Genomic DNA, 72,089 nt, shown 5'->3' with positions numbered 1-72,089 from the left:
ACACATGAGTATCAGCATTGTCGGCGTGCTTGCTTGATTGGTTTGCATTAGTGTAGCATTTTTTTGCAGCCTAATAGGACACTCGGCTACACGATGTGGACCTCCACACTCATAGCATTGAAGAGGTGGTCTCTTGGCAGTGTAATTGATACTTTGACCTCTTGCAGCTACTTGATAGACAGGTTTGACTTGTCCCCAATAGTCCTCCATATAATATTGTGGACCTTCTTCAAGTATATCAATTCCATAGGCAATATTAAGGTCTATATCTTCCTCACAGCCTTCCAAGCCAACAATAGATGACTCACAACCCACTTGATTCATAGAAGTGATTCTCGGATGTGGTGGTTGCGGTCCTAACACTGGAGGTGGTAAGGGTGGTGTTTGAACAACATTTTAAGCCTTAGGGACCATGTGTTGTGACGTTTGTTCGAGAGGTGGGATCGGCATTAATGCAGGCACTCGAGGTGTGTCTATCCATGCTAAGGTTGGTCTATTGGCCATCACGCACTTAAATACTATGCAATCCTTAGCTTGGTGACCATACCTCCCATAGGCATTGCAATTCCCATTGAATTTTACTCTAAAATTAGGGCATTCACTGGTACTATGTGGACCATAGCATACTGAGCACCATTGTTGCTCCCTTCTTGGATACATATGATTGTTTTGCGGAGCACGATTGTCTCTAAGACTCTTTTGAATGGCCTTGGTGAGATCTGCTAAATTCATCTAAGATATCTTTGGCTCCTTAGAAATAGGCTTTAGGGTCATTGGCTGATGCCCCGATGCTTGCGAGCTAGTAGATTTAATGCTCAACATACACTCTTTCTCCTTGAGTCATTAAATTATCCTCTAATTGGATCGCATTGGTGGTGACTTCTTCCCAAGCGGTGATACCTCTAATGACTAAGCCATTGTAGATATCCTCACATCGTAATCCCCTAATGAATCTATCAAGCAATTGGTTATTATTGAAGTGCTCATTTGGATTACAACGAGAATTCAAATGCTTCAAGCGATTAATAAAGTCTCTTGCTGACTCCTCTCCTTCCTCTCATTGGGCTTTCTGGAGCTGAGATGCTACACCCCAAAGCACTCCCTCTCGTATGTATTCTTTCAAGAACAATCTTCTAAGAGTAGGGTAAATCGTTTTTTCTTCCACCCTTAGGGTTCTATACCAATCCCCAGCCTTCCCACTTAAGGTTAGACTTAAAGCATTACTCTTATGTAGGTCATTGTGTTCTCCTAGAGAATCACATATTTGTTCAAACACTTCATGCTTTCTCACATCCCCGTCTCCACTAAATTTTTCTGTGAGCTTGGCTATTTGTATTGCCTTACTTCTAAGCTCTCTATCAGGTGTGTTACGCATATTCTCATCAATAGATCAACCGATAGCTTGAGCAAATGTTGTCAAGTCACCTAAGTGAGCAGGCACCGTGGGTGAATTCGCTCCAGAGACTACATGTGGAGTAGGTATTGGCATTGGGCTTGGCACATAGGAAGCCTCTGGGTTCCAAGTTTGGTACGGTGTTGTGCCATGTGGCAGTCCAAAGTTCATATGTGTAGCCCTAGGCATAACAGACGTTGGATGTGACATGCTAATGCTAGCCGGTATGGTCCCATTGAAATAAGAGTTTGGGTGTTGTGGTTGTGGAGCATAGGTTGTTGAAAAAATGGGAGGGGTAGGAGCTACATGAGTACGAGGACCCATAGGTGTATATGATTGGTACACACTTGTAGATACTGTTGCAAGCAGTGAACTACCATGTAGCGGTACTTTACTTACAAATGAGATCCATGGCGTGTTTCTTGGCATGCCCATCATTGGGGTAGGCATGGTAGCCATGGTGTCATCAAGGGAAAGATGAGCTAGACTTGGAAAGGTAAAGCTATCACTTGTGGGCTCAGATTGCATTGAGACCTCTAATGAAACAACATATGGAGGATCCATCGGACTTACCGAGGGAGTCTCCATTTGCGATAAGGTTGGTATTTTAGCCTTCCTTGTATCCAAGAATCTCATGAGAACCATTGAAGGCATGTGGATCCCCTTGTTCTGTCTCTCTAGCTCAATAACCCTATGGATGACCTCACAAACTCTTTGTTGTTGATCCTCTACACTAGTAGCACCAGTTGTGGATTGTAGGACATATAACCAATCCATGTGATAGGTGTGACTTATGTATAGGTCGGTTAGAGTTTCCGTTTGTAGTTCGTACTCCCAGTTCTCATTTAGGAATGCTCCATCTAGGATTGAGGTGCTAGGGGTGTCCTTTGAACTAGATGCAATGTGGCTCTCTATGGGTTGACCCTTAGTGGGTGCTAATTCAGGAGCACTCGATTGCTCGCCTGGCATGGATGTTGCAACACATAGGGGCTTTTGCTTTTAAATCTCTCCTTTGGTCTACCTTACATAAGCTCTTGATTTCCTTTTCCCTAGCCGCAATGATGTACCGCTCAACCTCTTGCACTTTGGCAAGGCTTCTACCATCAGGTAATATAACCTCGGAGGAGAATAGCTCTAAAGAGTCAGGGGGTGCAATGAATGGAGTATTCACGTGCACACTCTCCAGAAGCATGGAGTCTACGTCGGTCATGAATGGAAAATTTACCTCCCAACCCCCTCATTTACATCGCTAGCTCCATGTTCGGAGCGAGTGGCTCTACTAAAGCTTTCCTTCAAGCGGCTAAGCACGCTAGACCCAGACCGCGGGCCCATGGCATGCATGTCTTGGCTTGAGCTATCGAGATTAGGCATTGGATAACCCTCCATGACATCATAATCAGAGGAAAAGTCACTAAACGCAATATGCGGATCCTGAGTGGCATTGCCTTGGGTTCCCGTTGAGGACCTAGAGCCTAAGGTAGAGGAATAATGAGTGCCTACATAAACGGAGATACTCTCGATGTACTCGTCCTCTAGCACACGACCAGAGTGTAGGTGCATGTGACCTCAACACTCTAGAGGTGTTGGTTGACTGAAGGGGATCGGAGAGCACCACAGACGGAGAGTGAGAGAGAGAAGGAGACACACGACACACAGATATGGGTGGGGAAACTCAAAGAGTGAGCAGCCCCCTATGCACTTATGTTATGTATAAGGTATACAAGTCAGTGGGCGCCCAGACTCTGGGCGACCGGGCAAGGCACAGGCGCCTATACCCCAACAACCTCCCACGTAAAGGTGACTATGCCTTTAAGCAAGGGAAGCTAGTGTAAAGACTATAAAAGGCGAGAGAAAATCGCTCTTAACCGATGCCCACTGGCTGGCTGTGATCGTGTGCATCCGGCTGTCCTGCTCCCGTGTAAGTCCATACACCACCAGACGTACCGCACACGTACTGCAAGTATGTACACGATACTTGCATATCTCCCTCGTGCATTATGCCATCATCAGTCAACAAACGACTGACAACCCCAACTGCAAATGCTCCCACTGCAGCTGCAAGATCCGGTCTCAAGATCAACATCTCATACATGAGACCACCGAATGCCGATGCAATGCTAGCGGGCCCTACTAGCTCTACGGAGCATGCATCAACATATATATCCCTGGCAATAGGCATCTCTGACTGACAAGGCGTGTCAGCCACATGCATCTCCTTACTGTCCGCAAAAGATGCATCAACTTGTCGTGCAACCTCAGAGCAAACCAGCTGCTCTAGGTGTCTGTTGGAAGACATATCCTGCACAACTATATCCCCATGCTCACTGTCGAGCATAGAAAGGAATGACTGCATAATCGCTGACATCTCAGCCTTCTCTGCAATCATCCACTGCAAACATGACCACTCAATCTGTTGTGACTCACTAGAGCTCTCATGCTCTAACTCCTTATGCATAGACTCTTGCACAACGTCCTCCTGTCATGACTCACTAGAGCAAGACCGCTCTACCTGTCTATTCTGCATAGAAGTATCTCGCACAGTTGACTCTCTGCTTTGCTCAGTCACTAGCAAAGCATGCATGTCTGACTCTATCACCTCTCAATGTCATACACAACACCATCATCCATGTGCACACAACCAAGTCTCCCACTAGAAAACGTGTTAAACCACTCACGATGCGACGTGACATGGAAAGTAGCATCTTAATCTAGTAACCAATGTGAAGAGAATGTGCAATCCGTAGACATAAGATCGTCTGAAGACAAGCTAGATGTAAATGTGACATCGCCGTCACAAGCATACTCAGTAACCACCGTACCGATCTCACTAGCATCTGTCATGCCCAAATCTGCATCACGGATCTGTCGCCTCCGTTGTCTCAAACGCCTGAAACATCGACGCCTAATGTGCCCTCTATGTCCACAATGCCAACATGTCAAGTCTCTATGCCGTCGAGACTTGCGTGTGGGAACAATCTCTCCCATGGACATAGAAGTGGGACTAGACTCCCCTGTAGACATGGATGTCGCGTACATAGCATGTAAACTCTGCCATAAAGCATGAGTTGTAGTCTCCCTCAAGACCTGTCAGTAAACAGACTCAACCAGATGCAAACGAATCGTAGACATGGCTAACTCATCAAGATCATGCCAATCATCATCACACATAGACTTGGGCTTTGCCGATAAACCACGCAAGGGTTTATCCTGCCCCAAATCCGCCAACGCAATAAGCATATGCTCCTTCCAAGCAACAAAATTTGCACCATCAAACTGTGTCAGACAATAACACTGGAAGTCAAATGAAAAACCAGCCATAATTCTCGCAAAAGAGCAACCAACAACGAGTAGCAAATGTCAACCAAATCAGCCCTAAACTGGCTCGAATCGCATCAACAAAAGTCTGCAAATATGGCTCAAAACCGGATGCAAAATTGCACTAATAACCGTGCAAAACCTTGCACAAAATCACAAGTCAATATGACTCGAATCCGGCTACCTAGCTCGTAGCCACACAAGCATACATCACAATATTCACTCCTGTGAGTGTGCCAAGATAATTGTACGCATGTCAAACCGTGAGCTAATCACCAAGCCCACATTGTGCGGTATCAATGCATACACACGCACAAATCTCCCACCTGCAGAAAACACCGCACGCAAATGCTGAGTACAACCCGCAATCTCTACCTAGATCGCATAAATGATGCGCATAAAGCTCCTGGGAAAATTTCACCAGAGTTTCGACGCACAATGGCTATCAACAGAAAATAACCATTGTCCTTCAAGCTCAATACAATGAGCAATCAATGTGCATCAAACTACACTCAACATACATGCATAAGCTCTGCAAACCTGTGTCCAACAAATGGTCACAAAGAGTACCACAGGTGACCATACATGTCATCCACAACCAACCTCTGCACTTGCTCATAAGATCTACTGCTCACCACATAAGCATACGTAGAGCATTACCCGCTCAAAGACCATGTATGCAAGCCACGACACTGCAGAAGAACCACTCAACTGCAACTGGCAACACTTGTGGGAGTACTAGACTCAACTTGTACATGGGAGTCAAACCCGATCTTGTAACACCTCATATGTGCCTGCTACCTGTAGTGTGCACGGGTAAGCTGTCTGCAGCAAAGAAAACAACAGAGCCCAAAATTGTCCTGAAAAGCAGTCTCTGTGTTTTTAATTTCAGACCCACCTACACTCTGAATCAGAAAACGATTCCTTCTACAAAGTCGTAGAGCTTGAAGCCAGCTCCGTTTTGAACCAAATTTTTTTGGAATCGTAGCTTTGTAGCTCAAGTTATGAGCAAAACAGTAGACTGCTGTCAAACTGTCAAAAACTGAATGACTTTCTTCTGTGCTTCTTTGAGCTCATTGAAAGGCTCAAACTCACTTCTCACCTCGATGCGTGAGCTGAATGCATCAATCTCACAATGCTTCCATGTCTATGGAAGCTCCAAGCTCCAATCTGTCGCCGATGTAACCGTTGCAAAGCTTGCCGAGAAGAGGGAAAATGTTGTACATAGTGGGCTAATCTGTAGAGGAACTGTGAACTGATCTGTGACCACTAGGAAGCTCCTGAGAGCTCTCCTGCAATTATCTGTATGGTTGTCCACAAGCCTCCTCTATTTCTTTGTTCAGATCTGTGACCTCTCCGCCATAGCCGACGAGTTCATCGCGAAGCCGTCCATCTACGCTCTCACACCTGTCGCTCTGATATCAATTGAAGGGGATCGGAGAGCACCACAGACGGAGAGTGCGAGAGAGAAGGAGACACATGACACACAGATATGGGTGGAGAGATTCAAAGAGTGAGCAGCCCCCTATACACTTATGCTATGTATAAGGTATACAAGTCAGTGGGCGCCCAGACTCTGGGCGGCAGGGCAAGGCACATGCGCCTATACCCCAACAGTGAGTGCCCGTGATGAAGGCCGCTCACCTAGGTTTTATGTGTATACAACCTATATTTCTTGTATTTTTGGTCCCCTTTTTTTAATCGAGCCACGAAATATGGCATATGATAGCTCAAAACGAGCGTTTTGGCTAGGGGGAGGTATCGTGCTTTACAGCCCCCGATTCGGTTACGTACAACCCTCAGAATCCTAAAACTAGTCTTTTCCTGGGTGGGGAGAGGGCTAGAATTAGTAAGTCCAAAGGCTGAGTGTGAAGGGGATGGTGGAGGACTTGAGGAACTTGTCCCACATGCCCTCCCTTCCCTTGAGATCTTAGTCTTTATATATAAGGTAGTTTGGGTAGTATATCATAAGACTGAGGCCTGCGCTTGGGCTTGGGCTTGGGCTTGGGGAATGATCCCAATACTTCCTTTTAGGATAAGGTTTTTTTACATTTAATTTTCGAGAAAAAAAAACTGTCTCAATATTCCTGAGCGTTTTTTTTAAATACAGAAAAAACTTTTGTGAGGATAATATGGCCACGCAGACGTCGAGCTCCCACACGCACACAACACCTCCTACGAACTCTGTCTAGCCTCTTTTCAACTAACACAGCTAAATATAGCTAATTAATGCTAACTACCTCTGCTAACACTCTGTCAAACACGGTACTCTCCACACTCACAGACAGTCAACACAACATAACAAAACACAGAAAACAAATGGAAGAAAGTCTTCCCGAGGTAGCATTGAGTGCTCTTGAGCTTAATGCAAAGCTTTTCTCGACAACGACACCAAAAATGTACGCTTGTTGTACGTGTCGAAGGCTGGGGACTTGCATGTGCACCGTGTGCGAGCCTCGAAAGGCTGCAAACACACAACTAGAGAGTCTTAGAAAGCTCAAAGAAACAATGGTGTGTCACTCATTGCTCAATCCTTCCATCGTGAAGGATCCTATGCTGCGAAGAAGAAGGAGCTGCCGTTGATGCCACGCTCAACCGCCTCACTGCCGCCGCAATGCTCTCTCTCTCTCTCTCTCTCTCTCTCTCTCTCTCTCTCTCTCTCTCTCTCTCTCTCTCTCTCTCTCTCTCTCTCGCATACGCACACACACCCGTGAGCATCGAGGGAGAAGGAGACAGAGATGGAGCAAGAGCGCTTCTTAGCTTACACCTTACAGAATGAGGATTTTAGGTCAAAATAGACCTGTTATTAGAGTTTAACCCATTCAACATGGGCGTCCACAGTGGCCGATCAAGGTAAAAATAGTATCAAATGAGATATGTCGTGCGCCTCTCATCGATGATCACTCGAGCACCTATAGGTCCGACAAGCCCGGTCCCTGACTCAAAACAATGTGATATTCATGGATGTTTACTGGGCCGACGTCCATTTGCCAAGGTCAGCACCAAGCGATAGGGGGCGTTGGGCAGTCAACAAGCCTCCTATTTGCTCGGTGTTGACTCCACTGTCACACGTAATGTCTTTAACACCATGGTCAACACTAAGCAATAGGGATCATTGGGCAGTCCCCAAGATTCCTATTCGCCTAGTATTGACTCCATTGCCTGAATTGTAATCACATCACCAAAAGGGTCTCCATCGTCGATTACACCAAGGTTAACACCGAGCGATAGGGAGCGTTGGTGTTGAGCCAGCAAAGGATCACACCCACATTTTTGCTCACACTCATCATTTTGTAACCATTGATTGTAATAAATGTCTTTCCGACATTAATTTTGATTTGAGCCATTCATTAAGTAACGGGACTCAATTGAGTTTCCAGCTTGTAATCCCGAAGTAATTTCACTTGCTGATGTAATTAGTTAGAGATGTTCTCACCTCCAAGGCTGAGGTATATAAGCCAAAGTTTTTGTAACGTAAGAGGAGATTATTAATCAAAGTGAGTTTTTGAGCGCCGTGACTGTGTCTGAGAGAGAGAGAGAGAGAGAGAGAGAGAGAGAGAGTGAGAGTCTTATCTACTTGCTATGCGAGCTACGGAGCCGCCATTGGAGAAGCGACACCGCCATTGTGTTAGCAACGACGAGAGCTACGCACAGATACCAAGAGTGCGCGCTATCGGCTTCTATGTGTGGTAAGTTCCTACAAGCTTCGGTGTGAGTTTTCTTCCAACTCGTGTGTCGGAATGGAGCGTGCAGCATATCTATAGAACCACAACGAGTAGAGCTACACATTAGTACCATCGGGGTCAAGTTTCGATCACCTGTATTTTTCAACCTGTCTTCATACGCGTTTACCGCACGGAGTGATTATAGGTTGATTTTGCAGTTCAAGTCTTTAGGGTGTTGTTCTTACCTAGTGTATAGACTTCCCCTTGAGTTTGAGATCGATTCAATGATTCTAGATCCTGTTTCGTATAGCATTCGTTCGTAGTACGGATTTCAGTCACTTGCGTATTTTAGAACTTAAATTTGATTTCCTTAGTAGTGATTGTCGTTAGAAGGTCGAGTAGGTGATTTGACACCCACCTAGTTGTTTTCATGCGCCTGCGGGTCAAGCTCCGTCCTCGTCTGACAAATTCTGTTGTTGGTTGAGTTCTCGCTATTTAGCTTCCGCTAGCGGCGTAACCGCCTTAACATTTGGCGCCGTTGCCGGGGACGAGAGCCCTAAGTAGGTGACCTTAGACTAATCCTACGAGGTGAGTCGTATAAACTACTTTGTATACTTTAGTTAGAAAAGATCTAGGAGTGGTGTAATCTGAAGATCTCGAGAGATACTAGGAAGTGGGGTATTCCTGGGTCTTCCGTGTTGACAATATTTTTAGTTTAGCTTAGATTTGTTTGTTGTTTTGTTGGTGTTGAGTAGTTGTTGATAGAAGAAGAATTTGCTAGTCCATGAGTCGCAGTGGATCTCTTTAAAATCACAATTACCAAACCCATTTTATGATTAGGAATAGCTTAGGTAGGAGTTCATTTGATCCTGATCTAGAGCTAGTAATCGTTGGAGTATTTGCTTGATATGGTTGATTGCATGTTAGATCACTAAACCGTCGAGTTAGTAGTGAAACTTGCAATAAACAAAAGTCAGAGAAATTTTTTGTGTATCTGGGAGTTGCTAAGCACTTGAGAAAGCTTTAGGAAGGATTCTGTGCCAAAAAACTGGAAATCTGCAACTTTAGACATCATACGCGTATGATGTCTAAATGACCAAACAGAGACCAAAACAAAAATTTTGACTTTACTAGAGTGTTCAAAAGGGGGGTTATACCCTAATTTCAACTTAAAACAAGAGCATTAACACTCAAAGAAACCCAAAAAGACAAGCCGGAGTCCAAGAAACGCAAAGAATAGGAAATTTTGGATTCAGATCTTGTTTTTACATTCAAACCTAACAAAAACACTTGAAACTCAATTATAAACATTGGAGAAGGCTTAAAACCAAAAATAGTCAAAATCTGGGACAAAAGACATCATACGCATATATTGTCTTTTAGCACATCCACTGCTTATTTTTGATATCTGACCTGACAAGATTGTTACAAACACTGTAGAAAGCATAAATATCAAGTCTTGACCCAAATTGATGAAAAAGACATCATACGCGTATGATGTCTTTGACCTAATTTTGGACATATTTTGATGCTTTGCCAACACAGATCCATTGTAATAGCTGTCTAGAGGTTATATTTCAAGTTTCATCCCATTTGGATCACAATTGACCCAAAACAAGTCAAAAGCGGAAAATTGCCAAGAAAAGCCTAAATTAGCCATAACTTGCTCAAACAGAGTTCAAACTGAATTTTGTGAGTGGACAGAGCATAAGGGGGCTACTGAGAGTGAGCATAACCAAAATAGTCTAAATCTGTGAAAAAAGACATCATACGCGTATAATGTCTTTTCAAGCATAACTGCAACAAATTTCTCACTTGATGAAACAGAAGTTGTTCAACTGACAAGATTAAACAATTGACCAAGTATCAATCAGTTTGGATCAATTCTAACCACAAAAACTTGGGAAAACAAATTGCCGAGACGGAAAAGTTAAAGTCCTTTAGGGGAATTGATGAATTTGAGATCGGGCAGGAATCTCCAGAATAACCAACCAAAACAAGGGGAACAAGCAAGTGTCATATTAACCGAGGGAAGTGCAAACCAAAGTTGGGTGCAACCATTAGAGCCGATCTTTGAAGGAAGTGTTTCTGATACTTCTTCGGAGAGATCTTACGAGATTTTCACCGAACACTTGGAACACTTGAACCTGAACAATAGAGAAAATATGGCAGCAGGATCATCAAACCCTTCCGTCACAATGAAGCTATTGTTCATAAAATACCAGTACGACAATGAGCAAGGTGCCAAGATCTACAAAGATGGAATGGACCGCTATTGTGTAAAGATAGAAGATAGACCTAGTGAGTTCAAGGACTTAGTGCCTGTGAACTATAGCGGAGATAGATATCTAGATGACGAGGGTACCATGTATTTGGTAGTCCTAAACCCTAACATTGTGGACAAGTGGGGATTGATGGGCACCAAAGCCAAAGTAGATGAAGAACTTGAGGAGAAAGCACCAATAATGAACTTCCCTGATGCGAGGTTAAGAAGAGAGAATGAAACTACAAGGATCAACACCGATAACATCTATGTGGGGCTATACAAATATAATAATGGGGAGCAAGATCTCTATTATAGATGTGAAGAACCCTACACCTGAGAGTTGACAGACCAAAAAAGACTTTATGTCTTTACCTACACAGAGGGATCGGAAGTGAAAATTGCCGCTTGCGACAAGTATAGGAGGCAATACTCAACAATGGGCAAGAAAGAATTAGAAGGATATACATACTTTGGGGGACCACTACATCAGTATTATGTTACTTCTAGCTCACAAAGACCAGCACCAACAAATGGAGTGCAAAACCCACTGACAACAGGAGGACAAAGAACTCAGGCTGCTGACTCTTTCAGTCAACCTCAGTACTCGAAGCCTGGACCAATGGGATCATTACATTCCAGAGAGTCAATGGATACGAATCGAGGTAGTGCAGTTCCAATCCCCAGTATACCACTCCAGGTCCAAGGTTCGAAGCGGAACCATCACATTTACCTCCTAGTAGTAGACTAAGGGCAGGGGAACCGACAAGGGTAACCCATGAAGTCCATGATGCTAGAGAAAGCTTTAGCCGGGACACAGGAGCAATGAGATTGGTAGCAGACCATAGACGTATGAGACCATCTCAAGTAGCCAAGTGTATGCCAAAGAAGTATGGTGGTTCAGGAGATCCGTATGCACATGTGTCACTCTTTAAGCAAGTCTTAAGAGCTGAGCAGATAACAGATTTTCATACACAATACGAGGGATTTGGTCTTACTCTAGAAGGTACGGCATTGACATGGTTTCAACCACTGAACAGAGGGGGATTCCATGACATTGACTATTTGCTAAGAGAGTTTGCTGAGGAATTCTCAAAACGAGGGATTAAGCACAATACGGTCTCACAAATATATGCTTTTAAACAGAGAGAACACGAAAAAGTGAAGGAAGCTTCACTTCGCTTCAAACAATACATTGAGAGATGTCCAGTACGTGAACGACCACAAGATGACAGACTATATGTTCTCTTTATTGAAGGATTGAGAAACGACACTCTCAAGAAGGACTTGCACTTGAAAGCTTGTACAAGTTTCGAGCAAGTAACGAGAGAAGCATTGTACTTAGTGGATAACTGTACGGTTTATGGAGAGGTGTCAGCGGATACAGATTTTGCATCCAGTAGCTCTTCCTCCATAGCGAGCGAGACTACCACTAAAAAGAATGTTCAAACAACAACCATGCCAAATGTAGAGCAAATGATAGAAGATGCTCTAAAAAGGATGGCACCATACCAAAAACCATTGCCAAAACCACTGAAATGGTGTGCTATTGAACAAAAATGGACAAACCATCCAACAGAGGAGTGCTATTACAACAAAGGGTATGTAAGGGAGCGTCAGTATGCACCTTCTGCTCAATTAGCACCACCTCAGGTACATCCAGTACCTCGATACCCAACGGGAAATGTACCAGGACCTATGGGGATAGAAAGACCGCAACCGGTATTGGGACAACAACCACCTTTACCAGGAGCAAGACCAGTGGGCATTAGATATGCACCAACCTTAGAGAATCAGGAAGAACAAGCCTTAGTGCCTGTTCAAGCCTATTATGAAGAATCTGGTGCACACATGTCTCCAACTGTGTATTACCCACCAGAAGAACCCAAACAACCAGAACCATGGGGCATGATTGGGAATGTTGGAACACCAACAGTTACAAGTGCTTCTGATGAAGAGAGATACAATTTGGACGCAAGAACATTGATGTTCATAGCTCATGGAGGGTTAACAGGACAAAGACCATCCTATCCACAAAGGACGAATCAAGTGGGACCAAGACCAGCACTAGGACCCTATTACAAGTGTGGAGGTGACCATCTGATGAATGTTTCTCCACATACGGAAATCATTAGAATTAACGCTTATTGCACTGAGTGCGGGGTTACTCACTTCATTGAGTATTGTTCAAAGAATCCAAACAAAGTGCAAAAGACGACATTGAATATGCTAGAAACTATTCCTACCAGCAGTGGGTCCGAAAATGAAACTCTGATACCAACGCAAGTTGTTACTAGAGCTCAAGCTAAGAAAACCACTAGAGAACCTGAGAATGGAAAGTTAGCGACTGAAGTGGTTAGTCAAGGACCGCGGAGTCAGAGAAACACATGGAAAGCTAGAAAAGCATGCATGAAGTTGAGAAAAGAACGTGAAGACGCTATTCTAGCTGAGGAACTAAAGCAAACTAAAGATAGATTAGAAAAACTTGAGAGTCAAAACGGGAAACGAGAGATGAGCCCGGAAAGAACGAAACAAAAGAGTATCAAAGAGACAACGAGCTTAAGCTCAGGGGGATCAGTGCTAGTCGACAAAGTACACGAATCATTGGACGCACTGATGAGAGCTTACGAAGCTAGGTTAAAGAACAACCAAACACAAGAACAGAGGTGGATGACATACCCAAACGCGGAATTGGAAAAGCAGAGACTTGAAATGTGCGAGAGAATGATCGAGATTGCACAAGTCTTATTAGAACCACCAAGAGAAACAATGAATTGTGGAACAGAAAACCCAATTCAGCAAGAGACTATCATTTCACAGGTAGCTGAAAAGACTCCCAGTGCACAAAAGCCTGAAAATAGACACAAGGATGACCGCATAATATTGAACACAACCGATCAGGAGATAGAGAGTTTTCATCCAGTCATATAGAGGTCTTACGGAAGAGAGGAGGATTACAATGAATTTTGGAAACAAGTGAGAGAGGCAAACTTTGCAAACGAGCTAAGTTGCCAAGCTAATCAGACAAATTGGGAAAAGGACATCAGGAATCCTCCCATAGTGGAATTTGAGGCAGGATCTCAAGTGGACTTGGATCTGCAATCTTATTGGGGAGATGGGGGCTCTGTTAGAACAATGGAGAGCAAACCTCATTCACTGAATACCTTACCTTCATACTTAGGAGAGTATGAAGCAAAATCCGAGATTAGAGCACTTCCCTCACGAAGAATTTCATCAGAAAAAGTCAAGGACTCGCAAGGATTGATAGAGATCTTGTCAACACCAGTGACATGCACTATCACTCTAGCTGAGCTTTTGAGGCTAAGACCACATATGTGGACCACTGTAGGAAAATGCTTAGAGAAATTTGGGATAAAAGACCCAACATCGAGACTACAAGAGGGTATACAAGAGCTGAGCAAACCACAAAAGAACGCTAAGCCTGTACCCTTAAACAAGGTCGGAGAGTATTGCGAAGGTGAAGAGGGGAATACAACCTTACCATTTGAATTCCAAGGAGTGAACATGATGGCAATACTAGACAGCGGAGCTGGGGTAGCCATTGCTACAAAAGAAACCTGGAAAAAATGGGGGAAACCAGCAATAAGGAAGACTAGGTTGAAACTCCAATTAGCAGATGGACACATGGAGAAACCCATGGGGTTATTAGAGAAAGTCGTAGTGACTTCTTGCGGCATTGAATACGAACATACTTTTGCTATTGTCGATTTTGGCAAGGAGAATAACTATGATATCATACTGGGAAGACCATTCATGAGACAATTGAAAATGGTCCAGGATTGGGGCTACGATCACATATACCTGAGAAATATGGAAACCACTACACGTGTGAACCTGAAAGACCATAGCTACAAAGATGTGAACCGAACACCGGTAGAGGAGTTTGATTCAGCTACTTTGGCGGGATCCGAATTTCCAGCTTGGCTAGGTAAGCCCAAGGAGTTATGGATGTGTGGAGCCTCGAAATGTGGAAGTCTGAGGTGAGAAGAATATGTTTTAGAAAGGGCTATCGAAGATGAAACTTATATAGGAGAACCCTTTCCAGAGGACACGCTTGAACCATTAGAATGGACACACATTCTAGCAACCCTAGATGTTTGTGCAATTCCGGATGGTCCCACAACAAAATTTTGCGACAAGGACGGGTACGACGTGGTTCCGTACTTCATGTTGAGAACTGTACTCGAAAAAGAAACTGAAAAGAACGATACACTGGAAAAGGAAGATGAAGAAGAGGTGTTTCACGACATTTCCGATCATCCAGAGTGGGGAAATGAAGCAGACAACGAGTCAACGGACAATTCAAGCGGAAACGAAGAAACTATAACGGATGTCCGATTTTATGATTTTCCGAACCAAACTAAACAACGCCAGAAACGCTATAGAGCAAAGAGAAAAACAAAGGGGGTTAAAACCAATCCGATGCCTAGAATAAGAGGAAAATCAATTCCTAATGCTAGTAAAGGCGGAAGATTGTGTTAAGGACAAGATTTCTGGAAGAATGAGAGGCAATGATCAAAAGAGCTTACGAAAAGACAAAAGAAGCTCAAGAAATCAAGTTCAAAGGAATGAAACGAAAACTGAAACAGAAAAATCAGAAAAGAACAAGCGCAACAGAGAACACACGGAGTCCAAGTTAGAACGTAGAAACAAGTACAGAGAGCTCAAGAAAACTCTGAAAGAAGTTTGGACGAAAGAAATTGAGAGTGGAGAGGACGAAAACGCCAAAATCAAGGAAAACATGGATGTTCCCTCTCACTACAAGAAATTCACAATAGAGGATAGGAAGGTGGTATTAACCCAACCTATTCGAGAGAGAAAGGCGAACGAATCTTATGACGGACCGGAGGATGCAAAAAAAGTTGATTTAGCAGCTCTAGGTGAGACACCTAGACCGGTGTACATAGCCACAGATTTGTCTCCAGGCGAGGAAGAGAGACTTTTGAGTCTTCTCAGAGAGTACAAGGATGTGTTTGCATGGTCTTATAAGGACTTAAAGGGAGTTGACCCATCGATATGCCAACACATAATCCCACTAAAACAAGATGCAAAGCCTAGCAGAAAAAGACCATACACATATAATGATACGTTTGCTAAGCGAATCAAAGAAGAGATAGATAAGCTAATGGAAGCTGAATTCATATACGAGATTGAACACACCGATTGGGTATCTCCAATTGTGGTGGTACCCAAGAAGAACGGAAAACTTCGAGTGTGTGTCAACTTAAAGAAAGTGAATGCTGCAACAATCACGGACAATTATCCCCTACCGATAATTGATCATGTTCTAGAGTGTGTATCAGGGAAAACAGCATACTCCTTTCTTGATGGTTTTTCAGGATATAACCAGCTAGCCATAGCATTGGAAGATCAACATAAAACAGCTTTTGCAATGGAGTGGGGACTTTATGCTTATCGGGTTATGTCTTTTGGTCTAACCAATGCTCCCGCAACCTTCCAGAGGCTGATGACGCATGCTTTCAAAGAATACTTAAGGTTGTTTCTAGAAATATACATGGATATTTAGAACCATTTGGTTAAGAGGATCACCCCATTAGTCCAATTGAGGAAAAATCCTTCACCTAAAGTCTATTTTTGGCCCAAATCCAACATACTCAAGTCCAAACCAAGATTTGAGTAGAGACAGTCCTTCACTAGTACATGGGGAGTCCACAGAACCAATCCCATGCAAAATTGATGAAAAAGACATCATACGCGTATGATGTCTCCAGAGCCATTTTTAGCCCAAAATCTATCCAAACTTCATAAATCCACTGAATAAGCCTATCTAAAGCCAAATCCAAGCTTATAGAGAAATTTGGTCCAAAAATACACTAAAAGACATCATACGCGTATGAAGTCTCACTATGTGATTTTGGCACCTCAGGGCTTCAACCACCAAACAGAAGTGATCTACATGCCATTTGAAAGTGAACCACCAAGTTTTATCCAATTTGGATCATAAAATCCAATTCCCTTTCAAAATTTTGCCAAGAGCCGAAACTGGACTAAATTGGCCAAAACCTGACCAAATGGGATCCAAACTCAAATCCAAGCATATGATAATCATGTATACAGTATCAGCTACAAGCACAACCAATATGAAGTCATTTTGACACAAAAGACATCATACGCGTATGATGTCTCCAGCATGATTTTGAGCCCATTTTGCATATTTTTTTCACCTACCTTGCATCCTTAAGCCCTGAATAGCTCATGTTTCAATTTTCAAGTCATTTGGATAGTTAAAAGCTTCACTTCGGCTTTCATTACTAAAAAGACGCTAACTTCTGAAATTGGAGTTACAGGATCCATGGATTCCACCAAGTCATCGGCAACGAAGAGAAAAAGACCGACAATCAAAGATGCTATTGCAGAAGCGGAACCCTTTGACATTCCAACAGAAACCCTCAAGCCAACCAAAACTTGGGTGGAGGAAGCAGTATTGGAGAAAGAGGGAATAAAGATCTACCAGGGGACTTTCAGAGATCCTCAAGGGCAAGCGGTGGATGTACCGATGATCCCACAGGAATTGGTAGATTATAGCAGGTCAAGAGACATCAGCAGGTACCTGGAAAGGGAAGACTTGCACAGTTTCTTCACCTCGAGACCATCAAGTGTGGATACAAGAAGAGTGTACGAGTTGGCGACATCCATTCAGAAGGATGGAAAAGCCACATTGGCAGCCATGGATAGAGAGAAGGTAGAAGTACAAATCACTCCACAGCTAATTGCAGACGCATTGAAGCTGCACAACAAAGGGAGCTCGATCAGGGAAAGAAGAGAGGCCATAGAGGTCTATGGGCCCAAGAAACAGAATGCGACCTATGGGGATATGGCGGACCCAAGAGCGGCAACCCTTTACCGACTGTACAACCAATTTCTTCATGTTTGTAGTAAAAGACCGCAAAAGTATACGACACCACCCCATGCCATTGCGACCACCATCACATGGGCATTAAAGAGCAATATGCCAAAAGAGGTGAATTACGCTCAACACATCCATGAGCAAGTAATTGCCATGCACAACGAGAAGCCAAAATACATAGGAGGAGCGGAAATTCTGACAAGAATAGCTTATGAAGCTATTGGAGCTAGAGATCAGTGGCCAAAGGCTCCCTCCCAGAATGAGTGGCTTAGAGAAGCCGACGAGGAGGAAGAACAGCCCGAAGTACCCAAGAGGGCATCCACAAGAGCACGCCGGAAACTAGAAGTAGTTTCAGAACCTGAAGAGGATGTGGACGAGCCACTTAAGAAGAAAGTAAAGAAGAAGGTTGCTCCCAAGCAAACCGAAAGTCAGAAAGCGGCAAGAATGGAAAGATTAGTGGATCAGTTTAGAGCAGAAAGAGCTCTAAAGGGTGACTTTGAAGAAAAGTGTTGGAATTAGGGTTGCAGAGAAACACACACAGCTTGGAGAAAACGAAGGAAGCTCAAGGCACACAATAGAGAGTGTATTCCTTAGTGTGCAATGGAAAGATAGATAGCCCTAGAGTGATGGGCGTATATACAATGCACGGGGGAAAAAACCTCCTAAAGAGGGAAAAAATGCCCCGGTGGTCCTAGTGTGTTCACACACATCACTACCACATGTATATGGTAACAAATCCCCCCTGGAGTGATGCGGTGAACGAGAGCTGGCACATGAGTAAAGGGAAGTGCCATGCCCTGAGGACAGGATCAGTCCACAAAGGGGAGTAAGCCCAAAGCTTTGCGGAAAGCTTCAAGCTTCTCACGAGACAATGCCTTTGTGAAAAGATCTGCAAGGTTGTTCTGTGTTGGCACATAAGCCAAGCTGATCTCTCCTGCTGAGAGCCTCTCCCTGACATAGTGGTAATGCACCTCAATGTGCTTTGTGCGAGCATGAAAAACTGGGTTCCTCGCAACTGCCAATGCGCTCTGACTGTCAGTGTAGATAGTGTTGGCAGTGTCTTGTCCAACACCCAAGTCAGCCATAAGGCGTCTGAGCCATACACACTCAACCGTAGCTGTGAAGACTGCCCTGTACTCAGCCTCACAACTCGAAGTGGCCACAGTAGGTTGCTTCTTGCTCAACCATGATATACATGAACTGCCAAGCATGAAACAAAAACCACTTGTGGACACTCGCGTGTCAAAACAACCAGCCCAATCTGAGTCCGAAAAAGCATGTAAGTCTGGCGGCAATGATCCCCCCTTGGGATAAAACAAGCCAAGATGTAAAGTGCCACTAAGGTAGCGGAAAATCCTCTTGACAGCCTGCCAATGCTTAGACCCTGGGCTATGCATAAATCTGCTGACCTGCGAGACTGCAAACTGAATATCTGGCCTCGTGTTGCATACATAAATGAGGCAGCCAACAGCAGTTTGGTAAAGAGTGACATCAGCAGGATCGCCAGCATCATGTAGACTCAACTTCAAACCTGTTTCCATGGGAGTGGCAATAGGTTTGCAATCCTCAAGTCCAAACTTACATAGCAATGTCTCTATGTAACTTTTCTGACACAAGGCAATACCACCATCACACTGCTTAAACTGTATACCCAAGTAATGATGCAACAGCCCCAAATATTTCATCTTGAAAGTAGCATTCAAATCAGCCTTAAATTCAGCAATATGTCTCTCATTTGGTCCAGTGATCAACAAATCATCAACAAAAAGAACCACAATGAGAAATACATCATCCTCACGCTTTACATACAATGTGCTTTCTGTTGGACTGTTACGAAAGCCTCGTTTAACCAAATGAGTGTCAGCTTTCTCATACCAAGCACGAGGAGATTGCTTCAACCCATACAAAGCCTTCTTACATTTGCACACTTTGTCCTCTTGTCCTTTTATGACAAAACCGCGAGGCTGCGTTACATAAACTTCCTCAAATATGTCACCATTCAAGAAAGCAGTAACAATGTCTGATTGATGTACATCCCAACCAAAATGAGCTGCCAATGCACATAGAAAATGCACAGTAGTCATACGACAAGTGGGAGCAAAAGTCTCTTCATAATCTATGCCTTTTTGTTGTGCATAACCCTTTGCAACAAGTCGAGCCTTATGGCGATCGATCTCACCATCCGGCTTGCGTTTCAACTTGTAAACCCACTTGGTACCAATGGCCTTTTTGCCAGGGGGCAAATCACATAAAGTCCATGTGTCATTCTCTATAAGTGCATCATATTCTGATTTCATGGCAGCAATCCAATTTTCTGAATTCTGTGCTTCATCAAAAGACAGAGGCTCCTCAACATCATGTAAACTAGACACAGCCAAAGCATAACAATCTGATGCATAAGATGCATGGCGAGAGCCTGAATGAGTACGACTAGATAAAGGTGCATCCAATTTACTGTCACGCAAAGTGTGCACCAGCCATTTTGGCATACCTCTAGCCTGCTCATTTTCAGCCCTTTCCTCATCAAGTACATCATGTACATCTGCATCAGTAATAGGCTGTTCTAAAACATTTTCAGAAACCCCCATAGGCTGTACATTTGCCTCATTGGAACTTACATTCGTATTTCCACCACTGAAAAGAGGCAACAAAGTGTCATAAATGTCCTGTGAGCTTACATTACTGTCTCTAGTACATGACAGCAAGGGTTGAACAGAATCTTCCACAAACACTACATCCCGTGAAACCAAAATACGTTTTGTTTGCGGATGATACAACCTGTAACCTTTGCTTTCAGCACTATAACCAACAAAAATACATTTGACAGCCTTATCATCCAATTTTCTGCGCTGCACTTGTGGCACCAAAGCATATGCCAAACAGCCAAAAACACGCATGTGCTCAATAGAAGGTTTTCTATCATGCCATGCTTCATATGGAGTAATAGACTGCAAAGCTTTCGTAGGACACCTGTTAAGTACATAAGTGGCACACATGATGGCCTCAAGCCAAAAAGAATGCGGCAAAGCTTGACTTTTGACCATACATCGTGCCATTTCCGTTAGTGACCTGTTTTTCCTCTCAGCAACACCATTTTGCTGAGGTGTATAAGGCACTGTACATTGGTGTTTTATCCCACGACTAGCCAGAAATGCATTAAATTCATGAGACATATACTCCCCCCCTCGATCGGAACGGAGGGTGCCCATAGTACATTTTGAGACATTTTCAGCCATAGCCAAAAATTGTTTGAAGCACATAAAAACTTCGGACTTTGCTTTAAGCGGAAATACCCACGCATGCCTGGAGTAATCATCAATGAAAGTCACGAAGTACAGGTAATTGCCCAAGGACGGAGTTTGCATGGGCCCACAAACGTCACTATGCACAAGCTGCAACCTGCATGTGGCCCTAACTGAACCATCCTTTGGAAACTTAGAACGCTGCATTTTACCCAGAATACAGCCTTCACAAACATGTTTGATAGGTGCTTCAAGAGGCGGCAAAGAAGCAACCATATCAGATTTCTGCAAACGCAGCAAACTGGCAAAATTCAGATGACCAAAACGTGCATGCCAAAGTTTTGCATCTGAAATAGCCCTTGAATCTACAACAGCATTTGCAAAATTTTGTCCACACTTGTCATACAAAGTGAGCTTATACAGCCCACGGCACAAAAGCCCAGATGCAACAATTTCATCACCAAAACTGAGATCATGAACTGTACATCTGTCATCCACAAATTTGACTACAAGTCCAAGTCTAGCAAGTGCGGATACAGACAAGAGATTCTTCTTGATCCCAGGTACATAAAGTGCATCAACAAGTGTGAAGGAACTGCCATTAGCAGCAGTGAGCACAATCTTTCCAACTCCCTGAACTGGATAAGAGGCGTTGTTGGCACAAGTGACTGAATTCCCATGAGGGACAGACTCGAGAGAGGTAAACAATTCACGATGTGAGGTAATGTGCTTTGTAGCACCACTGTCGAAATACCACACATGTGAATCTGCAGCAACTGACAAGCATGCATCATGGACAGCAAGATTGTAAGTGCACTCTGCGCTAAAAGCCCATTCTGCATCAACATCAGCATCACAATCTCCTTTCACAGAAGACTCAACAATGGCTGCATTTGTAGTGGAACCAGCATTTGCAGTGGAACCACCCTCTTTCTTCTTAGCCTCTTTGGCCTTCAACTTAGGACACGACTTGATCAAGTGATCATTGGCTTTACAATAATGGCAACGCATCTTCTTTTTGCCCTTATCACCAGAATTGCCAGACGAAGTGCTGCCAGCAGAAGCATTAGGAACAGAATTTTTGCCACTCGCAGCAGAACCATAAGAAGTGGCTGCATTACTGTTACCACCCTTTCTTTGAGAAGCAATAAAAGCCTGTTCAACTGCACGCTGCCTAGTCCTGTTTTTTCTAGAAAGTGACTCTTGCAACAGCAATGTGCATAATGCATCAAACTTGACAACTTCAGGATTTCCTTGGGTCATCAGTCTCCAAGTACTAGCAAAAGTCTGGTAGGAATCTGGTAAGGCATCAAGAACAGTCTGCACAAGGGAACTGTCAGAAATGACTTCACCTGCAGAAATGAGTTGCTCATTGATATCCTTGACACTAGCAAGGAAAGTGTCCATATCATCTTCCTCATGCATAATCTTCGACTCTAGCTCTTTACGCAGCAAAGCAATTTTAGCCTCATTGCGGCTTGCATAAAGACCTGCTAGAATATCCCAAGCCTGTTTTGCAGATTTTGCTGAACGGATGTGAGGAATAATGGTGCGCTTCACAGACAACGCAATCAATGCATGAGCCTACGCATCCTTAACATCCCAACGAGCTTGTTCTGCTGTAGGCAAAACAACTCTAACAGCTGCAATCCTTGCAGCAAGACCTGCAACATCCTCAATATCGCCTACATCTTCAGAACCAGGACGTACATCAATGCCCTGCACAATGTTCCAGACACCTTTTGACACAAGAACGTGTTGCATCATATAAGCCCACATAGGGTAGTTGTCCCCATCCAACCTGTCCTCAGCAGCAAACATCTTGAACACATGTGTGTTGTTGTTGTCAGCCATGGTAAATGCTGCACCTGATGTGAAAACTGCCCGAAAATAGGAGAAATGGAGCGGGAACAACTTGTGCTATATAGCACAAACCGTAGAAGACTATAAGGCACCTGTTATGCAGAAAACGGCACTGACAGAAAATCTGCACAAAATGACGAAATAACCTGTGCAGTACTGCCCGTAGTGGAAACGGAGGCCGAAATGAGCCCAAATCAAAATTCTGAGCAGACCGAGCTCTTTGAGCTCATCCCAAAATATTTGTCGACCTGCGAACGCTTGCCAAAGCTCACTGAAATCGGAGAAAGTGAGCAGGCGTGTGCTGGAGCAGCTGGCGACTAAGCCCGGGAGGACGTGACCTGCTCTGATACCAATTGTTGGAATTAGGGTTGCAGAGAAACACACACAGCTTGGAGAAGACGAAGGAAGCTCAAGGTACACAATAGAGAGTGTATTCCTTAGTGTGCAATGGAAAGATAGATAGCCCTAGAGTGATGGGCGTATATACAATGCACGGGGGAAAAAACCTCCTAAAGAGGGAAAAAATGCCCCGGCGGTCCTAGTGTGTTCACACACATCACTACCACATGTATATGGTAACAAAAAAGTGGGTGCCAGACCCCACTAAAGTCGGAACTAGCTCGGCCGGGCCACATATTGATCAATACGATCAATATATTAAAGCTTATGAGGAGTCAGAGGCTATTTTGGAGCAGCAACCTGTCGAGCCATACACTGAAGAGGAGGTACAACAATTAAAAGCTGAGCTGAAAAAAGACGACAAGGGGAAAAGGAAAGTAGATGAGTCTACTAAGCCTCAAGAGAAAGATGGGCAAGCCGACAAAGGGAAAGCCAAGGAAGCTGAGGACAAACATCCCTCTATGACTGATGTACCAAGCCCGAAGAAGACGGAAAAAATTGTGGAAGAGACCACAGTAGAGGTGGACACAGATGTTTTGGAAAAGCCACAAGCCGAGACCAAAGAAAAGAAGATAGATCCAGTTCAACAAAAGAGAAATGATTATGAGGATCTGGTAGAGATAGGATACACCAAAGAAGAGGCCCTTGAGGCAGTTTATGGGATCACCCTACAAAAACAAGATGAACGGAGAGGGACGGAGAAAAAGACAAAGAGTAAAAAATAAAGTGAAGAGAAACTGGACGAACCGAAAGTACTAGAAGAGCCAAAGCCAGTGGAGGTGGTGGCGGAAAGAGCTTTAGAGTTGACAGATGATGATGAAAAAGACATGCACATGGTGCATGAACTGCTCAGCAAGATAAAAGAAAGGTCCAAGGCAAAGGAAGTAGAGATTGAGACAACCAAACAAAGGGAAGCGGAGTTGCAGAGAAATTTAGAGAATGCTATGACTGAATCTGAAAGTCATAAAGCATCACTCTATGACGCGGAAAACGAGAGAGACGGCTTGGTACTCCAGCTAGCCGAGGCTTCAAGAGAAGTAACAAGTGCACAGGAAGCAAGGGAGCGGATAGAGGATGAGTTGGAGGCGGCTAAGGATGAGCTCATTGAGCTAAGGGAAAGAGTCGAGCTCCAAGAAAGAACAATCACTAGACTCAGGTCTACCCCTAGAGCTAGCAGAGCAGGAACCGAACAAGAGGGAGCTATCATACCAGTTTTGGAAGACCACGTCCGAAGCTTACAAAGAGAGCTAAGATTAGAGCAAGTGCAAAGGTTGCACATTACGGAGGGATCATTGGCCGCAAAGGAGAGGCTCACATTAGAAAATCAAACACTACGGACAGAGAATGAGGCCCTCTGCAAACAGCTCCAAGATCTACAAGAGCAACAAAGAAGAGAGACAGAGACGCCACAAGAAGAATCAGGTGGAGTAGCCATAGAGCTACCAGAAACTGGAGAGGCAACCACAATTGAAGATCCAGCCCCAGTTCAAGAGGTGGCCTCGACTTCAAGAATCTCTGAAGAAGAAGAACAAAGGCTCCATGACCAAATAGAAAAGTCAGCAGAGGAGAGTGCCAAGGCGGAAATGGAATGGGAGAGGAGACTCCTAATCTCCATTAGACTTCAGGGACTAGACACAAAAGTGCTCCATGAACAGTGGATGCAACCCAGCCTGCCTTTCCCTTTGATGAAATTTGAAGTGCTAAAGACGAAAAAGAGAATAGAGGAGGAGCAGTATGTCGCTCTTTACGAAGGCGACATCACAAAGGAGGAACAATCAAAGAAGATAGTAGATTCACAACCTAGATGGAGGAAAGGTTGGCTGAACAAATACCCAGCCTACCTCATCTACTTGGTGGAGGCACCAAAGGAGATTCGGGAGGATGCAACCTTCTGCCCGGTGCCAAGAGTCAGAAACTGGAAAGAGCATGGCAGGATTGCAGAAAAGAAGCCAAATTGGCTTAATTATCCCAGGATGCCAGGACCAAAGGCAGGAGAGAGAATAGGTAAAGCCTACATGGTGAAAACCCTAACAGGCACCATCAAGCTCTTTACTGGCTCTCCTGACCTTTCACGTCAGATGCTCAAGAAAATCTGTAGCACTCTCTTAGCTTGCATTGAAGTGTTCGCGCCAGATAAAGCTACGACCTCGAGTCTACTATCGACGGCCAACACGATGACTGATATGATGTACGATCTTTCATTGCAACCTTCTCCAAAAGTGTTACACCTCCTATACCAAAGGATTATGTTTTTGCCTAGCTTCCACATGCAAACATTCGAAGAAGCTTTCTACACCGGATTTTTCACCCACGAAAGCAAAATATTCGGCCCAACCTTGACCATCGGCAACCTACGATACGAATCACATTTGCAGATGCTCAAGACGACAGGACTTTATTGACCAAGCATAAAAGTCATGTCAGGGACGACATGAACGCGGAGGGGGGGAGTGTTGAGCCAGCAGAGGATCACACCCACATTTTTGCTCACACTCATCATTTTGTAACCATTGATTGTAATAAATGTCTTTCCGACATTAATTTTGATTTGAGCCATTCATTAAGTAACGGGACTCAATTGAGTTTCCAGCTTGTAATCCCGAAGTAATTTCACTTGCTGATGTAATTAGTTAGAGATGTTCTCACCTCCAAGGCTGAGGTATATAAGCCAAAGTTTTTGTAACCTAAGAGGAGATTATTAATCAAAGTGAGTTTTTGAGCGCCGTGACTGTGTCTGAGAGAGAGAGAGAGAGAGAGAGAGAGAGAGAGAGAGAGAGAGAGAGAGAGAGAGAGAGAGTGAGAATCTTATCTACTTGCTACGCGAGCTACGGAGCCGCCATTGGAGAAGCGACACCGCCATTGTGTTAGCAACGACGAGAGCTACGCACAGATACCAAGAGTGCGCGCTATCGGCTTCTATGTGTGGTAAGTTCCTACAAGCTTCGGTGTGAGTTTTCTTCCAACTCGTGTGTCGGAATGGAGCGTGCAGCATATCTATAGAACCACAACGAGTAGAGCTACACATTAGTACCATCGGGGTCAAGTTTCGATCACCTGTATTTTTTGGCCTGTCTTCATACGCGTTTACCACACGGAGTGATCATAGGTTGATTTTGCAGTTCAAGTCTTTAGGGTGTTGTTCTTACCTAGTGTATAGACTTCCCCTTGAGTTTGAGATCGATTCAATGATTCTAGATCCTGTTTCGTATAGCATTCGTTTGTAGTACGGATTTCAGTCACTTGCGTATTTTAGAACTTAGATTTGATTTCCTTAGTAGTGATTGTCATTAGAAGGTTGAGTAGGTGATTTGACACCCACCTAGTTGTTTCCATGCGCCTGCAGGTCAAGCTCCGTCCTCGTCTGACAAATTCTGTTGTTGGTTGAGTTCTCGCTATTTAGCTTCCGCTAGCGGCGTAACCGCCTTAACAGTTGGGCAGTCCCCAAGCTTCCTATTCGCCCAGTATTGACTCCACTGTCTGACTTGTCGGTTGACAAAAATCGTTTGCTTTGAACCCAGTGAGATTAAATGTGTTGTTGCGACTCCTTTGGTGATTTTCATAGTACCACACCTACCCTTGAATTTAAGGCCGATTACAATTGCTAGGGCACATCTACGAAGCTTATTGACTTACTGAATGAAAATATTGGGATGGGGATCTTAGAGCCATCTTTTGCTCCCTAAATGAATTGATGGTTTACATGTCAGGCCAAGGCCCAATCTCAACCAAGCTCAGGGGTTGCCTTTATAAGGGGCAAGAGACTCAGATGTGAGACAAGTTGCAGATTCCCTGGTCTCACATTGGTATCAGAGCTTTTCTGGGAAAAGTAAGGGCATGGACATATGTTTAAAAGAGCTTGCATGTGAAGGCGTGGAGGTGAAGAAGATGAGCAGACTTTAGCAAAGAGCAGTGTGGGAATGGTTGCTGGGAGGGAAGGGGAGCCAGGGTCGACCATCACCAAACTGTCCACAAGCGGGCTTGATGATTGCATGTTGTAGAGGGGAGAAAATCCTGTGTCATCATCTCTCTCCCTCAACCTTTGTGCAAAAGCACTACTATTATCCCTTTCTCTCATCATGTTGTTAGGGGAGCCATATTTTTTTAACGAAAAAAAAACTTGCTAAGGGAGCGTGTCCACATGGCACAACCCCTCAGACCCCCTCTCCTGGTGAATAAGGTGGAGAGTAAAAGATTTTGTGTGAATGTGAAGGGTGGAGATTACACCAATGGCATGTTGCAAAATCTTTGAAATTTCAAAAAATTTACACGACCTTTTTCTATCTTCGTTCCTCTATTTTTCAACAAAGTGTCATGTTATGCCAAGGCTAGTCATACCTAGCAAGATCTTCTTGCTCTATTCTCATTGAAGGTTTCGTCTTCCTCAAAGTTGGCACGGTCTTTTTTGACAGGCTTTCAATATCCGCAAGTTTTTTGACTGAACAGTGACTTTCGGTGTTGCGGTCGACATTGGCAATTAATTATGAATTGATGTTTTTGGTTTAGCAAAGCTAGTCATTTTTTTTCGTGGTTGATCATAGCCGAGTACTGTTTGATTTGCCATGCGACTTTACCATAAGGTACATATTTTCTCTTGCTAGCACAACATGTTTCACCATGGATTCATATATTGACATGTAGCATATGTTTGATTTTGAGAACCCTACCCCAATTTCGCCTACGGTTGCCCCACAATCGACCACTCTCACGAAGAGTGCCCGCACAACAAGGCTGGATGATAGAATTGAATTGCTTGAACTTTAAGAGTTTAGAGCAATGCAAACACATAGAAAATTCTAGAATCTAATTTTGCACAATTGAATGCAAATGTCACTAAGATGTTTGATATGAATGTGTAATTTATGCAATAGTCGACCAAAGGCCAAGTTAATAAACAGCAGACTAGGGTTTCCCCTGGTTTGCAAGAGCAAGGCTCCAATATGGAGAGGTTGCACCTTCTTTCTCAAAAAGAGGTGGATGACTTGTTAAAGAATACCAAGCCATCGATCTTTTGCGAAGAGAAAAAGGAGCACAACAAAGATATTATGAATATATTCCTTAGCAAATGGGATGGTAAGACGTTGTTGGAGTATATCTTGCACTATCGTGATGTGATTCTCAAGCTAAAGGGTCTACATACCTTTTAGCAAGTGCATGGGTTCATTCACGAGCTAACACTAGAGCTTAACAAGTATGTTAATACCTAGGATCTCAAGGTGCTTTAGGAAGCTATAATGCAAGCACATATACACAATGATCCCAATGAAAAAGCATTGCATACATGTCTAACATTGCACTTGCAAATGCACGAACACCACATGTGTATAATAAGAGAAAATTTATAGTAGTTTCATCTAATGCATCCAAGAAGCCCAAGGGGCCATCTGTCTAGTGAAGAGTTTGAGAAAGCTAAGAAGGAAAAGCTATGTTTTACATGTTTAGGGAGTGGGCACGACAAAAAGGATTATTCCAAGGAAAAATATGTTGCTCAAGGTAAGAAGAAAGCAACACACATGGTGCAATTGTTGCCTCTCGAGTCCTCCTCTCACTTTTCCAATGTGCAAGTAACACACGCCAAAACAATGCAGCCTCAATGTTGTAGCCCACCTTTGGTCCACACCAGCTGGTGTGCAAGCAAGTAACACACGCCAAAACGATGCAGCCTCAATGTGGTAGCCCACCTTTGGTCCACACCAACTGGTGTGCATGCATGGGCTTATCCAAGGTCACAAGGTGAGAATATTGATAGAGAATGGCGCTTCACATAATTTTAGTGAAACGACTCAATTTGCCCCAGACTCCTAGTTCCCACCGTTCCAAGGTAGCGATGATTAACGGCGCATTAGGCTTGCTGATATACCCAAAACTGCTTTTTGAACACGATTTAGACACTGTGAGTTTTTTAGTATGCCCTTTTGGGTTGACCGATGCGCTAGCTACTTTCATGATGCTTATGGACGGTGCCTTGAAACCATATTTGGGCAAGTTTGTTATGGTTTTTCTCAATGACATTCTAGTGTATAGTGCCTCTGAGGAAGAGCACCTACAACATCTGAAGCCGATATTTGAGGTCTTACATCAAAACAAGTTATATGCCAAATGAATCCAAGTGTGATTTTCTCAAGGAGGAAATTCACTATTTGGGGCATGTAATTTCAGCTATCAAGCTACATTTGAATAAATACAAAGTGGACCCCATTACTAGATGGCCTTCTCCCAAAAATCTAAAGGAGCTACAAATTTTCTTGACATTTGAAAGTTTTAACTGATGATTCGTTAAAAACTATGCTCATATTGTTGTTTCGATAACGGACCAACCATCTGAAAGCCAAGGAAAAAACCTTTCAGTGGGGAGAAGCTCAACAACAAAGTTTCAATGCTCTCAAGGTCGTATTAGCTACAACTTCTATTTTAGCTATTGTGGACCCTATGAAACAGTTTCTATTGGAAACATATGCTAGTAATTGTGCTATTGGAGCAGTCCTTCTACACGAGGGAAGGGCAATTGCATTTGAAAGCAAGCAGCTTGATTTCGCACAACAGAATCACTCTGCTTACGAAAGAGAACTCTATGCAATAGTGTTTGCTTTGAAAACGTGATGACATTATTTGTATGGTTCTCAGTTTGAGATTGTGTTTGACCATGAAGGTACAAAATGGTTTATACAACAAAGCAATTTGAAGGGTCAAAAGGCCAAGTGAGTTGAGATTCTTCAGGAGTACGATGCAAAGATCCAATATTGTAAAGGACGATACAATGTGGTAGCTGATGCTCTTAGCTGTATACTTGAGATCAACTCTTTTCTCTTTCCAGAGCTTCAAAGTGAGTTTTTGGAACTTCTAAAGAGAAAATATGAGCATGATGAAACATACTCCAAAGTGTATAGCCATGAAAAAATAAGGGATCCTTCTCACTCCAATTCTAGTAGCGTGTCTTATTCCTCCACACCTAGTTCTCCTCTTTTGAGTGATGAGCTACATAGATAGAATAATTTTTCCATAGATGATGGGTACCTATTTTAGAAGGGGAGAGTTTGTGTACTATGACGAACGCAGACATTTGATGGAAAATTCTTTATGAATGTCATGATAGTCCCAGTGCACGGCACCCATGCATAAAAAAAACTTATGCACTCATTTGACGATAGTTTTATTGGCCAAGTTTATATGGGTATGTTCAAGACTATGTCTTGCATTGCCAAAAATGTCAAGTGAATAAAGAGGAACCCTTGAAAGCAAGAGGTCTCTTGCATCCTTTGAAGATTCCCAATGGTAAGTGGGAAATTATCTCTATGGATTTCGTTGTGGGTTTACCAACCACTATACGAAGTCACGACTCAATATGGGTGGTATTAGAGTGGTTGACTAAACTTTACAAATTTATTCCAACCAAGTCAACAATTAAAACTCTAGAGTTACTTAAGTTATTTGTTGACAATTTGTATAGGCTATACGGGTTGCCCAACAATATGTGAGTGATCAAGATCCCAAGTTTAACAGTCATTTCTGGAGGGTTGTGTTTAAAAGCTACTATTGATGCTACAATAGAGAAGCATTTTGGGATTTCATGAGTATAAAAATTTTCATAACATGGCTACTTAAGAGTTCATTCTCACTAGCCAATATGTGCAATATTAGATTATCCAAATATAGCCTTACTATAGAGAAATTTCCAAACACCAGTATTTCCCTTTGTAAAACCAAGACTCAACTCTTAATGATGTGAAAAGGCGTTTGGAAAATAGTCACTCTAAGGAGACTTAGCTTGTCCAAAGTGATCCACATCAACCTTCTCAATGGATTGACAAAAATGTGTATACAGTTGTAGTCATTGGTCTTGGTTTAGGATACAATTTTCTACATCATCTTGATCTTACTAAGACGGCCAAGAAAGTTAGCAAATTTTGGTAACACTTTTGGAGGTAAGATAAACAACTCCAAGTTGTTTCTTACGATGGAACTATAGCACTTAATTTCAATCAATTGATACTTTTAAAAAGCAGTTAGACACTATTAGTTTATTATTTCTAAAATTAGACACTCTAAAGGCTTCTCCCAACAATGACAATGATTATAAGGAGGGTGGGCACTTGAACAACCTTGCCTAGAGGATAAGTTTATCAAAACCGTTACTGCACTCAAAGTTGGTTGAAAGACTACTTACAAAGAGATGATTTCCATTCTCATGGATAAAGACGAGAGAAAGACTTCAGACTTCAACTCCTCAAGAAATGTTTTTCTTACCAAGGCAAATTGAAGAAGTGCATCACATGATGTAAAAGATTAGGTCATACAATTGACAATTGCTTCAGGAAGCTTGAAAGCAAAAAGACAAACATCATGCTTACTTGGTTTCTACTCAGCGTGAAGGTGAAGAGGAGGACCCTTTAATAAAGAAAACAATGCAAGTCATAGGAGACTCACTTGAAAGTGAGGATTTTTTTATTTTTTGAAGTCCTTCAAATATTTTTTGTTTATGCAATTCATTTATAATTTGAAAGGTTTTTCCCATGTGGTTTTCCTTCAACTTGTACATTTGCATATACTTGGGTCTAAATACTGTCCATGTTGTTAAAGCATGTGATAAGACCGCCCATGCATTTTCCCTTAGCACATGCATCAATTAACCTAAATAGAGGACTTTTGTGCTCTACCCCAAGGATTTGTTTTCAAGGGGGATTGACTAACCAGTGTCTCCTTCAAAGGATATTTGTGGCCCAACCTTTGAAAATCAAAACACATGCTTGTGAGCCAAGTTGGCTTTTGTTCAACCTCTAAGGCATGCATGGTTGGTTTATCGATAGGCAAGTTGGTGCATCATTACCTTTGAGCCTATTATAGTTCATGCTAGCTTTCCATCCATTCTCTTTGAATCCAAACTCCTTTTCTAAGTTTAGTCTTGTTTGAGGTTAGCTCCACCTATGATTTGAAGGGGGGAATGTTAGGTGTGGGAACCATCCCTACGATCTATGATGTCATCCTTGCACTATATCTTGGGCATAAAGCCACCTTTTCTACATTGTCATTGTTTTAGTTGATGATCTATGATGTCATCTTTGCACTTTATCTTGGGTATCAAGCCAACTTTTGTATTGTTTTACTTGATGATCAAAGTTCCAATTCCACTTCCAAAATTGTGTTTCATATTGTGTTGTCTCTCTCTCTCTCTCTCTCTCTCTCTCTCTCTCTCTCTCTCTCTCTCTCTCTCTCTCTCTCTCTCTCTCTCTCTCTCTCAGTGTGTGTGTGTGTGTGTGTGTGTGTGTGTGTGTCTCCCCCCCCTTCTCGCTCTCCGCATACGCAACGCATTCATGCACTCATAGACATGAAGGGAGGTGATAGTGGGAGTAGCAATGCGCAGAGGCACATAGAGAGAGAGAGAGAGAGAGAGAGAGAGAGTACACAGTGTGTGGGTGGAGCAACCTCAGGAACTAACTCAATGGATGAGTGAGGTGCTCCTTGTTCTTATGTATAGAAAGAATAAGGAAGTGTGTATACACAGTGGGCGGCCAACCGGACACCGAACGTTTGGCCCAGGCAAAAGGCGTAGTGCCTTTACCCCAACAATCTCCAGCTTAAAGGTGATGCACCGATAAGTGAGACCTACTAGCTAAACTACTAGTATGTACGAGAAACTAGGTGAGAGACTCTCTCAACCTATGCCCACTAGCCCACTCTGTCGATCTACACGCAATCGTATCGGCTCTGGTGGTAGGCTAGTGTGCGTACCCATGCTAGAGCCTGCGTGTAAATCCCGCAGACAACTTTGTATGGTTTGCAAAGCTCCAAGAAGCATCCTGCTAGTGTCAGTCACCGTATGGCTGACTATCCCTGCTGCAAATGCTCCCATTGCAGCTGTTAGATTGGGCCTCAACACTAACAAGTCAAACAAGAGACGCTTGAATGCTAACGAAATCTGTGCAAACATAGTTGTACTCGCCTCCCTTGCGCTATCTCTAATTGGTGCATCATGAGGACTACCAATCACATACGGATGTGTCAACACCGACACTGGGGAAGCTACATCCCTCTCACCCATAGGCAAAATTATGCGTCCTGGCACCAACTCATCAGCCTCTAACATGAGCATGTCAAAAAACTCCATATCTATCAGCTTTGTCTATGTCTCTAGGGAGCAGATCTGCTCTACCTCTGCCTGCACAAAGTCTGACAACACCTACTATGTCTCACTAGAGCACTACCGCTCTATCTCTGCCTCTACAAAGTCTACTAGCACGACAGGCATAGCTAAATGATCTATCTTGTGAGAATGGTGGAGCTCACCTGCAAAAGCGACACGTCTCGTCTTTCGCTCAAAGCAAGCCAACAATGAAACCGAGAGTACGCCATCTCAAACCTCAACACATGCATAGGATATACCAGGCCATTGCGGGCTCCTCTGGCAATCACTAATGAACCATAATGCACCTGGAAAGACTGCTCTCTAAGCAGTATATGCCAACCAAAGTCTGCTAGCTGTCTCACTAAGATCAAGCTCTGTCTCAGCTGGGGAACATAACGCACATGCCGTAGCATGTATGAGGCACCATTGAGCAATGACAAACAAACATCTCCTGCACCCTCTATGTCAAATGCCAAACCATCGACCAAGTACACACAACCAAGTCTCCCACTAAGGTCATCAAGAATTGGCTCATCTAGTTTTGGAATGTTCCCACTTGGAGTAGGGGTACTCGACTCTTCTTCTTTTGCAGTTATGATGTTAGGTACATTCAATTTGTCAGCTCATTTTTACCCTTTCACAATCAAACTAACAAATTTTGTAACAACTTTTTTTGGGTCTTCCAAAAGTTCCACTAAACTTTTTTGTAATGAGGGATTTGGCTTTAAAGATTTTTGCTCTCTTGTCGGCGATTGCTTGAACCAATTTTCAAATCTAGCAGCATTTTTGGATCCGTCATACCCTTATTGCATTATTGATGAAACAACTTACAAAAACTCTACTTGGTAACTTAATCTTTGTCTTCAAAGAAAAACTCCTCTTTTAAAGCCATTTTACGGCAAATTATTGCATCACTTGATGCACATGCTATTGTGGATTTGTCATCTTCCGTAGTCATTCCGGCTTCATGTTGGGTTCACTAAAGAATGTCAAAGATAATCTCGACGAAGGGGGTTATGCTAGAAAGTCACCATGCCTCTTCCCCTATGGTTAAGCAAGAAGCAAGCACGACAAAAACAACTTGAATAGTAATTACATGTGAAAGAAAATACTTGTTTTGCTCCAAAATAAAGAAAAAAACACAAGAGAGTTTTCCATTAATGACCTTTGATGTTTTATGCACAAACTTGATATCTGATGCTTGAAGCCACTTAAAGCTTGATACATTATGCTCGATAATACACTTGCTTTGCAATGCACAAAGATTTTGATGCTTCGAAGCTTGGTATACACTGCTAGAAAACATTGCTCTCTAAGCTTAGTACTTGCTTCTCGAACCCTCATTATGATGAATACTAAATTAGTTTCTTGTTGTCCCTTTTCTTCGCACTAATCCCTACCAATTATGTCAATTTTTACCCTATTTTTAGTGCTAAAATAAGGGTTCCAATGCTCTTATATTAGCCAAGCAAGATGATGGCAACCAAGGATTTTGAGAAACTCCAAACTCGGTGCTTTTGGTATGAAAATCTTTGCCCATCCTTGATCATCAACGCTTGTTATAGTGCATCCAATTGACCAATACTCAAGTCAACGGAAGCCCAAAAGCCTTGGCGGATTATCCCGAACACACCTACTCATTGTTTTTGCTTTTCCCCCTTGTGATTTCACAATATCCCCCTTTTTCTCACTCAATGGGAAGCCATAAAGTGGCCCCAAATTTCAAACCCAAAATGTCCATGCACAATAGCCCAAGTAAGGTGCTTATAATCTAACCTATTGACGTGCTCACGTAATGATAAAAGATGTCCAAAGTTTGAAATTCCCTTATTTTACCCAAGGTCCAAGTGATGCCCTCTATATTGCCCAAAATCCGAGTGTCGAATCCAATAATATATTTTGATGAGACCCTTATCCTAAACATACATAATCCTTTTAAGTCAACATTGTTTTCTTGCAAAATTGGAGCGGGATTTATCTCCTCTCAACCACATGTCTTAATTTTCTAATCAGATCAAGGCCAAGTTGAGATGCACATATCTCGAACACTGACTCAATTTCTCCTTGTGGGTACCAAGTAGCATGAAAACATCAATCTCCCTTAGTTCTTAGAGAGAATGAAAGATGAAGAGATGTCTGCAGGCAAAGGTAGCATCTCAACACGCTCAAGGCGCTACAGGCAGGGCTGCATCTCACTCGCTTCTCAAAACGCCATCAAGGCGGTGCTTTTCGAAAAGCTACCCAGTTGTAGCAATTGAACTGCCTCTCAAAACGCTGTCTTTAGCAGTGTGTCTTCAATAGTGTGATTTTGAGAGCATCTCAAAATGCTCTGTTAGTGGCCTTTATAGGCAGTGTGATTTTGAGAGCATCTCAAAATGCTCTGTTAGTGGCCTTTATAGGCAGTTTTGTATTAGGCTTCTCAAAACGGCCTCAAAACTGCCACAGACAGTTTCCAACACCTCGACGGCATCTCAAAAGGCATTGAAGGATCATGGGCGGTTTTTTGAGCATATCAAAATGCTGCTGCTGGCAGTTAGTAGGTGAGCAATCGGTGCTCCATATCAAAACGTATGTAAGAAACTACATCAATAGAGTGGTGTCCTGGTTTGATGATGGAGATAAGCCTTGCAAAGGCACATGCTTGGTTTTGGTTGCTCCGAATTATGTGCACTTGCATGTATCAATTCTTCATCAACTCTACAAAGCTTCAAGTTTTGTGTTTCAACTCGGATCGGTACATATGCCATATATGTCAGTTTTGTGGATTTTCTTGTCAATTGGACATAGCTCACAGTGAAGCACAGGCTATCATACATGAATATTTGCTTCAACAACGTGGTATACAACTTCACATGGTATACGACTTCAAATTCAAATCTCATGCAAATAGAAAGTAAGTGAAGACTCATGCAACGGTTTGATTGGAGTACTTGATACATCAAAACATTTTTCAAAAGTTTGCTACCCTGTTCTATGTCATATTTTCTTAGTTGTCAATCAATTTTATCAACTATCAGTTATATTTTGTCAAAAGCTTTGTTTTAGCCTATCAAATTATCAATCACAACCATGTCAAAGGTTGTACGGGTTATAGACACTGCCACACGTGAGTGGTAAGACCTCCCAAATTATCAGTTTTTGTTCTCAAGTCTCAATTTTTTGTCCCACTTCTCATGAGGTTACTAGGTACACCTGAAATCCAAGGTTTGGCAGTGAACCAAAAACTCCATCTATTGGTAGCTAATTTTTTGACCTACACCCTATCTGTTCAAGGGGGGGTTTACTATTATAGCATCAGGTTATGGATACACCAAAAATCCTTGGTTGTGAGAGAACCTAAAATTCACGATTGACGAGTACACCAAAAACTCGAGGTATCATGAGAGGGTCTGTCTAGTTCGGACTTGAGGGGGGAGTTGTTAGGTTTTCAAGCCCTTTTGTCTATCCCGTGGGAACACAATTTCTCCACAAGAGATATGCACCATTGGTTCCAGTGGAGTTTGCATGGTTTTTGCATGGCTCCCTAAAGCTATAAACATGTAAAAGCTTTGAATAATCAATCATACAATAGCGTATTATTTTTTCTTGCTGTGTTGAATCCTCTCTCTCTTGTTCTCGTCTGCTTCACGCCCTCAAGACCATGGCGATCCTCAGACGCCATCCCCTGTAGCCGCTGCACCCCATCAATAAGATCCTGAAGCCAAAAAGATTGCTTGCAATAATGACGTATACTTCAATGAAGAGAAGTCGCATAAGAAGCATGTGCATGAGAAGCAAGTTGGCTCCTACGTCAAAGAAATGCATATTCTTGTCTATGGCAATCCTAGTGAGATGGGATTTCCTGGAGGTCAAGAAAGTTATCTTCCAAGAGTATGGCGTTGTTCACAATAGGGCTGAAGTGCCTAATGTTATACAACAAGGCAAAAATCCTCTCGTAGGAGAAGATGTTGCTAAGGGACAATAGGCTCAACCAATTATTAGAAGGTCTACAAGAGTGTCAAGGCCTCTTGATAGATATACTCCCTGATTGGACTACATTATGTTGATAGATTGCAGAGAGCCCTCCTGCTATAAGGAAGCCATGTCAATGGATGACAAAGAGAAGTGGGAGAAAGTTATGCAATAAAAAATGGACTCGTTGCATACGAATCAAACTTGGAAGTTGGTTCGGTTACCTAAAGGTAAAAAGGTGTTACCATGCAAATGCGCGTATAAGCAAAAAATTACACCTCATGATAATTAACCCAAGTAAAAGGCATGACTTGTTGCTAAAGGATTTAAGCAATAGTAGGGAATTGACTTTGATGAGATCTTTTCTCCGGTTGTCGAAATGACTACTCTATGGTGTATACTCGTGGTGGTTGCTAAAGAAGACATGGAACTTGACCAAATGGATGCCAAGACAACGTTCTTGCATGGTGATCTTCAAGAAGAAGTTTATATGTAGTAGCTAGAAGGTTTTGTTGAGAAGGGTATTGAAGAGTTGGTGTGTCAGTTAGAAAAGACCCTTTAAGGTCTAAACAATTATTAAGGGAGTGGTATCGTAACTTGTTCATGCTCTCTCAACGCTACAAACGTAGCGATATGGACCACTGTCTCTACACGAAGCAAGGTAAGGATGGTAGTTTGCTGATTTTGGTCCTTTATGTGGATGATATGTTTGCTAAGAAATGCAAAGATGAGATTTAAGCCTTGAAGTCAAAGTTACATGCAAACTTTGAAATGAAAGACATGGGTGAAGCAAGCCATATTCTTGGCGTGTGCATTAAGTAAGACAGATGCAAGAAATTGGTCTTTCTGTCTCAATCTAAGTACATTGCTAAAGTGCTTAAGCATTTCAATATGGAGAGGTGGAAAGCATTGAGTACTCCATTGCCTCCATATGTGAAACTTTCAAAAAATGATTGCCCTAAGTATGAAGAGGAAAAGGCTAAAATGGCCACCACAATGCCTTATTCATTTGTAGTTGGGAGTTTGATGTATGCCATGATTGCTACACATCCTGATACTGCTTTTGTAGTGGGAGTAGTTAGCAGATATATGTCAAACCCAATCAAGAAACATTGGGAGGCAGTGAAAGGGGTTATGCAATATTTGAATGGTACAAAAGACATGTGAAGTTTCTTTGGAAGAAAGGAAGCATGTGTAATGGGTTACATGGATGCAGATTATGCAGGACACTTGGACAAGAGAAGGTCCACTTCAGGCTATGTCTTTGAATTCACTAGAGGTGCATTTTCATGGCGATCTCACTTGCAAGATGACATTACCTTGTCTACTACAGAGGTTGAATATGTTGCAGTTTCAGAAGCTTGCAAGGAAGATATATGTCTTGGTCGGCTAGTGGGAGACTTGGGAATTAGTGTTGAGATGTCTCTGTTACATTGTTATAGCTAAAGTGTTATACAATTGGCAAAGAATCCATTGTTTAATGCAAAGACAAAGCATGTGGATGTGAAGTATCACTTCATTCACGAGGTGCTTGAGGAAAAGCAATTGCAGCTTGCCAAGATTCACACCATTGAGCATCCTACTGATCTTCTAACAAAGGTCCTACCTTCAGAGCGGTTTGCACATTGTCGGGCACTCATGGGTGTTGGGTAGATGATCATGGTCATTGTCTACCTATATTGTATGTATATATACGTTGTCACCCCAGCTTAAAGGGACATTGTCCTTTAAGTGGGAGGTTGTTGGAGTGGTAAATCCCAATGTGTTGTGCCTAAGTGTTGGGCGACCGGACACTAACCAGGAACTAACACTGACCATTCTTTCTACATAAAACAATAAAAGCTCATAACCCAAACACTACTGTGTTTGGAGTCCACCACAACCTGTGTCTTCGCTCTTCTCCATAGCTGCACACACACACACACGCTCTCACTCATGCACTTCACTGCACATCTGCATCACCTACACATTCTCATGCGAAATGTTCCCCTTCTTTGGCTCTTCCTTTGTTCCAGCTCTTGTGAGTTGGATAAAAACATTGTCGAAAAGCTCTTTCTTTTGCTTAGGTTATTATAGCACCTCGTGATCCCCGTGTCTCTCTTATGCTATCTTCCACATCGTCAACAACACATCTTACTTTCTCCCTCTTGGTCTCATGCTGCATCCTTTTGGAGGACATGCACCCATCGCCTCTAGCTTCATGAGGAGACACAAGGCTTTGTGAGGAGGGAATTGGAGAAGCAATTCAAAAGCGTGAAAGGTAGAAAGTGTCTTGGTTTTGTAAGAGGTGGCCTAAGGGGTTTAAGGAAGCGATCACAATTGCGACGGGCAATTCGTGTCCGCATTGTCTCAAATGTGCAAGGAGTGAGAGCATGAGGGCATGAGTCATGACAAAGGGAGTTGGAAGGTGGCGGGGAATTGAGATTGAATAATGAGGCATTTTTGGAAATTAATTCTCGTGCTATTTGAAGTACTCAGTTTTGTAAAGCAAGCATGACTAGACGACTCAAAGCCATGTGCGATTTATTGTAGATGACTACCAAAGAAAGGTTGAGGTCTAAGAACTATAGTAATTACCTTGCCACTCTATTAGCCTATTTGAGGTTGAGGCCTAGGAACTACCTTACCACTCTAGTATTAGCCTTTTTGCATCTACATGACTATTTATATAGAGTTGTATGTTTGTTGAAAGAAAGTTATCCTCTATTTGCAACATGTTCAACAGACAGATCCGTCTCTTTTTTGCATAATGGGGAGCTCCAAAGCTAAACTCAAGACTACCAAGAGACGGCTCTTCCCATGAGGCGGCATGGCTAAATGATAACAAGCTGTGAATAGCATTGCTGAGACAACGAGTCCCAGCCTTATATATAGCCAAGCAATAGAAGAGCAAGGGAAACATGAGAACTTTGCAGTCAATGTCCAAGCATTGTGTAGCGGTTGTTCACACAAAAATTAGGGAGCATGAACCTCGCAACGACAATCTTTGTGGTTGACAATTAGTCGATGGCTTCCCCAAGATCAACGAAAGCACCATGGGAGTCAACTTCTACTGCTAGTTGCAGCCTCCAAGTCTCAAGATGCCCTACCCTGCATAGAAATCTAGACTCCTCTTGTTTTCCCCTCCAACCCCCAAGGCAGAAGACCCCAAGACCAAAACCAAGAAGTCAAAGTCAGAGTCGTTCATCATGCGGGCCTTAAATATGATGCCTAACCTTAGGCTTCCTAGAAAAATTAATGGCTCTTTTCTTGGTGGGCTTCTATGAATTTTCCCACTAGAAGTCAAGCTTTAAAAGGTTCTCATCATTTCCTTTTCTTCTCTAATTTACTTTAAAATTATGATGTACAAGGTAATCAACTAATCGTAGTGCACTTACTCTTTATCAGTCAAAAGATACTTTTCTAGCTAACAACAAAATATTCCATTGACCTCGGTAGGGTGAATCCATGATACATAGGTTTCTAATGTGTGCACACTAATTATACATGTACACCTACGTCTACTACAAACACACATGCAACAAGCCCAAAGCTTCCATTGATGCTAAGCATCGAAACATATGCGTCCCTTGATGCCTTTGCATAATTTTTGGGTCTCCTGCGGTGCCTCAAATGGCTTTGAATGCCCAAGTGGGAATCAAATGTAAGGCCCAAGTTTGGAAAATGGCTAGACTTCCCCTCAATGTGAAAGATAATCATTAAATTCCGTCACCTCTTAGCTTCTTTCTTTGTTTGGAGAGTTTCTCTACCAAAGCCTATTCAAAGTTTACAAAAACTAATGGAATCAATTTATCATGGCCTCCAAACCAGTAAAGAAGTTATCATACGATGCACTCTATACTGATCCATATTCCTTCCTTCCCAACAAAGAATGCTCGTGACAAGATTCAAGTGAATCCATCCAAGCACATTTGTCAGATTTAAGTTCAAGCCTTGTCTTCATAGCTCAATTGATTAGCCATGAAAGTTGAACTAAATTGGCTATGTTAAAAATCAATCTCTCTCTCTCTCTCTCTCACTCACACACACACACACACACACACACACACACACACACACACACACTCATTTTCCACACATATCTCGAGAGCTTGCTAGCTGAGAATAATGTTTACATAATTAAAGAGTGGAGACCTTCAAGTGGTTATAGTTATAGTCATATGTTTGAGAAACCTCATGATTTTCTCATTTGTTAAGTGATAAAATCACGAGGCTTGCCATACTATATATATATATATATATTTTTTTTTTTTGGGGGCCAAATTCACAAATCTTTCTTACACACAAAGCTTGAAAAGCAACACTATGGGCTTCATTGCCTTTTGATAAGGTGGAGCTTCTTTTCACATGCCTTTAGAAAAATCTCTGTTTAGGCTAAGCAGGATTTCTCTACCACATTGCATGTAGCCTATTTTGTGGGGCGCTAAAGGAAATCGTATGTCTCTGTCCTGCCATTTATTGAGGAGCGCGCGCGCGCGCGCACACACACACGGAGACCGACAAAGTTTGGGAGCGTTTGGGTGGAGAACGGGCTACCGTTAGGGAGGCACTCAATATGAAAATTAAAATTGTGCAGGTCAAGGAGAAGGGAGGAGGGGGAACCGGCTGCCAGATGGGCAATGACCGCCAGCGGGCGGTGAAGGGCCCTTGTGCGTGTGTGTGTGTGTGTGTGTTCGAAAGACGGGAGGGGCTCGGTAGGCTATGGTGAGAGAGTGACTTCTTCTTCATTCTGTCCACCTGCCTTTTCTTCTTCGCCTTCTCGGTTAACTCGTAGATTTCCTCATCCAAACCCTCGTTTACTCCTCCCTCTTCGCGTCCCTGCTGCGGTTGTCAATTAGGGTTTACGCATCCTGCGCCTCCATTTCGATTCTCCAACCAAATCTTCCTCCTTCTCCTCGACGACGACCATCGATCTCTGTGTAAGTCTCTCTCTCTCTCTCTCTCTCTCTCTCTCTCTCTCTCTCTCTCTCTGTTTTCACGGTTGCTATTGAAGGTCGAAATGCAATGAATCTTCCTCTCCCATTCCTCCTCCGAACGATGATCCATTGATCCCTGCATTGTGTCGTCATTGTGTGTTGTTTTTCATCTCTCGTTCGCTTTTGTTTTTGCATCCAGTCGCAGGAGGTATCATGGGGAGCAGGCTGAAAGAAGACGAGAAAAATGAGAAGGCTATCAGGGCCTTACTTCGGAAGACTCCTAATCGCAGATGCATCAACTGCAACAGTATGGTAAGCTACCATACACTCCTTCTGCCTTCATTACGGATTTGATTGGTTGGAATAGTAGATCCACAAACTTCATTCCAGAGCTTGTGATGAATCGGTGCTTCATGATATGGCATCACGTCTTAGATGTTTCATCTGGCTGGATTCTGATTTGAATCTTCACAAGGCAAGGCTTAAGGTGCTTGTTTCAAGAAGGAAGGATCAGGATGTTTTTTCATCATTGAGCTATGCTGGGTTATCTATGCAGCAAATTCGGGAAAAACTAGACGGTTGTGGACTCCTAGGCTACAATTTTCTTGCAGCACTGGGACATGAAAGAGTGCAGTTGTTTGGTGCTTTGGCAACATGGACTGATGTGATTTCCCTTTGACAGGGACCACAATATGTTTGCTTGAACTTCTGGACGTTTGTCTGCACTCAATGTAGTGGAATTCAGTAAGTGACTTTTGGTAGCATGTGTGCAGCTATAGTAGTCATTTTGGCAGCAGCACTCAAATTTTGGCTTTTCCTTCTTGCAGTCGAGAATTCACACATCGTGTCAAATCTGTCTCCATGTCTAAATTCACTTCACAGGAGGTAGCCAATCTTGAGGCTGGTGGTAATGAGGTGTGCATTCTATTTAACTTTTGTAATGTGTTTCGATGTCCACTAGCTAGTTTTGAGCTTATGCCTGCCAGTAATCAATTCACCGCCATGTGACCTCCTTTTTGGTGTGTTGTTGAAGTCGAGTTGGCGTCTGCAGTTAAGTTTTAATGGCTGATCCTTGTTCTTATTTACTTCTTCGAGGATAGCGTGGCAGAGAGACATTTTTTAAGGATTGGGATTCGCAAAGACAACCCTTACCAGATAGCAAGTAAACGTTAAAGCTTTGACTAATTTCCTTGCAGGTTCATCTACTTCGATTGTTGAAGTCTTACTGTGTTTATTTCGTCAGTAATGTAGACCGATTGAGAGAGTTTATCAAAATGGTCTATGTGGAGAAGCGGTTTTCTGGAGAAAAACCACTGCCTCGAAACAGAGGGGTAAATCCTTGAGTGCTAGATGAACTATGTTGTATTTTTGTGCTGGCAGGTATCTGTTGCTTGGTTCATCAATGTATTAAAGCTTGTTCCTTTTTTGTGCATTAGTTCAAGTAAGTAGATTGTTAAGTGCTAGTGGTAATTTGGGCTAAGGGTCGAGTGTGGCTTTGTCAACTCTTCAAGCCTCCAAAAAATTTAGAACATATATATCTATATGATGTATGCTCACACATGGTTCTCGTCAGGGTAGGTGTTCTCCTCAGCATAGGTTTTCATTTTGTTTTAGTTGGTGTGGCCAAAAGAGCATACTATGAATGTCAATAATCTTAAGCTACAGTTTGTAAGATTTGGGTAGTTTTGATAATACTGAAAATTAATAGAAACATTGGAGATCAGGAAATCAATAGAAAGGTAGGTATTGAGGAAAGGAAAAAGCATTTGCAAGGGAGTCTCTAAGAGGGATTTCGCGAAAGCAAGGGTGTTTTGGGAAAATTGCTTGTGGGGAGGCATGCAATACAAAGTTAGAACTTTTGCAAGGGGAAAGAGAGGACTGGAAATAAGGGCTTGAAAAATTTAGGTGGAGGTACTTGACGACGACGATGTCCACAACGACGACAATGACTATAACAACGGCGACGATGATGTCGACGACGACGAGGAAGACTGAGGGCTGAAAGTGAAAAATGCTAGGGCTGAGGCTTGCTGAAAACTGAGCGCTGTCCTAGGGCTGAATTCTGCAACTGTGCTGGCAACGACGAGGCTATGTAAAAACGCTGATGGCTGAAATCTGAAAACGCAGGCTGAAACTGATGGCGTTAGTGGATTCCGGCGAGGATCTGGTGCGGGAAACTGGCGGTACGGCTAATTTGAAAACACTGATCTTGGGGCTGGAAACACTGATCTTGCTGGCATAAACGCTAGGCTGCTGCTTCTGAAGAAAACGTTGGAGATGCCCGAGGGTGCCTCATGGTTTGCTTATATAGATGCCAATTGTTGGGTCGAGCAGCCATACTGATGCCTCCACGATTTGGAAATGATAAGTTACTTATTAATTAAATGACTTATAAGAGGTGGTTTCCACGCGCGGTGGGAAACCGGGTTTATGTGGTGCAAGTGCTCATGCTTGGTACTTGGAACCGATGCTAATGATCCTGGGTTGTGCCATTAGAGGGTATGGAGCTACTCTAAGTGCCTGGACATGCATGACCTGCGTACAAGACCACAAGGGTGCCAAGACACTTCCTAGGCTACCTAAACCCTAGTAGTAGGAACAACTTGTCCACATGCACATAGGGTTAGATGTGCCGGTGATATCTCCTCCTTTTCAAGGTGAGGTATTGGTATTGAGTTGTATGGCGTCCGTAGAGTCCGCCAACAACTCGTGGGATCCTACGAAGAATTCTTCGTTGCCACTCTACTGCGTGGGTCGCGCGATACTTGAACTTTAGGAAAGTTTGCAATGCTAGCTTGTTTAGGCGGCGTCGAAAGCGATAGAATAATTTGTTGCGGCTCCAATGCTCTAACTTTGTTTATGATCTCAGGTCACCTTCTTCAAGAATCTCCGATGAGGAATATTTCTGAAACCACTTCACACACAAAGCCATATATATATCCTTTCCTTGTCGAAAGACTAAAAAAGGACTATTCTACCTTAATGACTCTGCATGCAATGCAGATGAACAAAGTGACGAAGTGCCAAACCGTTTGCCAAACACATGCCAAAAATGTGATCTAAACTTGACTTGTTGTCCTAAACCTATTAATTGTGGCAAATCACAACGGAAATGCCAGTGTTTGATAGATAATTGTCCTCGTGCTTTTTCTGTGACTGTGTCGTGCTAAGGAATTAACATGCAAAATCTATTGACAAAACGGGCAATCGTGAAACATTGTGAATTCCTTGAATGCAAACTCTCTATCTTTCCTAGAGTGATCTGCAGACATCTGTGCTCATCCGTGAGTGAATCATGTGCATTGTACAATACGGTATGCCTATGAAAAGGGAACACATAAAGATGGTGACGAAAATACAAAGAGATCGTCACAAATGAGAAACTCGAATAGTGCGTATTGACTAATCATGTGATCAAGAAATACTTCTCGAATGGGTTCTTTGGACCTCGACTCGAGAGTCAATATTGGTCTTGCATGACTGATCGTATCTGCAATGAGGTTAGCTTCAGTAGAAAGACAATTATCCAAACCACCAAATTTGCTCACAAGACTGGAACCATCTAGCTGGACGGTCACCCCAAGGTGTACACGATACAATCTGGAGCAAAGTGAAGGCTTGATGATCCTTATGAACAATCACAGTTCTATCATGCAAAAAATGCGTGTCGTGCTTCGGAGAAGACATGACAGCAAGAGAGTTTTTTCATGCAATGGCTCATGCTTTTCTAGACTGTGGGACTGTGTATTGAGAGAGACTATGATACCTATCATTTGTGGTACTTTCTTTGACAACATTATCGTTTTTTCCAAGAATGAAGCAAAACACAGACACCACTTGTTGCAGGTTTCAGGCACCGCAGAAGCATAAATCGCTTTTAAATGTGAGAAGGAGCGATTTTTCCTGAGATATATTTCTTGGGACACATCGTCTCAACAGAAGGGGTAAATATTAACTCAGTCAACATTGAGACTATTGGCATGGTTTGAAGAATGTTTATGAGGTTCGATGTAACAAACTTGGACACCCCAAGTCAAGATTCTACCGCGACACAACAGAGATTTACTTCAAAAAAATTCACAAGAGACGATATGGCCCGACATAGTTCCGTGCCAAGAGGTATTGGCCCTCAAGACTGACGCTCCTTTCGGTATTTATTTTTATATTAATCTTTGAGCAAAGTACAATGAGTTCGCGGTGCGGGTGCTCACTCTTAGACTCTGCGTCCAGATGCTCTGAGAAGTGAGCCCCGAAGGCCACTTATAAAGGTTACAAGGGATGCTAAAAGCAGAGCCCCAAAAGCTTCAAACTCAAAAGCAATAGTTCTCAAAAGTAATTGTTTCAAAAATTTGGAGTAAAAGCAGTCATCATAATTCACGGAATTTTCGTACAGCTGTCAACGCAAATTGCGGGCGTGTTCGTATAGCCTGCCACGTCAATTTGTTAGCGAAAAATCTGGGTTTTTGTACAACCGCCACGTCAGCCTGTTAGTGCCGTCCGTACAGTCTGTCCATACTCCCACATCAGCAGTCCACGTGTGTGTGACCGGGGACCTTCTACATCATCAGTTTGTGACATACCCCCCTCTTGAAAGAATTGTAAGCCCTTGATTATGCCTGCAAAATAGACAGAGGTCAAAGACTGTAGTAGTGGACATTGATTGTTAGTACCGACGCACTAGACACGCCACATCTAGCACTTGTACAAAACGATAGTCACATCACTGGACATCACAGGACATCAGGACATCACATGACAACTCACATACAAATTCATTCCAAATCTCAGACCATGATCAATCTGCAACGTATTTAGTAATCGCATCTAGGCCTAGCCGGGACCTCGGGGATGCTCGATTAACTAATTCTTATTGCAATCATGTCTATAAAGATTTATGAGACCGAAATGCTGTAGTCATTTCGTCTTTTAGTTCCTGCACTCAAACAAGTCAAGTACAAATCAATCATTGTCATTTTCGGGAATTCTAGTCATAAAGTCAATCAACAGAATACTATTCAGCCCTTTAGTATCCCTGAAATCCAAAAGGGACATCAGTGACTATTCAAAATCGGGGTAATCCGTTGACAAAGGAGCGGAGTAACTCCCCTCTTGTGCAAAACCCGTTGCACTAGATTCACCCTTGCTGAAATAGGGGTACCAAATGCTTCAAAGTAAAGTTCCAAAATCTGAGGAGTATCTGCTAGGTCCTCCTCCTCCATCCACTTCGCATCCAATGTAGGATAGTTCTTGAATTTAACCAAGAACCGCCCTAATCACTTTACCTTTAATCTTTCTGTCCTTGTGTGCCAATATCTTCTCGAACGAGTATCTTCTTGCTTTCCTCCACTTTGGGTTGCTCATCTGGCTCCCCATCATCGAGCACATCGCCTTTAAAAGGCTTCAATAGACTCACATGAAATGCGTTGTGAATCTTCCAATTATCGGGCAACTTCATTCTAAAGTAGACATCATTTATCTTTTCTTTTATCTGGAAAGGGCCATAGTATCCAATGCTAAGCTTTGGAAAAAGCCGCTCCTTTCCCTTTTTCTTTCTTAGGCGTGCCTTCTCAAAAAGTAAAAGCACCCAATCGTCTTCCTTTAATTTCAAATCGCGATGGTGTCGATCTGTTGCCTTCTTGTGTCTTTCGTGAGATTCCGTTAAAGCCTCCCGGACCCTGGCAAAGGTAATGCCCAAGTCCCTCGTGTACTGGTCGGCTTCAAAAATCTTATCTTTCGTGCTAAGGAAGGGTGGAACCTTCGGAGCACCTTCAATGATCTCAAATGGCGCCTTCCCTTTCGAAGAGTGGATCGTGTTATTGTAGGCAAATTCCACCAAGGGCAATTTTTTTTCCCATTGAGTCTTCTAATCAGAAATGCAAGACTTCAATAAATCTAGTACGATTGGATTTGCAATCTCAAATTGCCCATCCGTTTGTGGATGAAAAGATGACGAGGACTGCAACCGTGTGCCCATGTTTTCCCAAATAGCCTTCCAAAACAAATTCGTGAATCGGGGATCTCTATCAGAGACTATTGTCTCATGCATGCCATGTAGTTTCAAAATCTGTGCAATGAACAGTCTCGCTAAATGATCCGGCTTGATTGTTTTTTTCATTGAAATGAAGTGAGCTTGATTGCTAAATCTGTCGATGATAGTCCTAATGCCATCATGCCCACTCCGTGTCTTTGGAAGATCAAAATGGAATCCATAGCAATACTTTCCCAAGGGCGGGTGGGAATGGGTAAAGGGTGTAACAATCCTTGTGCTTTATGCCTGTCAAACTTGATCTTTTGGCATACCAAGCAACTGCGTACAAAGTAGTCCACATCTTTCTTTAGCCTCGACCAAGAGAAGCAACGCTCCACATCTTGCAAGGTGGTGTCGATGCTGTGTTGACCGGTAAAATGTGGACAATGGCACTCAGTCATAACCTTTTCCCTCAACGGTTGTGTAACACGCAACATCATTTTCTTCATCAAGTAGCCATCCCGTATGGAATATCCCACTACTACCTCCCCATTTTGTATTCGAGTGAATACATCCGAAAAATCTGGATCTGTGGCGTATTGATCAACCATGTCCTCTGTCACAAGGCGGGCACCACGTGCCGATAGAAAAGAACAGACTGAACAACTTTAAGCACTTCAAATAACAACTGAACTGAAATGGAGAGAGAGACGACACGCGACACAGAGTGGCGGAATTCCACCCCAGAGAGTATTGGCCCCAAACCTTGGCGCCCCTTTCGGTATTTCTTTATATTGTATCAACACAGTACAAGCCGGTACTCAAGACTCTGCACCTTCGTACTGAAGCATGCCAGAGAATGAGCCCTAGCCTCATATTTAAAGGCCCTTGGCCTGAAAAGCAGCTATAGTAAAAAGCCTTTAAAACTCAAAAGCTTCTGGTTCAAAAGCAAAGCCAAAAAGCAGCCAGCGTAATTTACGGAAATCCGTACAGCCTGCCACGTCATCATGTTAGCGCAATTTTTGGAATCTGTCTGTTGCCTTAGGGTTAGGGTTTCTGCAGTTTTAGGGTCAGGGTTTTCAAAATTAGGGTTTGCAGGTTTAAGGGTGATGTGGCCGAGGGGCCTAAACCCTAATTTTTGTCAAAAACCCTAATTGTTGAAACCCTAATGCTGAAAACCCTAACCCTAAAACCCCATTCTTTAGGCTTTGACACGTCAGCAATTTGTTACATCCTCGAAGCTTCTACGATGAATCGCGGAAATAGCCAAGACCAACAACTTCCGAGACACAAACCATTTGCCACCAAGTTCTTTTGTCCCTGAACTGTGACAAGATGTTAGCCCACCCCATTTGCTTTTCTGAAAGCTGCTTTTGTGACGAAGTAACGTAAACTCTGATGATCAGTAAAGATTGTGAAATTGGCTCCGAGTAGGTAATGTCGCCACTGAGTAAGAGCATGGATCATTGCCAGTAGCCCTTTCTCATAAATCTGTGCTGTCAATTTTGGCCTCGAAAACAATCGGCTTTCATAGGCAATCACATGGCCTTCTTGCATTAAGACCGCTCCTAGACTACGACCACAAGCATCACAATATCCTTCAAATGACTTTTGCAAATCCGATAAAGTTAATACTGGTCCATTTCTCTATCAGTGTCTTAAAGGCAGGTGCCTGTGTGGGTCCCCACGAGAAAGGGACTCCTCCTTGTGTCAGAATGTGCAAAGGGGAAGCTACCTCTACAAACTTTCGAATGAACCGTTGGTAGTAAGAACACAAGCCGAAGAAGCTTCAACTTCATAAACTTTCTTCAAATCTGGCCAATCTGCAATAGTCTCAATCTTATTTTATGGTTGGGGAATGTTATGATCAACCGGTTGATTCCCTTTATCCTTTCTTTCCTTGTGCCCTGGGACGTGCGGGGAGCCTCTTTCGCTTTCCCTGTCCTTTGGCGTCATAGTCAATCTTCGAAACCCTAAGACGCACTATCATCTGATTCCGCTTTCTCTGGAATCCTTCGATGAACTTGCATATGGTTCCCTTAGTTCATTGGAACCGTTTGATTCTCTAGAATCCTGTGACATGGCAGCTGCTAACCTTAGTTGTTGGTTTCTTTTTGTTTAATTTTTGAGACCCTCTTCTTGAAGTTGCAAATGGTCGGAATTGGAATGTGAACGATAGTTTCACCCGCAAACGGGAAGTTGGTCGGCACTGGAACTCGTAAAGTAAAAGGATGTCTAGGCTCAATTTAAGATCATGTAGGTCCCCCTGTCGCAGTTAACAAGTTGGTGGATACTAGGACGTGAACTCAATAAAGGCATAAAGTCAAGGTGGGATCACCAACTGAAAGTATCCGATAGTTGGGCCACATTGCAACTTTGGATGCGGTCCCAATGAGGATAGATGGTCAAATGACCAGTTGGAGCTCAACGGAAGCATCCCCTAAAATTTAGGGAATTGCTACTTTGTTCACGAAATCTATTCGCGTCATTAGCTTCAGAATGAGAAGGGGAACATTTTATTACTCTGTTGCAATGTCAACTGATGCACCAGTTGAGAGATTTTTAAGCAGGAAGCCCAATGCGGGGAAATTGCATGCATGAGTGCCAAGTGGCACTTTTTGGCCAATTTACCAAGTTTGGGAGAAGAGAACTCGTAACTGACTTTTTGGAGCAATTTTGGAGGCTGATAACTGTGATTTTCAGCCATTTCTCTCCATTTTTGAGCTTCCCATGACTTTACCTAGGACCAAGGAGCTCATTTTCAGCATTGGAAGGCATCAGATGCGTGTTTACAGGGCTGTTTTGTTGCGTTTTCAACGATACGCAGGTTTTGGCAGCCATGGAAAACTTTCCCTTTTGCATCTATTTGTTCACAGATGCATTACAGGTAAAGCGCAAAAGAGAGGGCGCTCGATTTATGCTGGGGGGATGCGTCATTGAGAATCTGTCTCACAGGTTAAGAGCTATGGAGTGCCTTCTTTCCACTCTATGTACAATGTGGTGCTAGCAGTGATGCCCTGCACACTACACACTGCTCTCTCTCCCCCCTACGTGCAATTATGTGATGCCCCATAAGAGGGCTCTTCATTTGGCTGATGTACAGCTGTGTGGTTTCATGCTTTTGTGCTGAGGCAAGAGCCTCCTTGAGCAGGAACAAGGGTAGCTAATTGCTACTCCAAAGTAGGTACTCCAAAAAGTTGGCCTTGGCTCCTCCATCAAAGAAAAATGAGGGCTTCTTGATCTTTCACTTTGCCCCAAGGTCGGCAAAGTTTTGTACTTTCGTTCATTTGATTCGGTTTGGGCCCCACTCAATGTGGTACCAGTTTTACTTTCATCTTTCCTTTTCTTCCGCACTTGGCTGTTGCTCTGTGACTCAAGTTTATCTTCTGGTGGTCCTCTGAGTTTTGGTCCATCTCTTTCTGCGTGTATATGTTCCGCTTTTCTCCACTCGTCTGTCCTTTCGGCTTCCCTCCCTACTTGAGAGGAGAAGCAATGGCTATTTGCCATCTTGAGTAAATCTTATCAATCGGGTGATTCTTGAGGTGTTTCGCCAATCTCGGGTCCCTGAAGTACTTAATCAATCTATTCACACATGCCAATCTGGAATTCGCGTTTGTACTTCGTTTTGGCGAACTTGTCCGACTTTTTTTTTTTGCCCCAAATCTTCCTTCTTTTCTATAGTTTTCGCGCCAAAGTTTCAACTTTTCTTTGCCTTCCCACTGGGAGGTGTCATCTTTGTCAGATTATTCACGAGAACCCATGTGTAATTTGGGATTCTTTATGGCTTTATGTCCTGTAAGACAGAGCGATGAAGATGGGAGTGCATCCGATGCGCGATGTATGAAGGGTGGGAGTGGCTAATAAGTCCGGTGTCGAGGCACGAAGATTCTTTCCCAAAAACTGTGTACGTTGCAAAAAGGATCGGATCCTCCCTAGAAGAAGAATCTTGACTTGGGGTGTCCAAGTTTGTTACAGTGGTATCAGAGCACAGAAAAGTCGGGAGTCGGGACACGAAGATTCTTTCCCAAAGTCTGTGTGCGTTGAAAAAAGGATCGGATCCTCCGTAGAAGAAGAATCTTTCTGTGCTCCGATACCACTGTAACAAACTTGGACACCCCAAGTTTGTTATGGGCAGTGATACACGCTCTTACTCAGTGACGACACTATTTACTCGGAGCTGATTTTACAGTCTTTATGGATGATCAGAGTTTACGTTACTTCTTGTTATAGAAGCAACTTTCGGAAAAGCAGATGCGATGGGCTAATATTCTGTCACAATTTCACTTTGAGATTGTCCATGTTTAGGGACAAAAGAATTTAGTGGTGGATGCATTGCCTAGAAAGCCCTTGGTTTTGGCTATTTCTGTCACAAACTGATGACGTAGCAGTGCTTGGACACACACACACACACATTGATTGGTTGCTGTACGGAAGCCTCTGATTCGCGCTGACTGCTGACGTGGCTGTTCGGATTTGCAGATCGCGTTGATAGTGTTGACGTGGCAATGCGTACGGATTTCTTGCTTTTACGTTGACAGTAGTTGTACGGGATCTCGCTTTTAGCGTGGCAGCTTTTGGGTCAGTTTGCTTTTGAGTTTGAAAGCTTTTGGGGTCTGCTTTTAGCATCCCTTGTAACCTTTAAATTAAACCCAAGGGGCTCACTCTGCAGAGCATCTGGATGCAAAGTCTGAGAGTGAGTACCCGCGGGATGGTTGTACTTTGCTCAATGATTAATATAAAAGAAATTCTGAAAGGGGGGCTTGTCTTTAGGGCCAGTATCTCTTGGCATGGAACTACGTCGAGGCGTGTCGACTCTCTTTTGATTTGTGAATTGTTTTGAAGTGAATCTCTGGTGTGTCGCTGTAGAATCTCGACTTCGGTTGTTGCTAAATTGGCTTTATCTTATAGAAAAATAATTCTAAATGAATTATTGGATTTATAAGTGAGGGTTTTCTCGCTTGGAACACCAAGGAAAAATAATTCTAAATGAATTATTGGAATTTTAAGTGAGAGGGCTTTTCTCACTGGAGACATCCGAGTACAGAGTATTCCTAGTGCGTCATTTAAAGTAATGACGGGAACACTGAGAACGGGAATATCTGTAAGGCTATAACAGACTTGGACACTCCAAGTCAAGAATCAACCGCGACAGCACCAAATAACCACTTCAAAACAATTCACAGATCACAATAGATTTGCACTGGCCCGGCGGAGTTCCGTGCCTAGAGATATTGGCCCCAAAGACTTGCGCCCCTTTCAGTATTTCTTTTTGTATTAATCAATCATCAAAGTACAAGAGAGCGGTTAGGGTTTCACTCTCAGACTCTGCGTCCAGATGCTCTGAGAAGTGAGGCCCTCACCACTAATTTAAAGGTTACAAGGGATGCCCAAAAGCAGAGCCCCAAAAGCTTTTAAAATCAAAAGCATCAGTTCTCTCTCTCTTAGAGAGTCTTTTCTCTTTTTTTTAAGAAAAAAAAAGCAAAAGCAAAATTCGCGTCGCTCATCATTTTCCAAATTTTTTTTTTATAATAATAATCCGCCTCCGTGATTTCCGGAATTTAGGGTTTCTAGCAAAAATTAGGGTTTGGAGGAATTTTAGGGTTTTTGACAGAAATTAGGGTTTCTGCTATCCGCCACGTCATCACTTTGTGACATACCCCCCTCTTGAAAGCATTGTAATCGACCGCGATTACGCCTGCAAAACCGACAAAAGCAATAAACCGTCTTAGCAGACACTGACTGTTAGTACCTACGTACTAGGAACACACATCTAGCACATGTACAAAATCGACAGTCACATCACACGACATCACAGGACATCACCAGACATCACAGGACATCACATGACATTCAACATTCATTCGGATCTTAGACCATGATTTATCGGCAATGTAGCTAGCAATCACATCTAGGTCCAATCGGGACCTCATCGATGTCCGATTGACTAACCCCTATTGCAACCATGTCTATTCGAGATCAAGTAGACCAAAATGCTGCAGTCATTTCGTCTATCAGTTCTTGCACTCACAAGAAGTCAAGAACAAATCAGTATCATAATCAGGAATTCCATTTCATAAAGTCATCCAACAGAATAGTGTCAGCTCTCAGTATCCCTGAAGCTCAAAGAGACATCAGTGACTTTAGTATCAAAATCGAGGCATCTGTTGACAAGGGAGCGGAGTAACTTCCCTCTTGTGCATCCCACTGCACCAGATCTTCGGCCAAGCTGAGTTCTGGGTTCCGTTTGGAGTAGACTATGCTAAACCAAAACATCGAGGTAAAGTTTCACAATCCGAGGAGTATCTGCTAGGTCCTCCTCCTCCATCCACTTCGCATCAAATGCAGGAAAGTTCTTGAACTTAACCAAGAACCGCCTTCGGACTTTACCTTTCTTCGTATCATTATGTGCCAAAATATGTTCAGGAATCAGGGACAAGGATCTCCTCGTTTTCTTCCACTTCGGGTTGCTCATCAGGCTCCCCATCATCAGGCACATCACCCTTAACAGGGTTCAAGAGACTCACATGCAATGCATTATGAATCCTCCAAGTATCTGGCAGTTCCAATCGGAAGGAGACATCATTTATCTTGTCAGTAATCTGGAAAGATCCGTAGTATCACATACTAAGCTTTGGAAAAAGTCTCTCCTTTCCCTTTTTCTTTCTTAGGCGTCCTTCTCAAAAGTAAGAGCACCCAATCATCCTCCTTCAGTTTCCAGTCGCGACGATGGCGATCCGCTGCCTTTTTCTGTCGTTCTTGAGACTCCTGCAAAGTCTCGCGAACCTTGGCAAAAACCGTATCCAAATCTCGCGAATATTCATCCGCTTCAAATTTCTAATCTTTCGTGCTCAGGAAGGATGGAACCTTCGCATGGCGTCTTCCCCGGCCGTCGAAGAGTGTATCGTGTTATTGTAGGCAAATTCCACCAAAGGTAAGTTCTTTTCCCATTGAGTCTTCTGATGCGAGATACAGGACTTCAATAAATCTAAAATCACTGAATTGGCAATCTTAGATTGCTCGTCAGTCTGCAAGTGGAACGATGACGAGAACTGCAACCGCGTGCCAATGTTCTCCCAAATTGCCTTCCAAAACAAACTCATAAATCTGGGGTCTCTGTCGGAGACAATCGTCTCAGGCGTGCCATGTAATCGGAAAATCATCGTGATCATTCTGTATTCTCAGGAGATTAAAAAAAATGAAATCCATTTCAATATTTTCCCAAGGGCGGGTGGGTATGGGTAAAGGCTGTAACAATCCCTGTGCCTTATGCCTGTCAAACTTGACCTTCTGGCATACCAAGCAACTGCGCACAAACTCTTCCACATCCTTCTTCAGTCTCCGCCAAAAGAAATCTCTCTCTACCCCTTTCATGGTGGTAGTAATGCCGCGGTGACGTGTAAAAGGTGGACAGTGGCAATCAGTCATAACCTTTTCCCTCAACGGCTATGTAACTCACAACATAGTCTTTTTCATCAAGTAGCCTTCCCGAAGGGAGTATCCTGCTACTGTCTCCCCATCTCGTATCGTGTGAAAATATCTGCAAAATCTGTATCTGTGGCATACTGATCGACCATATCCTCGAAGCTCCTATGATGTATCGCGGAAATAGCCAGAACCAACGGTTTTCGAGACAAAGCATCTGCCACCACATTCTTCTGTCCTTGCACATGGACAATCTGGAAGTGGAACTGTGACAAGATGTTCACCCACCACATCTGCTTTTCCGAAAGCTGCTTCTGTGACAAGAAGTAGCTCAAACTCTGATGGTCTGTAAAGACAGTAAAATCCGCTCCGAGTAGGTAATGCCGCCACTGAGTAAGAGCATGGATAACCGCCAAAAGCTCTTTCTCATAAATCTGTGCTGTCATCTCTGGCCTAGAGAACAAATGACTCTCGTAAGCTATGACATGGCCTTCTTGCATCAAGACCGCACCCAGACTACGACCACAAGCATCACAAAATACTTCAAATGACTTCTGCAAGTCCGGCAAAGTCAAATCTGGTCCTGTAGTGAATTTCTCTTTCAATGTCTGAAAGGCAGTCACCTCTGTGGGTCCCCACGAAAAAGGTACTCCTTTCTGTGTCAAGGTATGCAAAGGGGAAGCAACCTGTGCAAACTTTCGTATGAACCGCCTGTAGTACGAACACAGTCCCAAGAAGCTTCTAACTTCATGGACATTCCTCAAATCGGGCCAATCACGGATAGTCTCTATCTTGGCCGGGCCCATTTGCACTCCTGCTGCTGACACAATGTGTCCCAAAAAGTGTATCCATGGTAGGAAAAATTCACTTTTCTTTGCATTAATCACTAGCGTGTGATCTCGTAATGCCTAAAAGACTTGAAGCAGATGATCTCTGTGTTCTGCCTCATTCTTGGAGAAAACAATGATGTCGTCAAAGAAAGTGCCAAAAAAAAAAATAGCCTGTACTCTCGAAAAATCCTGTCCATCATCCGGTTAAATGTCGCAGGAGCATTGGTTAAGCCAAAAGACATCACCAAAAACTCAAATAACCCAAAAGTCGTCCGAAAACCTGTCTTGTAGACATCTCCTGGCGCTATCCTGATTTGATGATATCCACTCTTCAAGTCAATCCTGCTAAAGCACGAGGATCCCTGTAACCTGTCGAGTATATCATCGATCCTAGGAATCGGAAATCTGTTCTTGATGGTGATTTCGTTGAGAGTGCTATAATCGATGCACATTCTCCAAGATCCGTCTTTCTTCAAAACCAACAACACTGGAGAGCAATACGGTGAAGTACTAGGCTGGACAAGACCCTTTTCCAAGAGGTCTTTCACTGAGTTCATAATCTTTTCATTCTGTACTCGGCTCACACGATAAGGTGGCCGATTCGGTGGCATGCTTCCAGATATCAGATCAATGGTATGATCTTCAGGTCCTCTCAAAAGCAATCGGCATGAGCGTGGAGAAAAAAAATCTTGGCGTTCTTTTCTTCAGGTCAAAACATATTCAACTTTTATCCATCGTTCAGTTCTCCCAAAAGAATGAGTAAGAAAACTGAAGTTCATCAAGTACAATCTCTAAGCCCTTCATTTATTTATCAAAGTCGCTTTCTCGGGGTAGTCAACCACGGCGTAGTTCTTGTCTTACCAAGGGATCCCGAGTAGAAACGTCACTCGCGTGCCCTGAACACCCCTGTCATTGCAATCAAAGTTTGCCAATGCTCGGTGTAATGGCAACATCCCATCCGGGTGCCTGTCGAACTACCTCTGCCTGTGGCGTCAGTCTGTCGGGCGTAATTCCAAATCGAGCCGCCAATTCCAAGTGAAAAGAAGTTGGCCTTGGCTCCTTCAAAAGAGCTTCCTGATCCTTCACTTTGCCCCGAAAGCGGCAAAGTTTGTACTTTCATTCATTAGATTCGGTGCAGGTCCCATGCCATGTGGTACCAGTTCTGCTTTTCTATCTGCCTTTTCTGCCACATTCCTCAGCTGCTCTCGAACTCTCAGACCTGTCGTCGTCTTTATCATTATGTTCTTTCTGTGCCTTATCAGGGCACTTTGCGGAAATATGTCCATGTTCCCCGCATCGAAAGCACTTCCCCTCTCTGATGAAGCGAGCTCTCTCCTCAGGAGTAAGCTTGGGTCGTGCATCCTTTTTTTTCTCTGGGTTGCTCTTGTTCATTCTACTTTCATTCCCAGAAGTCTGTTCGGCTCGTTGTGTCATGGCCTCATCTGTGGGGTAGGTCAGACTGCCAGAGTGAATGGCAAAGCCCCGCTTCGCATGACTCATCAACTCCTGAATAGAAGCTGACTTCTGTTCCAAGCAGTGATCTCGGATCTCTGTAGGTAGACCCAAGGTAAACCGCTCAATCTGTTCTCTGAACGAGATCTTCTTGAATAAAGAGGTGGGTAGAAAAGAGCTCCAGAATCTTTCACAATAAGAATTCACTGTATCGCTCTTGGTCATCCGGAGATGGTTCCAAGCAGCTCGTATATCTCGCTCAAACTCTTGAGTCAACCAAGAAGAAATAAAAAGCCTCTTGAATTTCAGCCATGTAACTGGCACAGTCTTGCTTAATAGAAGCGTGGACCACCAAGTACGAGCATTCCCCTTAAAGTAAGAGGCAGCTCTCCGAATCTTGGAGTGCTCTGAATAGCGTCCTCCCGCGAAAGCGATGTCAAACTGCTGTATAAAAGACAAAAGCCTTTGAAGCATCTGAGTATCCTGAAAAGTATCAAACTTGATCAAGAGGCCACCTTCCTTAAACTCTCGGACTTTCTTGCTTTTATCTTCGAGAAAGTCATACTGGTTGGCTTTGTAAAAATTCTTCTTGTTCGCATAAAACTTTCCGTCATTGGAATCTGAGCTGTCTGTAGACGAGTCTTCAGTAGAACTGTCAGTCTCTGGGCGAGATTTAGCCTTCTTTGCCTTTCTCTTGCCCTTTCCAAAGCGTTGCTTCTTGCTTCGCTTTTTACCTTTTCTATCTTCTTCGCTCGAATCCGAGGAGCTAGAAGAACTGTCAGAAGAAGAAGAAGAAGAACTGGGTAGGTCTTCAAACTTGACGCGCTTCTTCAATTTCTTTGCCTTGTCAAATGTCGACCGACGACCCAAATATCCCGGGAAGTCAGTGCCTTTCTTCTGCTTTTTGCCGTGCTTTTTGGCTTTCTTTTGCGTGTCAAAAAGCTGAGCAATCCGTGCATCAACCACGTTCTCCAGTTCCTGCTCCGTATATTTTCTTGGAGGCAGAAGGTTTCTTGAGAGCGGGTTTCGGGAGTGGTGTTGTGGTTCTGTGCCACTCCATCTGTACCTCCTCCAAAGAGGTCTGGTTCATATATTTTGCCATCTTCGGGTCCTTGGCAAAATTGAGCATCATCTTTGTTGCATCGCCCATCAACTGGCGACACTCCATCTCTCGCCGCTCTGCCTAAGTAGGCCAAGGCGGGCCGTACTCTCTGCCGGAATCTTTCTTGTGATCCCTGCCCGCATCTCCAAATGCAGAGGGAGTCGATTGATCATTGCCTGAAGCCATAGGTGCCGCGGAAAAAAATTCGGGGATCGGATTTCCCGTAGAAGAGAAATCGGCCGTGCTCTGATACCACTGTAACAGACTTGGACACTCCAAGTCAAGAATCAACCGCGAAAACACCAAATAACCACTTCAAAACAATTCACAAATCACAATAGATTTGCACTGGCCCGGCGGAGTTCCGTGCCTAGAGATATTGACCCCAAAGACTGGCGCCCCTTTCGATATTTCTTTTTGTATTAATCAATCATCAAAGTACAAGAGAGCGGTTAGGGTTTCACTCTCAGACTCTGCGTCCAGATGCTCTGAGAAGTGAGGCCCTCACCACTAATTTAAAGGTTACAAGGGATGCCCAAAAGCAGAGCCCCAAAAGCAGAGCCCCAAAAGCTTTTAAAATCAAAAGCATCAGTTCTCTCTCTCTCTTACAGAGTCTTTTCTCTTTTTTTTTATAAAAAAAAAGCAAAAGCAAAATTCGCGTCGCTCATCATTTTCCAATTTTTTTTTTTTATAATAATAATCTACCTCCGCGATTTTCGGAATTTAGGGTTTCTAGCAAAAATTAGGGTTTGGAGGAATTTTAGGGTTTCTGGCAGAAATTAGGGTTTTTGTTGTCTGCCACGTCATCACTTTGTGACAAAGGCCACCAGGAACGGGTACTTCTGATACGTCACATCGGATGGGTGACAGGGAGCATCGGAAAGAAGTATCCGACCATCCGGGAACGGACATCTCTGATGCGTCATAGGATGGGTGACATAGAGCATCGTGAAGGAGATTGTACCGTACTTTCGTGAAGGAGATTGTACCGTAAGTTCGGTAGGAAGTGACTAGGTGATGGGTATTCCTGATGTGTCACAAGGTGGGTGATGGGTGCATCGGAAAGGGAATATCCATAGTCCAGAGGAAATTCCGAACTGTGTTAGAATTGTGCACAAGGAAAAAGCAAGCACTTGAATGACGATGGGTTCAGAGGAAACTTTGAGGAAAAAGGGATGCTTTTGAGAAAGCGGAATTGCTTTTCGGGAAAGCAAATGCTTTCCCGTGAGGAAGTCTATGTATGCATTGCAACTGTGCGTGTGATTGCATCCAGGGACGCTTGGCAAGTGCAGTGAAAGCATTGTTTTTAACTTATAAGGTTTTCTTGACAAGAAGTTTTTGGACAGATTCAGACCATTTTTAAAGGTGACCGGCCGCCCACTTAATAAGTGGGCAGCCATCTGATAAATAAGGCAACAGATCAGCCAGCGTTTTCTCTCTCTCTTTTTCTGGCAGAACAGCGGAAAAAAAATATTTTTTTTTTGAAAAAAAAAAAAAACGACCGCGATCTCTACGCGAGCAGCTATTCGTGCCCGTGGCTAGGAGCTATAAAAGCATCGCATGCCCTCACTCAGAGGGGAGGACCAATCTTTGCAAGGAGGAGATGTTGCTACAGATTTCAGCCGTAAAGAAGACGTTGCCGGTGATGCCCATGGCTGCCCCAAGTGTACCAGATGTCGCCAAGACCCAGTGCGTGAGTTCCCTCGCGAAGAAGTGCCTACGAAGCGTGTTTCCATCGCGACAAGTTGCTGTTTTTCTCTGTTTTCAGCCCATAAACGTCGTAGACGGGGCTGATTTACGAGAAGGAACCCGAGAACACACCTCTTTTGTGTGTAGGATTGGAAGAGAGGATTTTCTATGGAGAGATCTCTTCCGGGGAATTGCTTTTCGAGAACGGAGTTGCGTTTCGAGCGTCGAGACTTTGAAGGTAACGATTTTCATGTTATGAACTCTGAGTATTTGTTTGCAGGTGTACTTTCTCTTAGTGAGGGAGTAGGAGCAGAGGAAGGTATGAGCCTCTGCAGGAGAAAAAGCGCTCTGAGGAACTAGAGCCATATCAGCCCAGGGGTTTCGTACCCGAGTTTGGGAAGTAGATCGACGGATCGGAGAGAGGTAGTCTCTCAAGTTGTGATCCGGAAGTTGGGATTCCCGAGTAAGGACTTCGTGTCTGGGAAAGCAGAGTCGTTCTGCGGGAAGAGGACTGTGGAAAGAGAGTTGGAAAAGAGTTGGAGGGATGCCATGTCCTGAGTTTAGAAGGTGAGATCCAGAGGTGAGAACCTTGATTCTCGAGGAATTGGAATAAGGAACGGAAGTTCCTTGGAATAGGGTTTTGCCCTAGGAATCGGAAGCTGAGGCTTCCGGGAACCATCAAGTCTTATTCTAGAACGAACGTGGTAATACGTTCGGTTCAAGTGTGCTTGTATAGACTTCTGCTCAGTAATAAAGATACTATTACAGGGGGGGGGGGGGGGGGGGGGGGGAGGGGGGACCAACCCATCTTCTGGTCCCCAGTACTGTGTCGATCTTCTCACTCTCCATCTCTCTCTCTATTTATTTCTCTCTATATCCTCTGGCTTCAGTAATAAGTGATAAATCCTATTTATCCGAATGTATTTTATATTGTTATGCGCTCTCGTTTGTGACAGTTGTCCAAGTTTGTTACAGTGGTATCAGAGCACGATCGATTTCTCTTCTACCGGGAAAATGGATCCCTTTTTCTCGCGACACTTAATGATTCCGACAAGAATCATTCGACCTCTTCTACAACCGTTGAGATAGGAGTACACCGCAAAAGATTTAAACAAAGTAACAGAAGAAGAGTACGAGCCACCTGGGCCTACTCAGCATGAACTCGAAGAGATGCAACGTCGACAACAGGTTGACAAGTGCACAAAGCAAATGCTTCAGTTTGCTAAAGATCCACAGTTTGCAAATTTTGTCTCAATGATCTATGGCTGAAGTGCATACTCAGTGGCAGAAAGCCATCAAACCACCAATCAATCTGATTCAAACCGGCAATCAAGAAACCTCCTTCTTCGAGGATGTGTCACAAACTGATGATGTGGCATCCTGCAGGAACCCCATAACTGCGTCGTAAGGTTGACTGTATGGATAGTCCTCGTGGCAGCTGTACGGACGTTGGAATATACGCTGACTGAATGCTGACTTGTCAACCCGAAAATTGCAGTGCAAAAAAGCTGACATGCTGACGTGGCAATGTATGGATTGTCTTGAAATTACACTGGCTGATTATAGCAGCTTTCAGGACAATTGCTTTTTGAGAGTAAAAGCTTTTGAGTTTAAGTGCTTTTGTGGCTCTGCTTTTGGGAATTCCTCGTACCTTTAAATAAGTGGGCAAGGCCTCACTTCTCAGAGCATCTGGACGCACAGTTTGAGAGTGAGCACCTACCCGCTCTCTTGTACTTTGAAGATAGATTAATACAAAAAGAAATACCGAAAGGGGCACCTGTCTTTGGGGCCAATACATCTGGACACGGAACTACGCCGGGCCGTGTTGACTTTGTAAACTGTTTTGAAGTGAATCTTTGCTGTGTCGCGGTAGAATCTTGACTTGGGGTGTCCCAAGTTTGTTACATCAGTATTAGAGCACAGAAAGATTCTTCTTCTACGGAGGCTCAGATCCTTTTTGCAGCGCACACAACTTTTACATATTTTGCAAAAGAATCTTCGTGGCCCGAGACCTCGGACTTACTAGCCACTCCCGCACTTCATACATCGCGCATCGGGCGCACTCCCGTCTTCATCGCTCTGTCTTACAGGCATACAACCATAAAGAATCCTAGATTACACATGGGTTCTCGTTAAGAATCTTACAGAGATGACACCTCTCAGCGGGAAGGCAAAAAGAAGTTGAAAATCCGACGTGGGAACTGAAGAAAAGAATGAAGATTTGGGCAACTGCAGATTGGCATATGTGTGAACGAGCGACGAGGACAAAAAGGGCAAAAAGCGAAGCAAAGAGAAAAGCTTCGGAAAGAGCAAGGAAAAGGCAAAGAAACTCAGATTCCGACCAGTTTTTGATAGCTCTACGGAGGAGACATCCTCTGACGGTTCGGACTCCGATGACCACATGTTTTATGCGAAGAAGAACCACTTCTACAGAGCCAACCAATATGACTTCCTCGAAGACAAGAGCAAGAAAACAAAGGATTTTAAAGAAAGTAGACAATCGATAAAATTTGAATCCTTTTCTGGATTCTGAGAAGCTCCGAGAGCTTTGGCCTTCATCCAATAGTTTGTCATAGCCTTCTCTTGAGGGCACTACTCAAAGCGCTCCAAGATTAGGAGAGCTGCATCTTTTCTCAAAGGAAATGCTCGAACATGGCGGTCCACTCTTCTCTTGAGGAAAGAAGCTCCAGTTAAGTGGTTGAAATTCAAACGGCTCTTTATTTCTTTTTGGCTAACCCGGGAGTACGAACGGGATGTAAGAACCGCTTGGAGCCATCTTCGGATAACCAAGGGAGATTCCTTGGACGCTTATTGTGAGAGGTTTTGGCCCTTGGGACTCTTTTCTACCAACCTCTTCATTTAAGAAGGTCACCTTTAAAGAATAGATTGAGCGATTTTGCTGCGGACTCCCTACAGAGATCCAAGATTACGTTCTTGAACAAAAGTTGGATTCTATTCAAGAATTAATGGGTCATGCGAAATGGGGTTTTTCGATATATTCGGGGAATTTGACTTACCCCACGGATGAGATCTTGACTCAAAGGACCAGACAGATCTCCAACAATGAAAGTAGAAAGAAAAAGAGCTCCCAAGGAAAGAAGGATACACGACCCCGAATGACTCTTCGAGAAAGGGCTAACTATCTCTGTCACGTCACACATCCCAACCCTATGTGTCCGTGGACAAGCTACACCACAGCAGGGTTTAGTCAGTTCAGTCAAGTCTAGATTAGCAGTGATTTGGCACTTTTGTGAGTCTATTCGTAGACCGTGCATACCCAGTCACTTAGCTTAGATGCATATCCTCCGGTTGCACACAGCATGATCATCGGAATTCCCATCAGAATCCATTAGCATCAATTAAGGGAATTTTCCAGTGCATTTAGCCTATTTTCCTATTTATTGGTATTTTCACTTATTATTTTTAAGTGACTTTCCAACAAAAGTAGGTAGGGCAATTTTGCTAAGTTAATATATAAGCAAACCCAAGTTAGCACTTTCTGGCAAAAGAGGCAGCACGAGCTTCCCGCTCAATAGGCAACTTCTCAGCAATACTCCCCATCATCAAGATCCATCGCCATCCTTGCCTAGCCTTGGCGTTTTTCCACAGCATCAGCATTGCCTTGAAGCTTCCACCTTCTGGCGCATTGTCCCCCCTTGCATGATCGCCCTACAGTGCCATTTCAGCCAGCGTTTTTCATTTGCAGAAAAGCCTCAGCTTCAGCAGCGTTTTTCTCCCCAAAAACGCCAGCAAGTCCTCAGCCTTCCCAGCGTTTTTCAGCCCCCACACTAACGCTAGTAGATCCACAGTTTCAGCCTTGAAGAAAACGCAGATTTCAGCCCTTTACAAACGCAGATTCTTAGCAGAGGAACAGTAGCAGATCAGCCCCCGTTCAGTTGCAGAAGTCTCCCCAAGTTTAGCCTCAAAAAACGCAGCCAAAACAGTCATTTTCAGCCACCGAAACAGTCCCCGAATTCAGTGATTAGAAGCCTACAGATTTCAGCCATCGAGTCGTCGTCGTCATCACCGTCGTCGTCGTCATCGGCATAGTCCCATTGCATCAGTCCATTGCATTCGCATTGTACACCTTTGTGCAATCAAAGTAGACCACTCTCGCCGACGAGAGTGGGGCCTTCGGAGGAGGGTTTTACAACCTCTCGGGTGTCGTATCTCTCCTCTCTCCTTCTCTCAGTCTCATTCACTTGCACGCACAATCCATTCACTTTGTTCGTGATCACATCACTCTACAAGACGCAAGGCTCTCTCCTTCCCTAAGAACTAAAAGGAACCTTGAGCAATAAAGATCACTAATCTTGAGAAAAACCAACATTCATTCCGTTGCACCTTACAATCTCAAAGTGGGGAAGTCTTTTGGTTGCGGGGAACAAGGGCACATCTCCGCAAAGTGCCCCAAAAAGGCACAACATGGACAGACTGAAGATAGGTCAGAGAGTTCTAGAGTAGTAGAGGAACGTGGCAGAAAAGGCAAGATGAACGCAAGAATAGTACCAGATTGCATGGGTACTGACCCAAGCCAAATAGATGAAAGTACATAACTTTGCCGAGCTTGGGGCAAAGTGAAAGATCAAGAAGCCCTTATCTTTTTCAATGGAGGAGCCAAGGCCAACTTCATTTCACCTGAATTGGCGGCGCGGCTCGAGATTACATCCGACAGGAGGGGACCACCAGCAGAGGTAGTTCTAGCGGTGCCCGGATGGTATATAGCCATTACACTTGTCATTGGCAAACTTCGTTTGCGTTTTCAGGGGGTATTTAGGGCACGAGGACTATTACATCTGAGCCTTTGGAATGGTCCTAGGAGTCCCTTGGTACCATAAGAACAACGCCGTGGTCGACTATCGGGTCAAGAAAGCAACTTTGACAAATGAAAAGGACTGAATAATTGGACTTGATGTAAAACTAAAGGGCGAGTCCGTCCCTTTTGTATCGGCTTCGGCCATTTCCAAATTAATGAAATCTAGTCTTTTTGTTTACTCGATCTATTTGAAAGAGTTAAATGATGAACACAGAACGAACATGTCTGAACTGGACAAAGAACGCCAAGATTTTCTCCACTCACATGCTGATTGTTTCTTTGAAGGCTTGCCAAGCGAGTTACTTGTCACAAAGTGATGACGTGTGTCACCAGCGTGTGACTACTATCTATCCTTTTTGTTGATTTCTTTCTTATTATCTATTTACTTTCACTTTTTGGAAACACCCCTCGGGAAATCTAACTGCCCTGCATTGCATAGCTAGTGTGGAACTGTCCAGAGGGAGTCTAGGCCTGAAGAGGACAAGGACTATGCTTAGCCAAGTGGGGTCATTGACTAGCCAAACTGGAATCCTTTGTTACAGAGGCTACATTTCAGTTCTGGGTGTCGTTGCAGTGTACAAAGAGGGTCAGATGACCTAGAAAGATACAATGGCAGCATCTCCTAAAATTTAGGGAACTGCTATTTTGGGACTTGAAAATGTGTTTGCGTCATTACCTCCGGAATGACAAGGGGAACATTTTCTTACTCTGCCGTGAAGTCAACTGGGCTTTGTAGAGAGTCGAATAATGATTTTTATAAGAGGTTATATGCATTCTATGATTAACAATCTTAGATTTTGAAAAACAAAATTTCAGTCATAGAATGCATATTACCAAAAAGTATCCAACGTGTCTCGAAACTAATTTTGAAAACTTGGCTAACGGAAGGAAGTCTGAGCTTTACATATTAGATGGAATGTCTGATTTCTACTAAATGAGTTTCTGAAGTAGCTGGTCTTATGACACTTAAAACTATCCTGCTAGTGTTTGGATTTGAAATGAATGTCTAAAGTGTGATTGCACAATAGTACTATTGTAGCGTTAGAATGAGAGAGTCTGCGTACATAGTTGCAGGGTTGGAATGAAAACAAGAGCCCATCATGTTATTGTTTTGGAGTTTCTCAGTAAGGAAATCATGGCTCATTGTTTGCTTAAGTAGGACCTCGTGATTGGCTATAATAAAAAAAGGTTTTGTTTTTCAGAGTGAATATGGTGATTTATGGGTGCTTGCAGTTTTTTTTTTGTTTGTGTGCATATACCCCCATTTACAGGTGTTTCTACACGTATTTTGTGTTTTAGAATTTAACAAATCGAATGGATATGCTTACAGGGAGATCGAGAAGAAATATACGACCGCCGTCCAGAGCCTCGACCGAACTATCGTGCAGATTCCAGAAGTCCTCCTTATGAAGATAGGTATGATGATCGTGGACGACGCTCAAATGCTGGGTATGAAGACCGTCGTCCAGAAGAGCGAGGAGCACGTTTTGATGAGAAGAGAAGCCCTGCACGGTTTGAAAGTGATAGAAGTAGGTATGAAAGAAACTACAATGATGGCCGTCGCTATGATGAAAGGCCTCGTTATGAGAGTCGTGATAGACAACCGTATGATGATCGCTACAATGAGGGCCTGGATAGGCGGTTTGAGGATCGCTTTGCGAACGACAAAGTCAGTAGAGGTTATGGTAGTAGTAGCCCACCACCGCCTATACGGCCTGTGAAGGAGATACTTGGTGAGGATGTTCCCCCACTTCGAGTTGAAAATCATGGAAGCCAAGTCAATGGTGGTCGAGACGGCTCTCAGGTGGGTCTTCTTCCTCTTATTCTCGTTGTTGGCTGTGGGACATTATCCATGTAACGCCTACTGCCATAGGTGTATGTTGTAACACAAGCAATTTTTATTCTGATGGCGTTTTGTTTTCACAAGTTTGGAAGTGACTCCTAATTTTTTTCTGAAATAAAGGATGGTCGCGGGCAACGATTTGGCTCATCCAGTAGCTTTGGATCTGTTGATGGGAATATACCAGCTGTTGCCCCAGTTGTGAAAAGAGAGGATTCTACAAGCTTAATTGACTTCTCAGCAGAGCCTGATCCTCCAGCTCCAAAAGAACAATCTGATCCTTTTGGCCTGACTGTGGCCCAATCAGCAGCTGACAATTCAAATAGCACTGGCTGGGCCACTTTTGAACCAGCTGCCCCAGCACCTTCCTTAGGAGCTTCGGCCCAAGTTCCAGCAGTGCCATCTATTCAGGGTCTCTTGGGAGGTTTTACTAATTCTCCTTTGGGTGCTGCAGCCCAAGCTCCAGCAGCATCGCCTGTCCAAAGTCTCTTGGGAGGTTTTGCAAATCCTACCAATGTAGGAAATGGAAATATACAATGGGCAGCACAGTGGACTGCTCCTGGAGCTCCATCAGTGGATGCCAGTACTAACAGCTGGTCATCTCTTGCAGGTCCATCTGCTCCGACAATGAGCTCTCAGGTTGAATTTTTTGGTTTTTCCATGTTCACTTTTCTTCTGGTTCTTTAGTGCAGCATACAAGGTTTATTTAAGAAACTGTTGAAAATTTTGTGTGCGCGCACGAATGTGTTTGCCAGCCCTGGAATGCCTTTTCAACAACCGGCAGTGAAACAAGTTCTCTTCCAGTTCCACAAGGATCTAGACCGCTTGACTCACAAATTGCAAGCAATTCAACACCTGCAGCAGCCCAGGTTGTACAGGCCCAGCCGTCTGGACGAAAAGAATTACCTGAGGTAACTCCGAATACTTGAAGCACAGGTTTTTTCCCACCTGGAGGCAATCTCATCAGACTGCTCACTACTACAAGCAGCTCACCATAGCTTTGTGGTCTATAAGCTTTGTCTTTTTTGGTTGCAGGACATTTTTGGCAGATCAATTTCAAGTGTTCATTTTCCTGGTGGCCAATCTTTCACTACACAATATCCACCAATGGATGGTATGGGATTGATGGTAAGGCATTTGTCACATTAGTCCAGTCCTTCAAGGAGGACAGTGAGGCACAATGTACATGTTTGTTGAAAAATAAGCCCGTTGTGTATTTGTCACAGCCATCTGGGAGTTATGGCCAACCCCAAAAATCCAGCAATCCTTTTGATCTTCCAGGCGATTCCGGTGCTGGTCAAATTTCTGGAGAGGTAAATGTTTGCTCATTTGACCATTATCGGTATGCTGAAGAGTACTTCCTGGTTTTAACCAACCTTATTATGTCTTGTTGTTGGTGCATGTCTCTGAGCAGTGTGGAGATGATTGAATTTCTTTTGCAAAGACTAAGAAACACGTCTTACTGTGTCTTTTAAGCTCCAAGCCCTTTCTGGTCAAACCTTTTTCTGCATATGACTAGGCCATCTAGGTGCTTAAGCATGGGAGTCTGAAGACTGTCTTATGTACAAGATGAAACCAGACCAATTTACGGAGTGCTTTGGCTCGGTCCAATCTGAGTAGTCGCTAATAATCCAGCACCTCAAGTAGAGGCAATGAGCAGCTCTAAGGTAGTACCTTAATGATAGTACGATCGCCTATGTTCAGTGTCTAGATGAGATTCAAATGAAGGGAGCACCACTATTCCTCATTAATTGTCCCGTCACTGGGGCTGTGAGTAATTCCTTGATTTTTGTTCTTGGTACAAGCTGAAAAGGCAATGTTGCTAGTAGCTAGCTTGCTAATGCTTTTGAGGACTCAAGAAATTCAGTGAAAGAAATCTGGGTGAAAGTCAACATGGATGTGGCTGGTAGGATTGGTTTGCCTTTCGTGTTTCCGCATCAGTGGCATTCTGAGGGAGAGCTCATGTAGTTGCAATCGAATTGACTTGGTAGTTTGTGCTCTGATTTTGGCCATCTTTATTAAGGTTTTGGTTTTGACTAGTTATGCGTTTGTGCTAGTTTTCAAAATCTTTGTGTTTCACAGTTCCCTAGCCTTTCCTCGATGCATGCGGCACTTCCAACATTTAATATGGGGCCGAGACCGGCACCTGGACCAGGATTTGGGGCTTATGGCCCTCAATGGAGTCAGCCAAATGTAATGAATCCTCCTCAAGTATTGTGGAATTCAGCTTCTATCCCTTCAGGTCAAGTCGTCGTATTTTGCGAGCAAAGCTTTGAAATTTTCTCTCCCCCCTTGAGGGTATAACACCACTTTTTCCTTGGACTGAATACAGAAGGCGGCCCTTTTTTTTCTCAACAGCCACAGGCGGTGTTACCACAAGGAATGTAAGTAAGGCTTTAGTTTCGCAAAACTTCTTCAACTGTAATTTACTGAGCTCTGTTGATGAGGTTGATTCAAAGAGAGGTTTTTGGTATTGCAGGCAAGGCACATTGGGATCGTCACTGGGAGTTAATATGCCCAGAACTTCCCTGGGAATAAATGTGCCTGGAAGTTTTCCAAGTAATCATAATCCTAAACATGGGGCAGAACCGTTTTTCTCTGCTCCAATTCAGTCATTACCATCGCAGAATTCCTTTGGAGGAGCAGACTCCATGTTTACTGCTCACGGGGCACCTGGTCAATTCTCTCATCAAAACCCTGTAGGACCGGGCGCGCTTGGAAATTTTGCGAGCACTGACTCATTCTTGGCTGGTTCAGTCGGTCAACATCGTCTTCTCTCACAAAGCTCTCTTGGATCATTGAGCGGCCCAGGTGCAGATTCTTTTTTTCCTACCCAACCAGGGCAGCAGCTTGTTTCGCACAGCTCCCTTGGATCTCTAAGCAGTATGACAGGCACCGACACACAGTTTTCTGCGCAAGCTGCCCAATTTCCGACCCACGCTGTTGGCAATCCGTTTGGTTGATGGCTTTCTTCAGTATGTTGGCTATATTGTTATTTAATAGCATTTTCGTGGTGATCCCTAGGTATTTGGGCATTGGCCAGTCTCAGCTGAAGCAAGATTATATGAAGTAAACTGTGAATTCTTCCTGCGGTCATCATGGTGTATATGAAGGTGGAGGCTCTGCTCGTTTCCTGCTGTTTGTTCATATGGAGATAAGGTACCCCGCTCTTTCGACACCCGCTCTTTCGACAAGTTTGAGGGTATAAGCCTTGAGAGCTTACCGGATTTCATAAACGGACATCTTACGAGGGGAGCTGTTGCTGCATCCTGCCAGTGTATATTGTTATCGACTGAGTAGCTGTACCTCTCTCAGGTGCCAATTTTCCAATTGCTTTCAGCAATGAGTTGATGAGTTTTCTGGTGGCTTGGGATCATTACAAAGCTGCACCTGTATTTGTATGTTAGAGTGGGAAAGCTGCAGGAACGCAAGCCTTAGCAAAGATTTGGGATTCACAACCCATGCTTCAGATCACTACATAATTTTGCTCGTATGGTGTGTGGTTGTGCATTAGGACAGGCTGAAATTTCCCAAGTTTGTTGTCTAATTTATATCAACTTTATGTAAAGGAGTAAGAATTTTTGGAGAGCGACTTAAGGAATGCGTGTCATTATTCTGTGTTTTTTGAAGGTGCCATTATTATTCTGGCACCTCTGGGAATTGTAGTTAAGGTTTTTGCGGGTCAAATCTTTTTCTTCTGGGGTCTACTAAGTAATTTCTATTGGTATTGACTGTTGGATTCTGTAATCCTAGGTAAAGTGCTAAAAAAGGGTTTAGTTTGAATTCAACTGGCTTATTAACTATTTTAAAACTGGGCCCTTGTTTTAATGTCTACAGTTTATCGCAAACTGGCTATTGTGGTTTAGCTTTTAACAAATATGGATGTGCTATTCTGTATAACCTTCCATCCTTTCCTAATTTTCTCTGATTGGAGTGTGAGACCAGTATTATACGAGCTTATATGAGATGTAATCTCTCTCTCTCTCTCTCTCTCTGTGTGTGTGTGTGTGTGTGTGTGTGTGTGTGTGTAACCAAAGTGCTTTTATGATATCAAGGAATGTTACAAAATGCAAGGGTCCAAACGAAGTTCGTAAAGGGTCCAAATGAAGGTCCTGACCAAAGTGTAGTTCTCTCTTGTGAAGGGCACAATGGGTCCCATTTGATATGGTGGTTGGTATTGTACCTTCATAAGTAGGGCATTTGCCATTGCATCCTTATAGGAAGCTCAGCTCCTATGTGAAAGGTGTGAACCTTTACATGATCTAGGAACAATTCATTAGGAAGCCAAGATGAGTGAGTCTGCAATCAAGGACTTTTGCGAAGGCTCGTTGTTGTGGGCAAAACATCCTAAGAGAGAGCAAAAAAAAAAGACTGTTAGATATGGGTCTCTTGCTAATATAAAGTAAGAAGACATGATGTGCATGAATGGCTTGAAACGAGTTCCCTATATGTTCTCCTAGTTTAGGTAAGAAACCAGCATGGTTGGTCCACAGTACTTCGGCACTGGTGTTTGCCAGACCTAGCATGGTTGGTCCAAGAATGGCTTTAAGATTGATGATGGATTTGAAGAAGTACAATTCCTTCTTTGTGAGAATTTAATGGAAATCCATGCCCTTTGGAATAGTAGTGAGCTTTCGCATGCAGCTCAGTTTTGTATGCTCATCAAAACTGGCATTTTATTGGAGAGTTTACTTTGGATGCAGCTTGTAAACTGGTGACCTAATCCATGGATGTGCTTTCTAGGGATTATTTTGATTGGAAGTGGAAGACTTTATCATCATAGGGTTCTTCTCAAGCCAGGCGCAATCCCATTGCGACCCAATGGTTTATGTATGTATGCACATGCTAAAGAGGGATTGAACATAGTGGGGTTGTTGGATTCAGAAAATGCAATGCTTCTACATTATTAATCCTTTTTCCTTACCTTGTATTGATACTAGCTAAGTGATGTTGTAGA

At 43.4% G+C, this 72,089-nt stretch overlaps 1 protein-coding gene across 1 annotated transcript; it reads left to right on the top strand.

The window, feature by feature from the left end:
* Positions 1 to 41,696: 41,696 nt before the first annotated feature.
* Positions 41,697 to 70,724, top strand: NIG (NSP (nuclear shuttle protein)-interacting GTPase). The gene is made up of 14 exons (XM_086496349.1): positions 41,697 to 42,016; positions 42,213 to 42,325; positions 42,696 to 42,757; positions 42,841 to 42,928; positions 43,114 to 43,175; positions 43,257 to 43,344; positions 66,623 to 67,096; positions 67,256 to 67,771; positions 67,888 to 68,043; positions 68,168 to 68,260; positions 68,359 to 68,445; positions 69,215 to 69,374; positions 69,465 to 69,516; positions 69,612 to 70,724. The coding sequence occupies exons 2-14, from the start codon at positions 42,227 to 42,229 to the stop codon at positions 70,093 to 70,095; spliced, it is 2,421 nt and encodes an 806-aa protein (XP_086352475.1). The 5' UTR covers positions 41,697 to 42,016; positions 42,213 to 42,226; the 3' UTR covers positions 70,096 to 70,724.
* Positions 70,725 to 72,089: the final 1,365 nt, after the last annotated feature.

This window comes from Adiantum capillus-veneris, chromosome 23 (genome assembly GCF_014529385.1).
Source record: "Adiantum capillus-veneris isolate H3 chromosome 23, ASM1452938v2, whole genome shotgun sequence".
Classification (NCBI taxonomy): Eukaryota; Viridiplantae; Streptophyta; class Polypodiopsida; order Polypodiales; family Pteridaceae; genus Adiantum; species Adiantum capillus-veneris.
Note: the sequence above shows the minus strand (reverse complement) of the source record. Positions and strands in the feature narration are given on the sequence as shown.

Coding starts and splice junctions, on each gene's coding strand:
- NIG (XM_086496349.1), top strand. CDS start 42,227: ATGGGGAGCAGGCTGAAAGAAGACGAGAAAAATGAGAAGGCTATCAGG. Junction 42,758..42,840: donor ACTCAATGTAGTGGAATTCA/GTAAGTGACTTT, acceptor TCCTTCTTGCAG/TCGAGAATTCACACATCGTG. Junction 68,446..69,214: donor CTGGTCAAATTTCTGGAGAG/GTAAATGTTTGC, acceptor TGTGTTTCACAG/TTCCCTAGCCTTTCCTCGAT.